The sequence below is a fragment of the Muscardinus avellanarius genome (genome assembly GCF_963383645.1).
Source record: "Muscardinus avellanarius genome assembly, chromosome: 9".
NCBI classification, from domain to species: domain Eukaryota; kingdom Metazoa; phylum Chordata; class Mammalia; order Rodentia; family Gliridae; genus Muscardinus; species Muscardinus avellanarius.
In genome coordinates, this window is record NC_137795.1 from 90,081,151 (window position 1) to 90,139,157 (window position 58,007).

At 49.7% G+C, this 58,007-nt stretch overlaps 2 protein-coding genes across 3 annotated transcripts; both read left to right on the forward strand.

Moving 5' to 3' along the window:
* Window positions 1–17,741: 17,741 nt before the first annotated feature.
* Window positions 17,742–36,804, forward strand: CPA5 (carboxypeptidase A5; the record flags this gene model as incomplete). 2 transcript variants are annotated; one of them, XM_080701348.1, is made up of 11 exons in its annotated part: window positions 17,742–17,857; window positions 19,266–19,347; window positions 21,669–21,803; window positions 27,581–27,679; window positions 30,017–30,118; window positions 31,271–31,372; window positions 31,990–32,100; window positions 32,484–32,574; window positions 35,622–35,821; window positions 36,126–36,210; window positions 36,617–36,804. In XM_080701348.1, the coding sequence occupies 11 exons, from the start codon at window positions 17,742–17,744 to the stop codon at window positions 36,802–36,804; spliced, it is 1,311 nt and encodes a 436-aa protein (XP_080557474.1). The 2 variants fall into 2 exon arrangements, with proteins under 2 accessions (XP_080557474.1, XP_080557475.1); XM_080701349.1 differs by lacking the exon at window positions 36,126–36,210 and having other exon boundaries at window positions 36,617–36,769.
* Window positions 36,805–45,935: 9,131 nt separating this feature from the next.
* On the forward strand, window positions 45,936–52,169 carry CPA1 (carboxypeptidase A1; the record flags this gene model as incomplete). Its single annotated transcript, XM_080701652.1, has 10 exons — window positions 45,936–46,000; window positions 46,456–46,537; window positions 46,958–47,197; window positions 47,399–47,500; window positions 47,981–48,082; window positions 48,268–48,378; window positions 49,061–49,151; window positions 49,536–49,735; window positions 50,187–50,271; window positions 51,982–52,169. The coding sequence occupies 10 exons, from the start codon at window positions 45,936–45,938 to the stop codon at window positions 52,167–52,169; spliced, it is 1,266 nt and encodes a 421-aa protein (XP_080557778.1).
* Between the last annotated feature and the right edge of the window lie 5,838 nt (window positions 52,170–58,007).

A 58,007-nucleotide genomic window follows, 5' to 3' on the forward strand; every position in this document is an offset into this window, starting at 1 on the left:
CCTCTGGAGCAAAGGGCAGGTAGGTTCACTGCCTGTTCTAAAAGTTCAGGGACTTCTGGTTTCAGCTCTTACATGTAAAGAGCTTGAAAACTCTTGGAAACTTGTCACTCTTGTTTTTTTAACAAGCAAAAAACTAAACAAACTGAAAATCAATGGCTTTTCTGGGACCTACCAGAAAATTGGGGTCACAGGCCAAAGTGAGGCCCTGAAATATAGAGAGAGACAGCAAACCCAGAGTCACAGCTGGGATCTATTTACCTGGGCGGGGGGAGCTGCTGGCGCCATTAGCTGATAGGAAGATTTACATGGTAATTTACATGGTAAATTTGATGAAATTAGAGGCTTGCATGTGAGTGGGACTCCTTACCCCAAGGCTTTAGGGGTCCCTTCCCCCTGCATTTATGGGTCTTGCCCCTAGGAATACCACCAGGTTCTTCTGGTGAAGAATCAAGAAAAATTCTCTGGGTGTCTCTGCAGAGTGGAGAAATGGAACCATTTTGACATCTACCCAGAGCCTTTTCTATAACACAGGCTGACTCTTTGGAAGAAGAGGTTGAATGTTTCCAACACCAAGAAATGATCCGTGTTTGAAGGGACGGATGTGCGTATCACTCTGTTTGGGTTATTGCACACTATATACTTTATGTCAGAATATCGCACTGCCCCCCCAATGGACATCTACTTGTGCATCAATTAAAGAAAGAAAGAAAGAAAGAAAGAAAGAAAGAAAGAAAGAAAGAAAGAAAGAAAGACAAAGCGCAGTCTGTTGGGAGACCACCAGAGCTTTATCTGATTTGGGGGAAGGGAAACGGCCCCAATCCAGTCCCTTTTTGCCTCCTTCTCTCACCTAAGAAAGGGGAGGGGCTCAGCTAAGAAACACTGGTGAGGTTTACGGCGCAGCCACCCACCAAAAGTCTGATATTTAATCCTAAGATTATGGGACATTTTCTTTCTCGCATACCTTCCCACCGCACCAACAGGAGTCGAGTATAATCACTAAGGATTAAACCTGAAAGAGTTGCAAGACATTGACTTTCTTAGAAGATGAGACCTAGGGAAGCCCAAGACAAGAGGGGAGTCAAAACAAGAACAGTCGAGGAATTCGAAGCCTCTGGCATCCATTCCTGCTTTCAACCCCGAACATGCTAGGTCCTGTCTGAGCTTAATATAAAGCATCGCCAAAGCTCTATTTGCGCCAGTTCCTACTAAGACAGCACGTCCATCCGTCAACAAGGAGTTACAAAGCACGCTGAAAGGCAAGAAGAAGACAGCCCGAAAGGACAGAGAGCACCTGCTCCGGAGTCCAGTGTGATGTCGATTTGAGAATGATCATGCGGGGAATTTAAAATAACAGTGATCAATATGTCAAGGGCTCTGATGGGAAAAGTAAACAAGCAAGAGCGGATGGGGAATGTGGGCAGCAGAAAGATGGAAACTTTTAAGAAAGAACCAAAAGCGGAGGAATGAGAGACACTGACAGCAATGAAGCATGTCTTTGACGGGCTCATGATTAGTGGTCTGGATACGGCCAGGCAAGGAATAAGGGAGACTCAAGGTGTGGTCCCTAGAAACCTCTCAAACTGAAGCGCAAAAGAGAACAAAGAAGGGAAAGAAAAGCCAGCCTGGAGTCGAACACCCACGGACCGTGGTGGCAATTTTAAAAGTGGCTGGAATAGTAACTGGAGAGGAAAGAACAGAGTAGGAGAAATATTTGAAGTAATATGGTTGCGATTCTCCTCAAATGAATGCATATCAAGCCATCTATCTTGGAAGCTCAGAGAACACCGTAGAGAATAAATAACAAAAACTCTCCGTAGGCACGTCATAACCAGACTGTAGAAAATCAAAGTCTCGAAAGAAGTCAGCGGGACAAGCCCACCTTAACCTACATAGAATCGAGAATAATTGTCACGGTGCGCTTCCCGTCAGAAACTCTGCAAGTGAGCAGAGAGCGGAGGCAAGAGGAAAATCCACCGACCTACAATCCTAGACCCAGTGAGCTTATTCTTTAACAGTAAAGGATCAATACTTTCTCAGACAAGCAAAAAATGGAGGGAATTCATCACCAACAGACTTGCTCTGCAAGCAATATTAAAAGAAGCCTTTAGGGAATAGGTAAATGATAACAGGCTGGAATTTCAGATCTATATAAAGAAAGAGAAGGAGAAAGGGATAAATTAAGATTAATTTTTGTGTGTGGTACTGGAGATTGAACCCAGGGGCATTCTTTTTTTTTTTTTTTTTTTTTGGTGGTACTGGGGTTCCTGGAAGCCCTCGTACCTCGGGCTACACTCTCAGACCCATTTTATACTTTTTTATTTTTGGAAACAGGGTCTCTTAAGCCAGCGTGGCTGGCTTTGAACCTGCGTGATCCTCCTGTCTCTGCCTCCCAAGCGCAGGGACTACAAGTGTGCGCCACCACGCCCGGCCGATCCCAGGGGCATTCTACCCAAGCCTCCACACACTCCAGCCCTTTTTATTTTTTATTTGGAAACAGGATCTCACTAGATTGCTGAGGCTAGCCTCTAACTTGTGATCCTCTTGTCTCAGCCTCCCAAATGCTGGGATTGCAGGTGTTCACTACCATACCCAGCTCTTATTCTTATTTGATCCAAAAGATAACAATTTATTTATAAATAATAACAGTGACAATGTGTTGTGTGAGTATAATACATGGATAAGTATAATACATTTCAGCAATGTCATAAGGAACAGAAAGAATTGGAAATACTTGGAAAGAAAGAATTGGGAATGAAGCATAGGACAGTAGTATAGCTTTACTGGAAGGTGGACCTAGGTGAGTTAAAAGTGTATTGCAAACTCCAGGGCAACTATTAGGTTAAGAGTGTTATAGAGCCGGGCGTGGTGGCGCACGCTTGTAATCCCAGCATTTGGGAGGCTGAGACCTGAGGATCGTGGTTCGCGGACAGCCTCAGCTACTTAGCGAGGCCTCTGCAACTCAGTGAGACCCTGTTTCAAAATAAAGAATAAAAAAATAGGGCAGGGGCTGTAGCTCAGAGGTCGAATGCCCCTGGGTTCCATCCCCAGACCCGCAAAAAAAAAAAAAAAGAGTGTTACAGAACTAGAGGTCAAACCTGAGAGAACTGCAGGGAAGGAAAAATAAAATCCACTATTATGGTTGGAAACTTCCAAACTCTTCTTTCAGTAATTTATAGGTGAAACAGGCAGAAAATCAGTGAGAATATAGTTGACCTGAACAGCGTCATAAATCAGCTTGATCTAATTGACATTTATGGAATAATCCATCCAACAACAATAGAATACACATTCCTCTCAAGCTCTCTTGGAACGTTTTCTAAGAGAGACCATGTTCCGCACCATAAAAAAATATTAACAAATTTAAAAGCCTAGACATCACTAAAGGTTTCAGGTCCTCCGTGCTCTGAAGTACTCCCCCGGGGTGGGGGTAATTCAACCCAGCGCCCTCACAGGTGTCAGCTGGCCCGCTCCGTGCCGCCCTGTGAGAAACGGTGCTCGAACGGGCACAGATGCTGATACCGCCATGAGTGATAAAGTTCTTTGTCTCTGACTCAGGATTTGTGTGTCTTCCGCCCGAATTCATGAAAACTGCGGCTAATTTGTCAGCTTATAAATAGGGTGAGATCTCCAATCCTCTGTAGTCCTTGACTACATCTTTTATGCTCCCCCCTCCCCCCGGTCCAAATCGATACCCAGATGCCTGTGTTAATCCAATGAACGTCCCAGTAAGGTTAATAATTTGCTCCTAGTATGTTTTCTATCTTTATCCCTGTTGCATCCAGCTTATCTCAGCTACTTAATCACTGGCACTGATACTTTCGGTTCTCCATTTTCCACTCTTTTTTTATAAAACGTGTACAGATACTGCTGTTTAGATGAAGACAGGGGAGGTAAGGAGATAAACTGGCAGGCTGCTCTCCCCTCCGCCCCATTTGCTATCCTTCGGTTCTTGCACAAAAGTTGGCTTTGTGCTAGAGACAAACTCCGTGCACACAGGGAGTGTTACTATGTAATTTATGAAAATCAAGCCCAGCCTGGAGTCGACATGGCCCCAGCAGTAGTTTCAAAATTATTGATCCCAAAGGCCTGCCGTGGGGGAAGATGGTTCTGGCTTTACCTGACAACAAGGAGCAGCCTTTGCTGCTTCAAAACAAGACACTAAGTTCCAAAGGCGGAACCTTGCTCGCAGGCCTGCTCTATATGTTTTTTTTTTTTTTAATATAGTGATTTCAAGAACTGTGAAGTTCCTTGTTACCTATTAGCATTGGTCTAAATAAATTTTAATTAAAAAATCAGATTTTTGCCACCCGAACAGCTATGTGAGAGAAGAGATGTTTACAGAAACAAAGGCATGACAGTGTGAAGCTTTTCAAAATTAATTGATGTGAGATTAGGCCAGTATTCTTCAGAGTTTTTTTTTTCCAGCCTGCACCCCTATAATTAAAAATAAAATTAGCATGTCATTTCCAACCTATGTCATTATGTTACTTAAAAATTCTGCACAAATACCACGGCACTCATATTCTGTAGTCTAAAAAACATAAACAAAAAATAAAATGGGATGAGATAGAAATATAGAAGTTTTAATCATTTCTTCCTTCGGGAATGAGTGCCTCGCTTTGTCTCCCCGTGGAGATGACTGAGTTGGAGAAGGGCTCTAACTCTTGTCTGATTTAATTTGAGCTCCTCTAACAATTCCAACTAGTCTCATAGATGAATGCCTGTTCTTTACCTACACAAGGGGTGGTCGAACGACAGCATGAAGATTACATCTAGCTGCTACCTGCTTCTGTACAGCTTGCAAAGCCAAGAATAGCCTTTTTTTTTTTTTTTTTGGTGGTACCGGGGCTCCTGGAAGCCCTTCTACCTCCGGGCTACACTCCCAGACCTATTTTTATATTTTTTTATTTGGAAACAGGGTCTCCTAAGCCAGCGCGTGCGGCTGGCTTCGAACCTGCGCGATCCTCCTGTCTCTGCCTCCCAAGCGCGGGGATTACAAGCGTGCGCCACCATGCCCGGCCCAGAATAGCTTTACTTGTTTTTTTCTTCTTTCCTTCTTTCTTTTTTTTTCTTTCCTTCTTTCCTTTCTTTTTACAACACTAGGGGTCGAATTCAGGGTGTCCTGCATGGTAGGCCAGTACTTCACCTCTGAGCTACATCCCCAGCCCCAGCACCCCCTCCAACCTTTTTTTTGTGTGTGTGATAATGGGGATGGAACCCAGGGGCATTCTATCTCTGAGCTATACCCCTAGCCCTATTTTATTTTGTATTCTTGTTGTTGTTGTTGTTGTTGTTGTTGTTGTTGAAATAGGATCTAAGTTGCTGATGGCCTCACTAAGTCCTGAGGCTGGCCACGCTCCTATGATCCTCCTGTCTTGGCCTCCCAAGTAGTGGGATCACAAGAGGGCACCACTACTTCTGGCTCCTTCCTAAATTTTATTTTGAGATGGTTTGGCTGAGTTGCTCAGTCTGGCCTTGAACTTGCAATCTTCCTGCCTCAGCCTCCTAAGTAGCTGGGATTACAGGTGTGGGCCACTGCACTGGCCTGTCCTGGATTTTACATTTTCAAATGTAGAAAAGATTCTTTAGTGAGAACAGCAAAGCCTAAAATATTTACTCTTTAGCCCCTTCTGGAAAACGTTGGCTGGCCCCTGGACAGGGAGGGCATCTGGGACCTTTTGCCTTGCCTCCACACCTCAGGGACTTCACAAGCTCCTCACAGGGCTGTGTGGGAGCTTTGTGACCCTAGGGTTTAGGGCTGGCAGTAGCTGCACCCCATCGCCTACAGGTGCCCTTGCTCCTCAGAACAGGAAGCGATTTCTCCAAGATGGCCATCTGACTGGGAGCAGTTCTGGGTCTGTGGTACTGGGTACCTCATGGTGGTCAGTACCTGGATTCTGGGTGACCAGATCCCCAGCTCTAGGAGGAGGGAGAGCTGTGGGCCTGGGGGTCAGACATGTCACTGGACAATCCCCCTGCCCAGAGATTAAGCAGACAGCTGGTACTGGGGCTCTCTTTGCAGGTAGACGGACTCGCAGGAAGGCAGGTGGGTGTCCTGCAGTTGAGACAGGCCAGCTGGGTGCCTGAGTGCATTGGTGATAGAAAGCCTATACAATAGCTTAACTAGGGAGATATGGTGAGTGGTTTCCTGCCCAGGGTGGGAAATCCCATGTGGGACTCCCCCCCCACCCCGCCCCAGTACTGGGGATGGAACTCAGAGGCATTCTACCTCCTAGCTACACCCCTAGCCCTATTTTTTATTCTTTATTTTGAAACAGGGTCTCACTGAGTTGCAAAGGGCCTCACTAAGTAGCCGAGGCTATCCGTGAACCACGATCCTCCTGCTTCAGCCTCCCGAATGCTGGGATTAGAAGCCTGCGCCACCACGCCCGGCTTCCATGTGATTGAACCCAGGGGTATCCCAACACAGAGTTACACCCCAGCACTTTTTTTTTTTTTTTGGTGGTACTAGGGATGGAACCCTTCTACCTCTGGGCTACACTCCCAGACCTATTTTATATTTTTATTTGGAAACAGGGTCTCTTAAACCAGCGAGGCTGGCTTCGAACCTGCGCAGTCCTCCTGTCTTCGCCTCCCAAGCGCGGGGATTACAAGCGTGCGCCACCACGCCTGGTGTTTCCACCAAAAATCCTGGTGGGATTTTTGAATGAGAAAGTACGTTTGGAACTCCTCTAGAACAACATTGACTGGCCTTTTGGTGGGTCACTGTTTTCTTGGTTTTCAATATTCAATTTCCTCCGAAAGTACCTCTTTGGCATATTTCTGGAAGGTGGGCTAAGCCTGTGTTTTAGTTAATGGAGTCACATTTTGAGTGTCCTGGGGGAAGTGCAATTTTAAGAACCAGTGGTAAATCCTCTTGTTAATCAAAGAATACTACGTGAACGATGATGCTCCCGTTTTCCTGTTGCTTTAAAGATTACATTTGATATATTTATTTCCATAAAGCACCCAAAGGGGGCTTTTGGAGATTAAACATGATTTAGTTTGGGAGTTTTATTTGCGAATATTAGAGCACCTCATGGATCTCTGGAGCCCCTCAGGGTGGTCCCTGCCAGAAGTGGGAATTAAGGCCTTTAATGAGAAAGGGATTGGGGACCAGGATCAGGTTTCCTGCCACCTCTCCACCTGCCTTGGCAGGTTAACTCCTTCCTGTCTTACCCAACAGCTCACACACCACTGTTTGAGGGCTTTCCTAAGCTTTATTTGTGTCTGTGTGGTGAAGTGCATACAGCCTAGCATCTGCCATTTTCATGGTTTTTGAGTGTCTGGTTTCGGGGCATCAGGTGTATCCACAGAATCACACAACCATCACCACCATCCATGTCAGGGGCTTTTTCAGATCTCCCCCAAATGAAAACTGTACCTGTTAAAAGACAGCTTCCCACTCCATAGCCCCATTAATTTAATTTTTGACACACCATGGAAGGTTTTTTTTTAGACTTTTGTGTGGTATACTTAAAAAAAAAAATATATATATATATATATATATATATTTTTTTTCTTTTTGTGTGTGTGGTATGAAACCCAGGGGCATTCTACCTCTGAGCTACACCCCCAGCCCTATTTTTGATTCTTTATTTTGAAACAGGGTCTCACTGAGTTGCAAAGGACCTTGCTAAGTAACTAAGGCTGTCTGTGAACTGCGATCCTCCTGTCTCAGCCTTGCGAATGCTGGGATTACAAGTGTGCGCCACCACGCCCGACCTATAAAAAATAAAATCTATTTCAAAAGAAGAGTGGAGCCAGGTGTGGTGGCGCACACTTGTAATCCTAGCACTGGGAGGCTGAAACAGGAGGATTACAGTTTAAGGACAGTCTCAGCTACTTAGGCCATTTGCCCTTTTAATTTTTGTGTGTGTGTGTGTGTGTGGGGGGGTACTGGGGGTGGAACCCAGGGGCTTTTCTGCCTCTGGGCTATACTCCCAGACCTATTTTATACTTTATTTGGAAACAGGGTCTCACTAAGTTGCTGAGAGCCTCACTAATTAGCTGAGGCTGGCTTTGAACCTGCGCAATCCTCCTGTATCAGCCTCCCAAGCACGGGGATTTTTTGTTCGTTTTGAAAGAGGATCGTGGTTTGTGGACAGCCTCAGCTACTTAGTGAGGCCATTTGCAACTCAGTGAGACCTTATTTCAAAATAAAGAATAAAAAATAGGTCTGAGGTATAGCTTGGAGGTAGAATGCCCTTGGGTTCCATCCCCAATATCGAAAAAAAAAAAAAAGTTCTCAATGTAACTTATTTATTTTTTATTTTTTCCAGTACTGGGCATGGAACCCAGGGGCATTCTACCTCCAAGCTATACCCCCAGTCCTATTTTTTATTCTTTCTTTTGAAACAAGGTCTCACTAAGTTGCAGAGGTCTTCACTAAGTAGGTGAGGCTAGCCACGAACCTGTGATCCTCCTGTCTCAGTCTCCCAAGTACTGGGATTACAAGCATGTGCCACTACACCTGGTTTAATTTTTTTTTTTTTTTTTTTTTGGTGGTACTGGGGTTCCTGGAAACCCTTCTACCTCCGGGCTATGCTCCCAGACCTATTTTTATACTTTTTTTTTGGAAACAGGGTCTCTTAAGCCAGCGTGGCTGGCTTCAAACCTGCGCAATCCTCCTGTCTCTGCCTCCCAAGAACGGGGATTACAAGCATGCACCACCACACTTGGCCCACCTGGTTTAATTTTTAATTTTATTTTAAAGAGACAGGGTAACTATGCTATGCAGACTGGCTTCAAATTCTTAGGCTTAAGGGATCCTCTTGCCTTAGCCTCTCAAATGCTAGGATTACGGACATGCCTCGCTAAAAATTCTTAATTTTAATGGTTATTTTTAACTATCTTTTTTGTTATGGAAATTCTTATTTTTTTGTTTGTTTGTTTTACGGGTCTCGGGGTGGAACCCAGGGGTATTTGACCTCCGAGCTATACCCCCTGCCCTGTGTTTTATTCTTTTATTTTTTGAAACAGGGTCTCACTGAGTTGCAGAGGGCCTCACTAAGTAGCTGAGGCTGTCCGCGAACCGCGATCCTCAGGTCTCAACCTCCCGAATGCTGGGATTACAAGTGTGCGCCACCACGCCCGGCTCTTACAGTTTTTATTTTTTTCCCTTTCATGTCTTGCTTGTAAGAACTATTTCCTACTCCAATGTCATAAAAATATCCTATAGGTCTTCAAAGTGTTTTATATTTTTACATTTCACATTTAAAAAACAATCTACCTGGAATTGATTTTTATGTGTGGAGTGATAGGAATTTCATTTCTTTTCCCTGGACAGATCTATAATTGTCCCAGCTCCACACTGATCTGCTCTGCCAAGTCTGAAAAGATGAAGTTTCTGTATATGCTTGGGTTTGTTTCTGTACTATGATCTATTTGCATCTCTACAATATTACATTGTCTCAATAATTATAGCTTTCTAATACCTTTTAATGCCTGCTATAGAGAGTTCGCCCACTTTCTTTTTCAAGGTTGACTTGATTTTTTTTTTAAGGATCTTTGTTTCACTTTTATCAGCCTGTGAAGTTTTGTGATACCGTTAGGCTTCTGGTTTGAATTACATCAAATGTCTGGATCTATTTGGGGTGAATGAATAATATGCCGTTGGAGTTTTAAAAAGATCTTAGACTACAGAATATCTTTAGATTTGTTTAGAACTTTAGCATTTCTCAGTAACATTGTATAATTGTCTCCAGGAGGCACTACACATTATTTGTTAGAAGTATTCCTGGTTATGTTAAGATATTAAATATTCTTGGGAAATTGGAAGTAGTATTATTAGATAGTGATCTATTTATTTATTCTTATTTATTGATTTATTTTTTTGAAACCGGGCCTCACTGAGTTGCAGAGTGTCTCACTAAGTAGCTGAGGCTGGCCTCGAACTGCAATCCTCTGGTCTCAGCCTTCCGAATGCTGGGATTACAAGCGTGTGCCACCACGCCCAGCTTCTATTTATTTATTTTTAATTTTTTTGTGGCACTCTGGGGATGGAACCCAGGGGCATTCTACCTCGGGGATACACCGCCAGTCCTATGTTTTAGTCTTTATTTTGAAACAGGGTCTCACTATGTTGCAGAGGGCCTCACTAAGTAGCTGAGGCTGGCTGTGAACCTGTAGAAATGTCCTCCTGTCTCAGCCTCCCAAATACTGGGATTACAAGCGTGTGCCACTACACTCGGCTCTGATCTTTATATTTCTAATAATGTCTTTTGCCTTAAAGTTTATTTTAATAAAGCTACAGATACTCTGTGTGTGTGTGTGTGTGTGTGTGTGTGTGTGTGTGTGTGGTGTGTATTTGTGTGCATGAGTGTTACTAGGAACTGAACCCAGGACATTTTACCTGTAAACTAGACCCCCACCACTTTTTAAATTTTTATTTTGAGACAAGGTCTCACTAAGTAACCACACAATGGTCTTGAACCTGCAGTCCTCCTCCCTCATCCTGCCAACGTCTGAGATTATAGGTATGTACCACATCCCTGGCAGGTACTTATTTTCTTTCTTTCTTTCTCTTTCTTTCTTTCTTTCTTTCTTTCTTTCTTTCTTTCTTTCTTTCTCTTCCTTTCTTTCTGTACTGGGGATGGAATCCAGGGGCATTCTACCTCCAAGCTATACCCTCAGCCCTATTTTAAATTTTTTATTTTGAATAAAGGGTTTCACTGAGTTGCAAAGGGGCTCACTAAGTGGCTGAGGCTGTCCACAAACCGTGATCCTCCTGTCTCAGCCTCCCGAATGCTGGGATTACAAGCGTGCACCACCACGCCCAGCCGGAACTTTCTTTTATTAGCATTTACCTGGAATATCTTTTCTCCATCTTCAACTTTTAGTTTCTCTTTGTTCTTTTTTTTTTTTTTTTTTTTTTTTTTCAGTACTGAGGGTGGAACCCAGGGGCATTCTACCTCCAAGCCACATCCCCTGCCCTGTTTTTTTTTTTTTTTTTTTTTTTGGTGGTGGTGGTACTGGGGTTCCTGGAAACCCTTCTACCTCTGGGCTACACTCCCAGAACTATTTTTACACTTTTTATTTGGAAACAGGGTCTCTTAAGCCAGTGAGGCTGGCTTCAAACCTGCTTGATCCTCCTGTCTCCGCCTCCCAAGCACGGGGATTACAAGCGTGCGCCACCACGCCTGGACCCCCTGCCCTATTTTTATTCTTCATTTTGAAACAGGATATCGCTGAGTTGCAGAGGGCCTCACTAGGTAGCTGAGGCTGTTTGCAAACCATGATCCTCTTGTTTCAGCCTCTCAAATGCTGGGATTACAAGTGCCATCCCACTCCCCACACTGTTCTTATGTTTTAGTAGAGTCTCTTGTGTATACAATCGTTAAGTTGTTTTTCTTTTTGTACTGGGGGTGGAACCCAGGGGCTTTCTACCTCCGGGCTATACTCCCAGACCTATTTTGTATTTTATTTGGAAACAGGGTCTCACAAGTTGCTGAGAGCCTCAGTAGCTGAGGCTGGCTTCGAACCTGTGTGATCCTCCTGTCTCAGCCTCCCAGGCGCGGGGATTACAAGTGTGAGGCACCACGCCTGGCTCAATAGTTAAGTTTAACAAAATTGATAATGATCATTTTTGTCTTTTGCTAGAGAGTTATATTAATTTACATTTAGTATTACTGAAAACACATGTTTAGGTAAGTTTCTTTTTTTTTTATGTTCTTTCAATTTGTTCCCCCCCCCTTTTTTTTTTTGTACCGAGGATTGAATCCAAAGACATTCTACCTCTAAGGTATACTACTGTCCTTTTTTATTTTGAAGTAGGGTCTTGCTAAATTCCTGAGGCTGGCCTCAAACTTGAAGTCTTTCTGTCTCAGCCTCACAAGTACTGGGATTCTAGGTGTTTGCCACCAGAGCGGTACTGGGGTTCCTGGAAACCCTTCTACCTCCGGGCTATATTCCCAGACCTATTTTTACATTTTTATTTGGAAACAGGGTCTCCTTAGCCAGCGCGCGAGGCTGGCTTCGAACCTGCGCGATCCTCCTGTCTCTGCCTCCCAAGAGCGGGGATTACAAGCGTGCGCCACCACGCCTGGCTCTTTTTTTTTTTTTTTTTTTTAATTTCTCTTTTGCTGGGAGTGTCCGTCAGTCACTGAGTGTGTGCTTAACATTCACAAGACAGTGGGTTCAACCCCCAGCACCAAAATGAAAGAAAACTAAATAATTCATTTTTTTTTTTAATCTTTCAAGCCGGGCTTGGTGGATCACACTTGTAATCCCAGTACTTGGGAGGCTGAGACAGGAGGATCGCAGGTTTGAAGCCAGCCTCAGCAGCTTAAAGAGGCTCTCAGCAACTTAGTGAGAGCCTGTTTCTAAATAAAATTAAAATAGGTCTGGAGGTGTAGCCTGGAGGTAGAAGGCCCCAGGACCACAAAAAACAAAACAAACAAAACAAATAAACCCTTAGGTTCTCACCTTCTTTTGGTTTAATTTCCCCTCTTTTTTCCTCTCTCTTTCCCTTTTTTTTGAAGCTCATATGCTATATCTATTCTTTTAGTTGTTCTGCTTATTTGAACATGCATGCTTACCAAAGTCTAAAAAATTATCAGTACCAAGCCTTTCTTCCATCAATTTCAGGACCTTAAAATACTTTCACGTTGATTACCTATTTGCAAATAATATGCTATTGTTGCTTAGGACTTAAAATTTTGATGTCCAATTGTTCAGAGGAAAATATTCCCTGAGAATTCAAAACCACAAGTAAGACTCACCTGAGTTTCGGGTCTACACTTATGCTAATTATGGAGTCTAAAAAAATTAAATAATTTAATTTGGAGTGGTCTCAGGTTGGCAGTGGCCCCTTGGCAATTCCAAAAAATAAATGCCAAGTCATCTCTGGGGAGACTCAATTTCAACCCAGGTCTCTAAGGATTTCCACAGCTAAATGTCTAAAGAAAATAACCGGTGCCGGGCATGGTGGCGCACGCTTGTAATCCCAGCTCTTGGGAGGCTGAGACAGGAGGATCGCGCAGGTTCGAAGCCAGCCTCAGCTACTTAGTGAGGCTCTCAGCAACTTAGTGAGACTCTGTTTCCAAATAAAGTATAAAATAGGTCTGGGAGTGTAGCCGGAGGTAGAAAGCCCCTGACTTCCACCCCCAGTACCACACACACACACACACACACACACACACACACACACACAAACAAAAAGAAAATAACTCGTTCACAGATAAATGGCATGTATGCTCATGTGCACTAGCACATACGTGCACACACACACACAACAAAAGAACAATGCACCATGAGTGAGAACCAGCAGACACAATACCCAGCAGGAGAAGACTTAGTCTTCTACAGTCTTTGGGTATCATATTTATGGCATAGAACATAAAATATGTTTTGTAAGTGTAAAGAAACAAAACAAGAACAAACAAGAAGTTCCAAAATAGGTTAAAAAATTTGAGTACTTTGGGCTTGGAAAAGAACCCAATAGAACTTCTAAATATGAAAAAAATACCATATTGTGTTGACTATAAAACAGGATTGATTATCAGAAACACCATACTTCTATGTGCCATCAAAAGACTTGCCACTTATCATTACAAGATGCCACAGATTGGATGATGCACCCTGATTTCAGAGGTGTTAAAATGAAAAAAAAGAAAAGAAAATTGTTTCAGAATCAATGCACAGTGGCAACTGAAATTTAAAACTTAGCGTATCAATTAAATTGCAGATTAAATTCAGCTGATGAGAAAATCAGTTAAATGGAATAAAAAAAAACCCAAATATTTGATACAAATAAATTATCCAGAGTATAACTCAAAGAGACAAGAAGATGGAAATATAATGGCTGGCTTGAGTCTTGGAGGCCAGTGTGTGAGGCCTCACATCTATCTGATCAAAAGTTCCAGATGAAGGTAATGGAGAGTTTAAGCATAATAATGGCAGAGAAATTTTGAAAATGATGGAAAGAGAGCAATACCCAAATAGAGGCAACCAAATGATCCTTGGGCAGCATAGAACAAAAGAAATCTAGACCTAGACTATTATGTATCTGAAGAATACATGATAATGAGGCTGCAGCACATCAAAGACAGAGGGATGTTCAAAGCACCTGGGAATGGAAAAGAGACGCCGTCCTTGGGAACACAGAGTGGACCAAATGATGAGCTGCATGAACGGGAGCCGGAAGACTGTGGGATGGGACTTTCAATGTGCTGAGATAAAAAGCAATAATCAACCTAGAAATTACACTGAGGAAAGCTCTTCCAAGGATGAGAGCAAAATAAAGAAGTTTTAAGTAAATAAAAACAGAGACTTTTGCTTAAGGAAAGTTTAAAAAGAGAGACTTCAAACTGGCCGTGGTGGCACACACCTGTAATCCCAGTACTAGGAAGGCTGAGTCAGGAGGATTGCAGGTTCAAGCCAGTGTGCAGTAAGTATGTTTCAAAATAACAAATACCATGAGCTGGTGGAGTAGCTCAGTGGTAAAGTGGCCCTGGGTTCAATCCAGAGAGGGAGAGAGGGAGAGGGAGAGGGAGAGGGAGAGCAAGACGAGAGCGAAAGGGAGGGAGAGAGGGAGGGAGAGAGGGAGGGAGAGAGAGGGAGAAACATACACACATGGAGGGAGAAAGGGAGGGACAGAGAGATCGAACAGACGGAAAATGATCCTAGATATGAGATGCATCTGCTAGGAAGAAGATCAAGGATTCCAAGGTTCTTAGAAATCCTCAGAAGAAGGGTTGCTTACTCTCAGGGGTCTGTCTGGCTTTTATGATTTTTGGGGGGATCTGTAAATATTTTTGTATCAATCCAGTAATGCATTTAAAAAGTTTTTATGAGCACATGCCTATAATCCAGTACTTAAGAAGCAGAGACAGGAAAGTCACAGGTCCAAGGCTAGCCTCTGCAACTCAGCAAGACTCCATTTCAAAATTTAAAAATAAAACTAAATAGGGGCTGGAAGCCATGTGTGATGGCGCACGCTTGTAATCCCCGTGCTTGGGAGGCAGAGACAGGAGGATCGCACAGGTTCGAAGCCAGCCGCGCTGGCTTAAGAGACCCTGTTTCCAAATAAAAATATAAAAAATAGGTCTGGGAGTGTAGCCCGGAGGTAGAAGGGCTTCCAGGAACCCCAGTACCACAAAATAAAATAAATAAATAAATAAATAAATAAATAAATAAATAAATAGGGGCTGGAAGTCTAGCTCAAAGGTAAAATGCCAATGAGTTCAATACCCAGTATCAAAAGCATATAAATAAGTAATTGTTGTGGCCAGGTGTGGTGGCACGTGCCTGTAATCCCAGTAGTTGGAAGGATGAGTTGGGAGGATCACAGGTTCAAAGCCAACCTCAGCCACTTAGCAAGGCTCTCAGCAATTTAGCAAGACCCTGTTTCCAAGTTAAAAAAAAAAAGGGGGGCTGGGAATCTAGTTCAGAGCTAGGATGCCCTTGGGTTCCATTCCCAGCACCACCCCCAACACACACACACACACACACACACACACACACACACACACAATAAATGCCATTAAAATCATTTATCCTGCATTAGAGTTGCTTCATTGGGAGCAGAATGGTTGCGGTGTCTAAGCTGCCCACTTGCAGGGAATGAAATTCCTTGAACAAAATTTCTTTAGGGAAAATGTCGGTCCACGTAGAGTGCATGTTTCCTATCCACAGGGTGCAACATACCCCCAACTCTGCTTTCACAGTCACCTACATATTCTTTGGCTACTTACCCCACTAGAAACACAAGAGCCAGGGCTGTGGTCTCTATTTTACTCCCAGACCTCAGCAAGTGTCTGGCACATGTAGGTGCTCAGTAGACCTTTATTGAGTAAATGATGAGTAACTGTGAGTGAGATCCCGACGTGAAGGACGAGGTCAAGAACAGCGATGATCTCAGCTGCAAACTCAGCTCTAAACGTGGTGCACGAGGGTGGGTGAATTCCCATGGAACTCTGCCAGCCAGTATGGTACCCACTCACCACATGCGGCTACTTAAATAACCAGCATCCCCGGAAAGATTCACTTCCTCGGCCACACTGGCCACAAGTCACTACGTGGCCGGTGGCCATCCTATTGGTCACTGCGGACATAGAACTTTCCATTATTGCAGACAGTTCTGTTGGAAGGGCTGCCGTGGAATTCTCAAGAATTCCTAACTGCTCCCTGCCCCCTCTCTCTTGCTCTCCTCCTCCTGCTCTCTCTTTTGCCCCTCTCTCCCCCATCTCTAAACCAAGCACAGGGATAGCTGTCTCATTGTTAGTGACTTAAAATGCTGCTTTTGAACAAGAAGATGCCGGGTGCTCGGTGACTAGCACCGTTCCCACTTCTTTTCAATCCCTGAGCTATTGTCTACCAGCACACTCTTTATTCCCATTGCCACTAAAGCTGCAAGTTTGTTGGGTGGAAGGCATAATTGCTTTCTTTTCTAGGTCCTTAACCCCTTTGCTAATGCTACTGTCTAAGAGTCCCCAAAGCCGGGGTTCTAGGAGAGCTTGGTGCATCTGAACAGCTGACCCATAAAATAATTGAGTAGGGCAGGCAGGGTGGGGAGCAGGGCGCTCTGTCAATAGAAGGGCCCCCCTCTCTGCACACATGGCCCGTTAATTGGCCATTCTGGGAAAGTATGGACGGGGAGGGGGCCTTCTGAGAATCTCCGGCGACAGTTAAGTGGCCTTTTGTCTGTCCTCTGCGGAACGACTTTGTCGGACTGAGCCTCTGCCTTTCCTGTGGATCTCTGTTGAGATTGATCACCTGCCCTTCAGGCCTCATCTTTGGTTTATCCCTCCAACATGACTGCTTTGTGGGCTGGCCTCCGCTTCAGTCCTGTTCCTCCCAGCCCGTGAAGGAGGACTGTGCGGGGGGCTTCAGCGAGCCAGAGAAGCAGACTCAACTGTGTGTCCAGAGCTGTGATGATGACCACGGGGGTCTTCACATTTAGCAGGAAACACGCTGCCTGTCCCAGCAGAGCGGTGACTACCTGAAGATAGAGGCTGGGACCTGGGCGGAATTCCTTCTCCTACAATCTCTAGTTCCTTCTCCTCCCTTCCCCCCGTGGCAGCTGCAGCTCAGACCTAAACCGTGGCTGTGGCTAAGAGTTAAGGCCTTCGAAGTAATAATACGTCGCGTTGCGTAGGCTTCGCCAGGCCTCTTCTCCCAGGCTCTAGCACTCCCCCAAACCCCATGAGGTAGGGAAGGGAGGTGTGGTCAACCCTGTTTGACCGAGCAGTTAGGTAGCTGAGATTAGAGAGACAAGGTTAGTGGCCCCAGATCTTTTGGGCGGGAACTGGGAGACTGGTTCTCTGCCTCTGTCTGAGTTCAGTGGCCTTTCAGTGATGTCCACACCCCTGTGTGTAAGAGGATGCAGCCCAGGGAGAGCGAGTAGATGGGGAGAGGGAGATGGAGCGCAAAGAAGCAGTTTCACAGGAGAGGGAAGAGAGGAGCCACGTCCTAAGGACACTTGCTACTCCCAATAGGAGGCTGGTCCAAGACACCCCCATTCCCCTAGAGGAAAGAGAAGCTAAGGAAAGGGCTTGTCTTCCTCTTTCTCTCTCCCTCTCCCCTTCCTAGTAGAGGATTTGCCTAGGGAGAGGAGCGGGACAGTGTGGGGAGGTATCTGGCTCTCTCCAGGCGTGGTACGAGGGAGCCTCATGCTGGGTGCCCCGGAATCTCATGTCCATTCTCAGGCCGGGCCTCTGCCTTCAGATGCTGTGCTGTCCTGAGGCCTGGACCATGCTTGGGTGTGAAGAAAGCCCTTGAAGTCCGCCTGGGGGAGCAGCATGCAGGCCAGCCTAGGAGGAGGCACGCGCTCGGGGCTGTCCCCTGTGCACAGGGGCACGCTCCTGGTCTGCAGTTTTCTCCTGGCAGCAGTTTGGGGCCAAATGAATTTCACAGGGTGAGTGGCTGCTATCTGGTGGGAGGGGCTGGGAAGGGACCTGGGTGTGTCCCAAGGTGTGCGTGTGAGTTGTGTGTGTGTGCATGTGTGTGTGCGAGTGTGCGTGTGTGTGTGTGTGTGTGTGTGTGTGTGTGTGTAGCGTATGTGGCTGTCCTGCTGAGACTCAATCAAAATACAGAAGTCAGGACTTTGGTTTTCATCCAGAACCAGCTTCCAGTGACTCCCTAGTCCCCCTTCTTCTACTCTAGGGCCAGTTGCTCGGTGGAGTTACTATCTCTCCCCAAGTCCAGAGTTCTGGAGTCTGGAAGTTTTCAGGGAGCGAAGAATTCTCTGAAATCATATATAAGTTTTCCATACGTACTCCTGTGGGGGTGAAGGGTTCATAGCTTCCTTCAGATTATTATGGGATTAGAAACCCCCACAAGACCAATACACCGCTACCCCAAAATGGATGTAGTCTTCTCCTCCTTTGAATAACAGCAAAGTCTAGCTGGGTGTGGTGGCATATGCCTATAATCTCAATTCTTGGGGGACTGAGATTCCCAGGGAGGATCACAGGTTCAAGGACAACCAATGCAGTGAGCCATTTAGCAACTTTAGTGAGACCTCGTTTCAACATAAAGAATACAATAGGGCTGGGGGTGTAGTTCAAAGATAGAATGCCTCTGGATTTATCCTCAGTACCACAAAACAAAACAGCATCAGCAAAAAATAAAATAAATAAAATAAAAATCCAGCAAATTCTAGGGTAAGCTCCAGGCCCTCAGTGGATGTGATTTGTGAGCCTCCCTGAATCCCAGAAAATAGGTCCTCCACAGAATCCCCATAGCAGAGAAGAGACACAGCTTGGAGAAGAGGTCACCGCCATGGTCTCAGAACCAGGGAGGGAGCTGGCCCACCCCAGCCATGGGACCAGCTCACATGCATTTCCACCTCCTATCTGGAGGAGAAGGAACTCAGCCCCCGCTATGAGGCGGGTGTATCTGATCTCCCCTTGCATGGGGTTTGGGCAGACCATGGCCAGGGCCCCTGTCTGGAGAGCACTTGGGGTCACCCTTGGTCCCCCAGCCCATGTTATCTGCTCCTCACTCCCCTCATCCCTCTGTTCTATGTGTGGGGGGCGTGCTCACACAGATACACCAGTCCCCATGGACCTTTCCCATCCTGTGTTCCCGGTCTCGGCTTTGGGCTTCTCGGCAGCACTGGTAGGCTTTGTTTAGTCACTGGGGTGGCCTGGCCTTGTGGCTGGAGGCCTCCCCACTCCAGGCTGAAGCACGGTGTGGCTCCTGACCTGTGAGTCCTTCCTGCAGGCACCCTCAGCCCACCCCTTCTCCTCTGCCTCCTCCAAGCCACACGGTCTTTGGGGAAGCCGCCTCCGCAGCATCCTCCGCCCTCCTGTGTTTTCCAGGGACCAGGTTCTTCGAGTCCTGGCCAAAGATGAGGAGCAGCTTTCACTCCTCAGGGATCTGGAGGGTCGGAAACCCCAGAAGGTGAGGAAGCCCAGGGTGTGGGGACACTCCCTACAGCAGGGTGCTCCTCAGCTCTCTGTCCTGCTCCCAAACCCAAAACCCTGCTAAGGTCTCTGCCACAGATCACGAAACTGGAAAAATCAAATGTGGCTCCTCTTCAAGAAAGCTAGTGGACATTTGCCCACAGGGTCAGGTGGCCTTTCTTTTTATTTTTTCTTCTTTTCTTTTCTTTTCTTTCTTTTTTTTTTTGGTGGTACTGGGGGTAGAACCCAGAGGCTTTCTACCTCCAGGCTATACTCCCAGACCTATTTTATATTTTATTAGGAATCAGGGTCTCAGTAGGTTGCTGAGAGCCTCACTAAGCAGCTGAGGCTGGCTTCGAACCTGTGCAATCCTCCTGTCTCAGCCTCCCAAGCACGGGGATTACAAGTGTGCGCCACCACGCCCGGCGTTCTTTTTTTTTTTTTTTTTAAACAGTCTTTGGTCGGGATGGTGGAGCACTCTTGTAATCCCAGCATTCAGGAGGCAGAGACCGGAGAATCGTAGATCACGAGCAACCTCAGCTACTTAGCGAGGCCCTTCGCAACTCAGTGAGACCCGGTTTCAAACGAAAGAACAAAAAACACAGGGCAGGGGGTGTAGCTCAGAGGTAGAATGCCCCTGGGTTCCATTTATTTTATTTTAAATTTATTTAAAATTAATAAAATAAATAAATAAATAAATAAATAAATAAATAAATAAATAAACAAACAGTCTCTCTGGGTTGCTGGGAGGCTTGTTCATTGCTGAGGTTGTCCTTGAACCTGTGATCCTCCTGTCTTATCTCCTGTGCCAGCACATTTGGTGCGCCAGGCGACTTTCCTAGGCGGTGGCTCCCTACCTTCCTTCTCCTAAATGTCTGGAATGTCCTAAATCCACATGGGATGCAAAAACTTCCGGGTGGATGCCACGTAGCGCAGAGACTGGACGCGGCTCCCTTTTGATCGAATTGGCGCAGCTTGGCAAACCTGTATTTTATTTGTTCACTCCTGTCAGCCCCAGCTTCTGTTTCCAAGAACGCTTGTCCTCTACTACAAGTTTTCAAGATGGAAAACATTTTCTTTGACAATTATAATAGAAGGATTTGTTTGAGGGCTGCTGAAGCAATCAGATATTGCTGGACGTGACCCAAAGTCCTCACTCTTATTTGAGTGTCCCTATCAGTGAGGACTCATGACACTTTATAAGTCTTTACATTTTACAAATGGAAAAACAGATGTAGGGCTCAGGGCTTCAGAAGTTTCTCCCGCTTTTCCAGGAATCCATCAGGAGCCATGATGAGCCCCACTGCTGACCTGGGCTTTGCTAATGTCCCGGGTGACCAATAGGCTCACTGTTAGGAGCTCTTTTTTTTTTTTTTTTTTTTTTTTTAATGGTACTGGGGTTCCTGGAAACCCTTCTACCTCTGGGCTACACTCAGACCTATTTTTTGTATTTTTTAAATTTGGAAACAGGGTCTCTTAAGCCAGCTAGGCTAGCTTTGAACCTACGCGATCCTCCTGTGTCTGCCTCCCAAGTGCGGGGATTACAAGCGTGCGCTACCACGTTCAGCTGTTAGGACCTCTTTAGGGCTCAGTGGATCCGGGCAAAATGGCAGTGGGTGAGGGAGGCTGGGTGGGGAAAAGGTGCTTGACTGCAGGGAAAGAAACTTGGGAAGCCGGGCGTGGTGGCGCACACTTGTAATCCCAGCATTCGGGAGGCTGAGACAGGAGGTCGCAGTTCGCAGACAGCTTCAGCTACTTAGAGAGGCCCTCTGCAACTCTGAGAACCTGTTTCAAAACAAAGAATAAAAAATAGGGCTGGGGATATAGCTTGGAGATAAAATGCCCCTGTGTTCCATCTCCAGTACCACAAAAAAAAAAAAAAGAAAAGAAAAAGAAAGAAAGAGAAACTTGGCCACTTGGGGATTTTGTTTACTTGTCCCAGTGTTTCTGCTCACATTCCAGTTTTCCTTATGGAACTGGAGCTTGTGTGTGTGTGTGTGTGGGGGGGTGTGTTACTGGGGATAGAACCCAGGGGCCTTCTACCTCCGGGTTATACTCCCAGACTTATTTTATACTTTATTTGGAAACAGGGTCTCACTAAGTTGCTGAGAGCCTCACTAAGTAGCTGAGGCTGGCTTCAAACCTTCGCGATCCTCCTGTCCCAGCCTCCCAAGTGTGGGGATTACAAGCGTGTGCCACCATACCCGGCTGGAGCTCTTTTAAGTTTAAGAAAAAAACCACTTGGCTCTCCAGGGCACCCATAGGATTGTAGAAGGACAGACAATCAACACAAGTGTTTTTATTTCCTTTGTGAACAAGGTGGACTTCTGGCGTGGCCCAGCCAGACCCAGCCTCCCCGTGGATATGAGGGTTCCTTTCTCTGAACTGAATGAAGTCAAAGCTTATCTGGAGTCCCACGGCCTTGCTTACAGCATCATGATAAAGGACGTCCAGGTGAGGTCGCGCCCTGGCCCCGCAACAAGGATGTCGGCATCCAGGTTGCTTTCTGGTTGAGTGGGGCCCAATGTGGAGGAGGAATATTTGGGCCGAAAACAGACATTTTGCTTCTGGAAATTTGCATGCTTTGTGAGGAATCGGGAGGAATCGAACTGCACATTTCTCAGACAAAACTTCGTCTGGGGGATGGGGACTATGCTCATAGTGCGTGAGGATGCTGTGGGTTGTGGGGGAATCGTTTTAGGGAAGAATTTGCAGCTTAAGTGCAAAACAGGAGACTGGATGAAGACAGGAGGAAACAGCTGGGGTCTTTCCTAGGCCTCTCGTCCCAGTCATGGAGTGCAGGGAGGGGGAGGGGCGAAAGAAGCCCAGTGCAAGCCCCGCTGTGCTTCCCTGCCCCACCGCCTCCTTCCACGCTGGGCTCTGTGTGGGCATCTCCCCCACATGGAATTCTCCCAGAGGAGAAAGCAGTTCTGGGAGAGAGGCTGCAGGTCAGACCTGGGGAAGGACGGAGGGAGCCTTATCCTGGGCAGCTCTCGTCCGGCCTCCCCTCCCCTCCCCGCTCCGCACCCCCCAGGGTCTCCTCTGAGCATCCTGAAATTTTATTTCAACTGTTCTGTCTTCAAGGATGTCCCAAAGACCCCCTAAAAGGTGCAGACAGCAAGCCTCCCCCGAAACTGATTCTTGTGGGTACCACTTAGACCATAAGCCTCTCGGCGACCTCCTTGAGCGGAGGCTGTTGCCGGCCATGTACCTGTGGAGTTGTGTCCACAGAGAATCAGTCCCAACCATGTTGTTCAGCACTAATCTCCTCTAAGGCTCCGAGTGTGGGAACACGGAGCCTCCCGGCGCGCACACTTGACACGGCATGCCAAGGGATAAAGGCATTAGGCCGCATTCCTTTCCCATGCAGGCCCAGGGCTGGGGCACTTGGGTCTATTCAAAGTCCTTTATCCCTCATCAGGCACATCTGTTTCCCGCTCAACATGTGGGGGTGGGATGTTTCTCTAATTAAATCCCCCACAAACAAAAATGGGGGAAACTCCCACAGACAAAAGAGGCTACCACATCAAAAGAAATAGAACTTAATTCTTGTTTTTAGCCCATGCCTCTATTTGGCAGTTCACATTTCCCTACTCCTGCCGTGCCCTGGGAACCCCATGGCATTTGGCCAACAGATACGAAGAGGTCTTGAAAAGCTCTTTGTTGATCTCTGCCCACCAGGGATGGTCTCGGAGTCACCTCTGAGCCAGGGACCCGCCAGGCTGGCTTTCCAACAGCTCTGCGTCTGCACAGTATCAAGCCCTGCCTGTCACCCTGGAGGTCGCTCTGAGGCTTTGGGGGCGAGGGCAGGGCGTGGGGGCGGGGCGAGGCCCTTGATCCGGGTGATTTGTGGTGATGATGGTGATTTGTGGGGAGGGGTGGGACGGGGCGGCTCAGGCGCTGACAGGACATGGGAAGGGCTTTGTAGCACTTTGGTTGGTGGCGACCAGGTTTATTTGAGATATCGACAACACAGGCCTGATTTTTCCCTCCGGGCTCTTGATTGTCTCTTGGCTTAATGCCCCTTACATGGTGAGCCCTCAATAACTGTCTGCAGGATAAATGACCCTGTTGGCGGGTCCAGGACAGGCGTGTGCGGAGGCACCTGGTTAATATGTCGGCCTTTGTCTCTTCTCTGCCCGTAAGGCTCAGTGACATCCCCCACCACTGCGTCTTTGCGCTTCTGCCTCATCGGTGGGACTTAAAGCAATGTTAGTTGAATTAATGGATGTGAGGAGAAAAGGAAACAGGAGAAGGGTGTGTTTGGTGGCTGGGGCCAGGCGGGGAGGGAGTGGGAAAACCCAACTTCTGGCTTTAGTGCTCGTGCCCGGGCTTGGGTCCGCTCAGTCCACCCACGACACAGAGGTGCCTACTGTGTGCTGGGTATTGGGTAAAGTGCTGGAAATACAAAGAGAAAAGCCATCCCTCGCATATCCAGGGAGGTGGAGGGCGTGGGGGATGGGAGCGCATCCACGATTACAATGCAGAGGATGAGTGCGCTGGGCAGGTTGCTATGGGAGCGAATACAAGAGGAGCTGCAAGTGTTGGTGCTGAGAAGGCGGTAATTACTGTGTGGCTGGAGAGAGGGGAAGGGGGGCCGGGAGGAGAAGGGGCCGCCACCCCGACGGGATGAGACCGGACCCCATAGCCAAGCCATCCTCTGCCGCATGAATGGCCCGGGATTTTACTCCCCAAACTTCTGGGGAGCCTTCCGAGGGGCTTTGACATGATCAGATTTGCATTTCAGAAAAATAAAATAAAATAAAATACCACTCTGACAGTGATAGTGTTGAGTTGGGGACAGGGCCAGGGGGAGACTGACAGGCAGGAGGTGGTAAGGAAATTGCAGTGGGCCAGGCAAGAAATTATCTGATTCCGAGTGAGCTCTATTTGCATTTAATTTTTCTTCACCTCCTCGTTCTTTTCAGCCCTTTGGTGTTTTTTTTCCCCCTGGGGTGAGTCACCATGAAAAAGCTTCACTTGAGCAATCAGCTCTGTGGATTTTAATGGCTTTTTTTCTGATTACAAAATTAATAAATATTCATGTTAGATAATTTGAAAAATAGGGGAAAAGCACAAGAAGAAAACAAAAATCACCCATCCTCTGACCATCTACAGCAGAATACAATTTAGCGTACATATTGCTTCACCAATTCCCCCCTCTCTCCTGGATCATTTCCATTAGCATACAAATAGAGAGTTATTTATCCCATCTTTAAAAATCCTCTCTTGATCCTACCCCTTCCTCCTCCAGCCATCACCCCATTTCCCTGCTTCCCTATAGAGCAAAACTCTCAGAAATACTGACTTTGGAAACTTGTCCTGCCTGCCAATCTCCTGGGGCAGACTGTCGCCCCTCACTTCATCTATGTGAGTGGCCAGAGATCAGAGCTGTGCCTAACTTAACCAGTGACCTAGCTTTGCCGTAACCCGACCCCCAGCTTGGCCAGCCCAACTAGAGAACATTGCTATTATAATTGCTTAGCGTACGGTTGGTGCTCAAATGTAAAAAATAAACAGTGTCAAGGGGGCACGGAGAAAAGAGGACCCGGGTCGGTGTATCGGTGTTGACTGGCCCAAGTGACCATTAATGGGGCTATCTGCTGTCCAGCTGCAACAGATGCCATATTCCCTTTGGAAAAATCCAGATTTCCTAGTCATGTCTTGTAATGATCCATCACGGAGCCCCGGAGTCACTCCAAGAGTTAGTACTGGCCTTTCTGTCCGTTGGCAACAGCCTAGCTAACCTTTGCTCGAGGCTACTCCATCCAGGTAACAGTTCTTCATCTTTCTAATCCACATGAGAACACTTTATTTATTTATTTATTTTTTGTGGTACTGGGGTTCCTGGAAACCCTTCTACCTCCGGTTACACTCCCAGACCTATCTTTATATTTTTATTTGGAAACAGGATCTCTTAAGCCAGCGAGGCTGGCTTCGAACCTGCGCGATCCTCATGTCTCTGCCTCCCAAGCGCGGGGGTTATGCCCGGCAGCATAACACTTTAGAGTATGCACTAAAGTATGTGGTAACATGACTTCCCATTTAAGGAGGGGAAACCAAGGCATGAGGAATTCGCCCGAGTTAGCAAGTGTGTAGGGTCTAATCTGGGGCCTCCTGGTGGGGTCCGGCCTTGACCTCAGAGGTGGTCCATTCTAACAAAATCAGAACAAGAGCCCCTCCCTGGGTAGCGTCTGGACCATCGGGGCCTTTGGCCAACATTAGGTCTGGAAGAGAAAGCCAAGGACCCTCCAGGAGAGGAGATTGCGGCCATCACAAACCTCCCACCGTGCTTCCATGAGCGGTGTCTGTCCATCAGCCCCAGCTTTGGGCCTGGGATCTCCTCCCCGCCTCTGCCCTGGGTTGCCATTCTTGGCTTAATGCCCCCACCCTTCCTTACCCTTTTCGTAAATTAATTCACACCAAGGCACCAGGGTGTTGCCATCCCTGTCAGGTTATGGCTTCCAGGGAGGCAAATGGCTTCTGAGTTATTTATTTATTTAGCTTTTTCCCGAGGATCCCGGCAGGGCTGTAATGAGGCATTGGGAGCAGGGCCGTGTTCTTAGCTTTCCCACCCCCTCCCTGGGCCCTGGGGTGGGAATGAACATCTGTGCTGTTTTCAAGCCAGAGTAGATTAATGTTCCTGGAACTGGGGCCCAGCCGAGAGGGCCTGAGCATTCCCAACTCCTAAGAGGGTGTCACATCCATTCGCAAGGCGGGAGGGTGTTTGGGAAGCTATTTGCAGTTTGGTGCTGACCTCCGGTTTGCCTCTGAGCTGTTTTGTGGAAGGAGGGCTGGCCTGGGAGCTGTCTTCCTGTGGGTGTCCCCGGGGCTCAGTCAGTGGGCTGAGAAGACTCTCTCGCCCTCTCCTCCCAGTTTCTCTGACCCCTGCCTCAGGCCCTTCACCAACCCTAGGAGATTAGTCCACCAGACCCCATAACTTCATTCTGGTGAGGCCAGAGGGGACGCCTTGGTCCAGCTGCTGTCCCCCGCAGCTGCTCACCGCAGCTGGCTGTACCAGCCCGCGATGGTAGCACACTTCGGTCACGGGGTGGGGGGGTCCTGAGATATGGGTGGATTTCCTGGGAAGAACACACATTCCTTCTGTAAGAGCTTCCCAGGGTGCTTGTGAGTAGCCCGTGAGAACCAGTTTCACCACTAACCCCAGCGGTGCCCAGGCGCGGAAGACCCCGAGCCCAGCCAGCCCAGCCAGAAAACATTGCAGTAACAATCACCTAGCATGTAGTTGGCGCTTAAACACACAACAAGCCCCAGACATCGATTTGCAGCCCCATTTTAAGACCTATGAGGACAAGCAGACTGGCCCTCAGGGCTGAGCGCGTCCCTCGTCCATAGCAGGTGGTGAGGGGACCCCCTCTCCCAGCCCCAGGATGGAAGGCTTCATGGCTGCTACTTTGCACGAGCCATTAGGGCTATTTGGATAGAGATTGTTTATTCATTTAAGAACCCTTACTTCTTGAAGTAAGATAAGCACACTGCCAAAATGTAAAAATAGAGAAAAGAATTACTTGAATTTCCATTCTTCCTGTCCTAACAGGCATCGGTGGCATTCTATTGAAAACTTTTTTTTTTTTTTTTTGGCATTTTAGTATTTTTTCCCCTATGTTTGCAGGGTACTTGATTTTTCATTATTTTAAAAACATTTTTAATTGCAAGAGCAGTATGATAGAATTTCTAGCTGTTAACATTTTGTGCATTTGTGTGTTTTCTTTGTCTCTCTGTTCCTATATAGACACGTATGCAGATATGCATAGCTATGTATATGTGTCATTGCTGGCCTTTAGTCTTGATAGAAAGCCTTAAGGAACCCAGGGCTAGGAACTAGAGTATCTGGTTCTTATCTCGCCTCTGTCACTCCTTAGCTTTGCCATTAAGTCTCCTCACCTCTCCAATCTGCTTTATCTCTAAAATGTGAAGAGTCAATTCCTCCCTGGCCTCTGCTCATCTCACCAGACCAAGTGAGATCCTGAGGATAAAGATACTCGCTAAACTGAAAGGCTCTGGTCCAAAGGAAGGCATTGTCAAGACTTGCCTGTGACCCAGAGCTACAAACAAGGGCGCCTTGGGTGGGCGAAGATTCTGGTCGGCCTCCCCTGTGGTAGAGGGATCCAGGCATGCTGAGTGCTGGGTGCTTTTGTCCCTGGGTGCCAAAGGTTAAAGGGCACCTGCCCATCTCACTGTGACCCAAGCTGGGTTCTGTCCTCTCCTAGGTGCTGCTGAATGAGGAGAGGGAAGCCATGGCAAGATCCCGCAGGCTGGAGCGCAGCACCAGTAGCTTCAGTTACTCCTCCTATCACACCCTGGAAGAGGTAGGCTAGTCTGGTCCAGCTCCAGGCTCTCTTATACATCTGGGCCTTTGTGGTCTCCAGACGCAGGGAGAGACCAGTGAAGGATGATGGAGTCTATGGGAGACTGTCAGCTTGGGACCACGCAGCAGGCACTTGTGAAGGTCTGTTAGGTAGTTAGCTTGAAGTGGTCCAGAAGGCAGTATGCAGGTGGAAGGACTGCAGTCAGCAGCACCCTAGGCAGGAACAGAGCGGAGCAAAGGGTCTACTTGGCAGAATACTAAGGAAGAGAGAGAGTCATTTCGGGCCAAAATAGCTCTGGCAGAAGCTGCCTTCATATCCCGTTGTCTAGGGAGGGATCCAGGGGTCTCGACCTTTCCAATCCTGGTGTTCAATGGCCCTAGCTACGGGTGCTTAGGGGTGTACGGGGTAGGATGCCAGACACATTGGAGAGCCATGCTTGTAGAATCAGAGTGGTCTTCACTTGGAAAAAAATTCATGATCACACCGAGAGCCAGGTAGGGCAGGTATGACTGATGGTGACCTCTTTATAAGGGAGAATGTACAAGGGGGGGGTGCAGGAATGGCCACCTCTTAGAAAAACTGAAGGCAGGGGCCTCATTTTACATGTAAAGGACATGATATTATTTATATTGTCCACTCTGTTATTATCATTTTTCAATTTTACAAGATCTGTAATATAGGATCTTTTTTTGGGGGGGGGTGGTACTGGGGATGGAACCCAGAGGCTTTCTACCTCTGGGATATACTCCCAGACCTATTTTATATTTTATTTGGAAACAGGGTCTCACTAAGTTGCTGAGAGCCTCACTAAGTAGCTGAGGCTGGCTTTGAACCTGTGCGATCCTCCAGTCTCAGCCTCCCAAGCGCGGGGAATACAAGCGTGCGCTGCCAGGCCTGGCAGAGGATCTATTTTCTTTCTTTCCTTCCTTCCCCCCACCCCTCTGGCACTGAGGATTGAACCCAGAGCTTTCTACCTCTGAGCTAGACCCCCAGCCCTGTTTATTTGTTTGTTTATTTATTTTTGTAGTACTGGGGATTAAGTCCAGGGGCATTCTACCTTTAAGCTATATTCCCATTCCCAGCCCTATTTTATTTTTTATTTGGAAATAGGCTCCCACTAAGTTGCTGAGGGCCTCACTAAATTGCTCAGGCTGGACTTGAACCTGCGATCCTTCTGTCTCAGCCTCCCAAGTACTGGAATTACAGGCATGTATCACCATGCCCAGCTCCTTTTCTTTTTTCTTTTTCTTTTTTCATTGTGTGTGTGTGTGTGTGTGTGTGTGTGTGTGTGTGTGTGTGTGTGTATGGTACCAGGAGTATTCTACTTCTGAACTACATCTCAGCTCCCTTCTCCTCCTCCTCCTCCTCCTCCTCCTCCTCCTCCTCCTCCTCCTCTTCCTCCTCCTCCTCCTCCTCCTCCTCCTCCTCCTTTTCTCCTTCTTTTTACTTTGAAACAGTGTCTTGACAGGTTGCTGCTGAGTGTCTTGCTAAATTGCTGAGGCGAATCTCAAATCTGTAATCCTCCTGTCTCTGTCTCCCAAGTACTGGGATTATAGGTGTGCACCACCATGGCTTTGTTTTCTTTCATTTCTTAATTATGTGTATTGAAAGGACAACAGAACAAAATAATATAGTCTGTCACTATTTATTGATGCTAAAGATAAATAAAATATAAACCCTGCCTTCAAGGAGTCTAGAATCTAAAAGGGAGGAGAAGCCGGGGTGATGGTACACACTTGTTAATACCAGTACTTGGAAGGCTGAGACAGGAGGATTGTGGGTTTGCGGACAGCCTCAGCCACTTAGTGAGGCCCTCTGCAATTTAGTGAGAGTAAAGAATAAAAAATAGGACTGGGGGCATAGCTTGGAGGTAGAATGCTCCTGGGTTCCATCATCAGTACCATAAATAAATAAATAAATAAATAAATAAATAAATAAATAAATAAATAAATAAATAAATAATTGAAAACAATGCTACAAGGTCTGTTAGATTTGTCAAATGCATTGAATAAGCCAAAGAAAGAAGGCAAGAGAGAGGATTTTCAACAGAGAATCATGCCTGGGGATTTGGGTAGGCTCAGCACATGCTGTTCTCCCAGGCAAAGGCATAGCTCTACCCAGGGATGAGGAACCTGGCAATCTAGTGAGACCGCAGCTCACTGCCCTTAGTTAGCTCCTAGGGTATCTTCAATTTTCACAATTCTTGACCTGGGTTCTTTTAGACTCTCAAAGGAGGTGGAGAAAAGGTGGTATGGGGGAAGGAGACTATTCAGAGACACCTTGGGGCTCACCCTACTCCCCAGTAACTGCCAATCTGATAGACTTCATTCTTTTCAGATATACAGCTGGATTGAGAACTTTGTCACTGAGCATTCAGATATTGTTTCTAAAATTCACATTGGCAACAGCTTTGAAAATCGCTCCATTCTTGTTCTGAAGGTAAAAGCTTTCTGGGTCAACTAGTGGACTGACTCTACAGTGAGAGCCAAGCTAGAGCTCAAGGAGGTAGTGACTGGATGGGAGTTTTGGGGAAAGGGAAGATGTATCTACTCCCATCTTGGGGCAACTCATGAACTTTGAGATTGTGCTATTCAGGGGTCCACCCTTGAATACTTGAAGGCATGGCAGGTGACCGTGCAGTGACCTGGTCCGGAAGCAGTGGGAGGGTTGCTGGGGCGTGGGGCTGCAAGGTGGCAGTTGTCACCTGGACTTGGGTGAGTCAGTGTTCTTCCTGTTGCTTCACGTGTTAAGTGGGTAAGAGGTACACAAAGGGCTCATATGACAATGACTGGATCATCTGGCTCAGGCAGACCCCACAGATAGGTCCAAGTCTCCGGAGGAACCCTCCCAGCCCCCCACCGAGGCCCCCCGGACAGCACTTGAGCAAACTTGGCAATGGAGGTGTCCTGTCATGAAGGAAGCAAGGAGGGGCAAGCGCAGAGCCCACTGGGAAAAAGCCCTCGGGAGTGTGGGCCTCGTGGGGCACTTGACAGCAGCTGTCAGGAAACACAAGCGCGGCTGCTCTCAACAATGCTCTGGTGGACGTTCAGCCACAGCTGCGTGCTTCACCTAACTTGGCCCCCAACCGCACCTGTTTCTGCTTCCATTCCCCCACCAGCGTGTCTCTGTAGTGTTGCTACTCAAAGTGTGTCCCTTGCACGCCACCTGGGAGAGTGTGTGTTAGACGTGCTGAACCCCGGGCCCCTCCCCAGACCTGCCGAATCAGAATCTGCAGTTTTGTTAGATACTGGAGGGGTGGGATGGGGATCCCTGTGCCCATTGCAGCTTGAGAAGCACTAGTCTTAAGATGCCTTCCATCCTGGGAAATTCTGTGTTTCTGTCTGGATCACGTTGCCCTCCTAGACATCGCTGTGGGGCCAAAGGCTTCTATACATATGTACTTCAGGGGCATGTGTGCATCATGGTCACACCCGCTGCATGCACCCCATCTCTCAGGCTAAGCACATCTGGCACACAGAGCCATCCCAGGCAGCGAGGGTCCACCGGGGCCCTCCTTCCATGAAGCCCAGCGATAGCGCTACAGCTCTCTCTGGCCAATCCTCTGTTTGGGGTCCTGGTTCTTTTCCCTAGTTCAGCACTGGAGGTTATCAGCGCCCGGCTATCTGGATTGACACTGGGATTCACTCCCGGGAGTGGATCACCCATGCTACTGGCATCTGGACTGCCAAGAAGGTCAGCAGGGGCCTGCAGCTGAGGGCAGCCATGATGGCGGCTGGAGCTTGGGGGAGGGGCTGGTCAGTATTTTTTTTTGTGTGTGTGTGTGTGTGTGGATCTAGGGATGGAACCCAGGGAAATTTGACCTCTGAGCTATACCCCCTGCCCTATTTTTAGAATAAAGAATATTATTTAAAATAAAGAATATTATTTTGAAACAGGGTCTCACTAAGTTGTAGAGGGCCTCACTAAGTAGCTGAGGCTGACTGTGAACTGCGATCCTCTGGTCTCAGCCTCCCAAATGCTGGGATTACAAGCTTGTGCCACCATGCCCGGCTGGCTGCTCAGTATTTAATGGTATGATCCAGTTGAAAAATTAGGCTTAGTTCCTTTAATTCCTACTCTACCCCCTCCTACCCTGTGGAACAACTACTGCATGCTCTGGCCTTTGGCAGCACAGGGCCCACATCTATCCTCTGTCCTCCAGTTGTTTAAAATTCAAGACTTTGATTCTGGACGAGGATGTACTTGATAACCTGGTGACACCTCTTCTTGCAGCCGCTGGCTGTGCTAATGTCCTGTTTCACCTCTTAGGAGAGCCCAGAGGCCCTTCCATCCCCCATCCTTTCTTTCAGATTGTCAGTGAATACGGTACAGACAATGTCGTGACCGACATACTGAGAGCCATGGACATCTTCATAGAGCTTGTCACCAACCCTGATGGGTTTGCTTTCACCCACAGTATGGTGAGGGCACCTGGGAAGTGTGGGGTAGGGGTCAGCTCTCGGGGGGACCAGGGAAAGGTCGCCATGGCCTCTGGAGCTGGCCCTGAGAGCCTGGCCGAGGGCAGGAGGGCCGATCAGGTACCACAGCCATGCCCGCAGCCTCCACTGTGGCAAGGCCACCACTGGCAGCTGGTGTTCAAGCCTCTCCCCCAAACCTGTGCCTTGGACCACATGTATCTGCCCTGTAGCCTTGGCCCAGCCCCAGGCCAGCCCCATCCTGTCCTGGAGTTCCTCCCCTTGGCCGCCTCCTGCCCCAATAGATGGCCCTTCACGGGCCGGGATGTCAGCGTTGCCATCCCTGCGAGTGGGCCCAGGAATGGGCCACCTGACCTGGGCTTTCTCAGAACCGCTTGTGGCGGAAGAACAAGTCCAACAGACCCGGCATCTTCTGCATTGGCGTGGATCTCAACAGGAACTGGAAGTCGGGCTTTGGAGGTATGGCAATCTGCCTGTCCCGGGTGGGGCTGGAGGAGGAGATCTTGGTCTTTGGCCGGTTCTCCTACACAGGCAGGTTGTGTTGCCTCATGAGTTGGGAGGCAGGGACAGTGTTCACTAATCTGCATGAGTCAGGGCCAAGGCCAGGCAAGCACATACCTAGGATTGGCCATGGGATACGGGAGAGGTTGCACGTGTGTGTCAAATGCATACATAGGCCAAGCCTTCAGCCCCAGCTCCCAGAATGAGGGCCAACTGGGAGAGTCAAGCCCTAAACACGGCAGAGAAAGGCCTGAGGAACTACAAGTAGTCTTGCCAGCTGTTCCAAACCCAGAGCTTACGGCGCCCCCAATGTGTCCCTACGCCTTCCCTGAAGGGAGCCCAGCACAAGGAAGTCCCTTAGAATGAGGAACTGACCCGAGAGCTGTGACCTGAAATTTACCCCTTGGAGAGGTCAGAGCAATAATTCAAATATAGAATGCATGAGTCCTTGTCACCAGAGCTGGCCTGAGCCTGGCGTGTACCTCGGCCCTCCGTGACAGATGGGCTGTGTGTACCTTCAGGGCTGCACGGCCCCTGTGCTGGGTGGGAGCCTTTCTCCTGTGTCCTGTGGTATGCTTCCCTGGCTGTCTCTCTTCTTCACAATGTTAGGCAAAGATGGGGAAACTGAGTCCTCCAGAAAGCCCAGGGACAGTAGGTGCATCCCAGAAATGGAGCAGTTTGACGGGCGGGGTGCTGGGCCTCGTTCTCAGAACACACGCAGCCCTGTCCCCAGCGGCACCCAGGCTGCCCGGTGGGGAACGGGTTTGGTTTCAGTGTCATTGCTGTCGACAAGCAGAGAACATTCTGGATTAGGATATCTATCACTCTGAGACTCGCTTCTTTGGGTCTGTTCTTATTGAAAAGTAAGGCAGTCCTGAAGTACTGGAGCGAGGGCCCTGGCCCGCACGGCGGGGGCTGCCTGGGCGTCTGCGCTTTGGGTCACTCCTGCTGTGAGAGAACACGGCTGTATGAACCGAGGCCTTTCTACCTCCAATGACCTGCTGCTGCTCTGGGTGGGCGTCCATGGACCCCTCACAATTGGCCGCAGTTGGTGCCCACAGATCCCGACATAGTCTGGCTAGTGGAAAGACAAATTACCTCTTCAAGAAAATAACTGCTGTGGGTTTCTCTCCAGGGAAAAAAATATGTATATGTGCAATGTAAAAAACAATTATGGGGGGGGGGGGATAAAAGCCCAGAAGGGCCAGCGAGCTCCCATAATCCCACTACCCAAAGATTACTGCTTTTAATAATTTACCATGTCCTTCCAGAGATTTCCCTTTGCTACAAATTACATTTTTAGAGAAGGAAAAATAAATAGCTAATGAATCCATTAGCAGGTACTTGTGAAACAGGCAGGCTCAGAGGACCTTGACTGCAAACGTTAGACAGGCAGCTAATTCCCATTTGGTCAGGGGAAGATTAGTTTATTCTGCTTAGCTCAAACCAGAACTAATGGCCTGAAGTGTTTCTCCATATTTGGGCAAAGCCACCTGGCCGTTGGCAGGGGCCCGGCTCCCCGCGCTGGGCTGCGAGCTTCCTGCCTCCCCCGCTTGCTCATCTGTTGCTACTTGTCATTCAGCAAGTGGAGCAGGTGCAGGAGCTCCAGGCAGACACAACAAACAGGGCCCTGCGAGCCAGGGCCCTCTCATCCCCTTGCTCTCTGCAGGCAAGCCCCCTTCTAACTGGGTCCCCCACCCCAGGCGAGGACTGGCTGACCAAGAAAGGATGCGCTCCCAGGGACAAAATGGCCTCTGGGCTGCCTGTGGCCAGAAATAGCGAGTGTCTGGGTTGGTGACTCAGGCGGGAAGATTTTGTTTATGGTCTTATGGTCGCATTAATTTAATTGTCATGAGTTATCTGTCCCTCCCGCGGTGCCAGCCCTCACCTGCACTTTTGGGGAGGACAAGTTTGCTGCATTCCTAGAGCCTCATATGACCTGTTCCTGGGGCGAGCCTGCTGACCTTGGGGGCAAGAGGGGTGCTGTGGCATCCTCGGGAGGCTTCAGAAGTTGGGGATCCCTGGCCTCTGAACCTGGCTTGGGGGCAGCTATTTCAGGAAGAGGAGGGAGAGGAGGAACTTGCCCATGTGGTCATAACCCACAAAGCTTGGCTAGCCCGGCCCAGTGCTCCATACCATGGCCTGTGGGAAGGGGAAGACAGCAAGGGAGGAGGGGAAGGGGAAGGACCAGGGAGCAAAGACAGGAGAAGGGGACAAATTAAACATGTTGAAAATCAGAGGAGCATGGCGCTCTCTGCCCTCTTCCGCAGATGAGTTCCTGAGAACTCGCCAAGATCTCTTGGATCTGTGGTTCCAAGACCAGCTTCAGGCAGCTATGGGCTTGTTTTTTTCCCCTGGCTCTCAAGTCTGTGGAGCTCTTAGGGCCAGGGCTGGGGTAAAGCCGGAGCAGACACTGTGTCTCAGCACTCAAACGGCAGCAAAACCAAGAAGGGTCAGCCAAAGGGGTTGGGGCCAAAACCCAGCACAGAAGCACCATCTAAGGCAGACCTGCCTTTCAGATGAAACCAGTCAGGACTTTAGACCTAAAGGACAAGCCGAGGGGGCTCCCTGCAGTTCTAGAATTGCTGGGTCATGATGTGGGTCAATACTTCTCTAATGTATGAGACCAAGGTATGCAACAGTAACAAATATCTCCGTAAGTCTCAGTGGCTTAACACAGCCACACAAAGTCCAATATGGACAGATGACTTATTGACAGCTCTCCTCTGGCAGTGACAGAGGGACCCAGGATGCTGCTTCTATTTAGAATGTTTTGCTTCCAGCCACCCAGACAGAAGAGAGGGTGAAGTCACCCTTGCTCTTAACAGCCTTAAACCAGAAGTGACATCATTTCTGCTCACATTTTCCATTGGCCAGAAGCAGTCACATGACCTTGACCAAACAGGCTGGAGACATCAGGGAACACATGAGTATTTTGTGAGCACTAACTGTCCCTGCCACACCTGGAAATTCCAACCTTTGGGGTGATTTCACTTTACTTCCAGGAAATGGTTCTAACAACAACCCCTGCTCAGAGACATACCGCGGGCCCTCGCCTCAGTCGGAGCCAGAGGTGGCCGCCATAGTGGACTTTATCACGGGCCATGGGAACTTCAAGGCTCTGATCTCCATCCACAGCTATTCTCAGATGCTCATGTACCCTTATGGCCACTCTCTGGAGCCTGTTTCAAATGAGGAGGAGCTGGTAAGATGGGCTGCCTAGAGCTAGGGGAGGAGGAGGAATCTGGCGTATCCCCTGGCATCCTGGTTCACTCCCCAAATGAGGGTGGGCACAAATAGACCCAAGATAGGGAAGAGGGGAGATCGTGTTCCCACTTGTGGTCAAGTTCAAAGACAGAGGTGCTGGACCACCTTCTCACAAGATCCGTCTGCATGATGGACTCTTGAGACTCCTAAGCCCATGCTTCTCCCTAGCTGCTGAGGGTGCAGGGCTGTGTGGGGAATCACCCTGAGCCCGCGCCTCCTGCCCTCTGGTTGTCATCCTGCAGTACAGTCTTGCCAAGGACGCGGTGAAAGCCCTGTATGAGGTGCATGGGACCCAGTACATTTTTGGCAGCATCAGCACCACCCTCTGTGAGTGATCCTCCCTGGCCACAGCCCAGATGCCACATCCACCTGGACTCAGGCAGGTGCAGGCTCTCAGCAGCCTGGCAGATCTAGCTGGTCCAGGCCAGAGCTGCCTCCCACATCTGGATGGTACCCAGGCAGCTGTTCCTTTGTAGCATCCATACCTGACTTGCTGCACAGTTCCTTGAAGGGAATCAGTTTGAGAGGTCTGGGGACTTTTTTCAGGGGGAGAGATGGACTGGGAGGACAGGGTGTGGGACAGGAGGGGCCTGGGTCAGGAAGTTTGGCATGCTCTGGGCTGGGTAGGTGTTTGGCTCCCAGTGTCCACTTAGCACTCAGAATACCTCTGTCCCCTGTGACCACACCTTTTTTTCCCTTCATTTTGGGCACTTTCTGGCCCTTTGGTTTGCAGATGTGGCTAGTGGAATCACTGTGGATTGGGCTTATGACAGTGGCATTAAGTATGCCTTCAGCTTCGAGCTCCGGGATACCGGGCGCTACGGTTTCCTGCTGCCCGCCACACAGATCGTCCCCACAGCCCAGGAGACATGGATGGCGCTTCTGACCATCATGGAGCACGCCCTGAACCACCCCTACTAGCAACAATACTGGGGCTAGCCGGGATCCGGCCATCTCCCCAAGGCCTGGGACTCCTTCAAAAACCCGTTTCTGGACTTGGCTAACGAGGCACTTTCTCTAAGAGAGTTAAAGGGGGCTGCTGTGGGGGCCCAGGGAGGTGGCTTCCGCCATCCCTTCCCGCACCTGTTCCCAGATCCCTGTGAAATAGATGTGAGTTTGCCTCTAGTGTTGGCTGCCACCTGCTTGAGCGTAGCACTGAGTGGGGGACAGAGGGCAGCTCGGTGTCCACTGGGACAGCTTGACATGCCCGGGGGCACCGCTTCATCCCCCTGCTGCCTTCAGGAAAATAAGAAGCCCACAAACTATCATTTCTTCTCTTGTAGTGTCGTTGGGGCCCAGAAGAAAGACCTCACTCCTAGGAAGTTTCTAAAATACACCTTGTCCTAGAAATCTAAACATTTGACCTGACCCTGAGGGACCAATGTTTGAGCCTAAGGAGACGCCCAGTGGGGGCATTTCTGGCCCCTTGAGGAAGAAGTGGGTCCAGACTGGCACCTCCACCTCTGCCTGCGCCGCTCCTCATGCTGGGGAAGGGGCACATTTCAGAGGGGCCCACTCAGAGGGTCCCAGCGATCCCATGACCCCAAGTCACTGGTGCGTGACCTTGGAGGTGTTACCCCAGGCCGGCTCGTGGGCTGGCTAGGCACCTTCTCTAAGATGGTTAAGGAGCTGCTGTCATGGGAGCCCAGTGGAGCGCCTTCTGCCGTCCCCGACTTCTCTTCTGCCTTCCACCTCCTCCTATTACCGGGGTCCGCCTGCTCTGTCCTTTGGGGAGGCAGACACCCCCTGGAAGGGAGAAGTCAGCTGAAGAGTTGAGTGGGCTTGTGTAAGTCTGAGGCAGAAATACAAGTCCTGAGGGTAAGATTTTGATCTGCACGCGCGCGCGCGCGCGTGTGTGTGCGCGTGTGTGTGTGTGTGTGTGTGTGTGTGTGTGTGTGTGCTTGAGAGAGAGGAGAGAGGAGAGAGAGAGAGAGAGAGAGAGAGAGAGAAGAGAAGAGAAGAGAAGAGAGGAGAGAAAGAGGGAGAGAGAGAGAGTGAAAGAGAAACAGAGACAGAAGAGGATTGTGGTACCCAAGAGCCAGCCCCTGGAGTTCACAGTGACAGGGAAGAAGGCAGGAAGAGGAGCCCCCACCTTCCGTCCACCTGGCCGCGGGGCCGGTTGTGACGGGGGCAGGCTGAGATGATCAAACTCCGGGCAAGGCCGACCCACTGGAGGGCTAAGCAGCAAATTAATAAATGACCGAGGACAGGAGCTGGACAGATGTTAGAGGCGGCCATATGGTCTGGGGGCACCACAGTAGTGCAGCTGTTGAGAGCTCCGAGCTAAGAAACCAGGGGGCTGTCAGGTGAGGACACCTAGGGCAGGGTCATGACAGCCAAGCCCGGGGGCACACAGCCCGTGGCCACCAGAGCGTCCAGGAGCAGCTGTGCCAGGTGGAAGCCCCCAGGAAGTCAGCATACACAACCCCTAAAGAACCTGGATCATCTGTGGCGGACGAGCCAGCAGCAGAGAAGGAGGAAACCCTGATTCTGAGGCTAAGGGCTTTTTTATTTTTATTTTTCTAAGTGCTGGAAGTGATCTGAGTGAGCCTGAATTTCCAATCTAAAGATTTCTGCTGTTAGTGGAAATACAGAGTCATAGGCTAAGTTAAGACAAGCTATAGCTAAATAAAGTTGAGTTCTACCTTGGTACACTGGAGCCTGTGATTGTAACTTGTATGCCCTCTACACAAATATTATTTCGTCCTCATTGGGGGAGGAGGAGCATTACCGGTATTAATAAGCTCATTTTTCAGATGAGGAAAAGCAAGATGTGAAGAAATTTTAAATGCCATGTAAGGCCACACAGGTGGAAAGCCGAGGGTGATTTGAACTTGATTTATCTAACTCCACAATCACTACGTCACCATTTGCCCACATGTGGCCTTTGGGCCACCTGCACAGGGTCTGTGGAGTTACTTAACGTGCGTGTTTGTTTGATGTGAGACTACCACACACCAGTAAGAGTATATATGAAAAAAAAAAAAAAGCCCACAAAGGTGTTGGCGTTCTGTCCCCAGCAGGACGGACTCTCTGGGGCGAGCCCAGGTGACTCATGCCCAGCTGGAGGTGGGAGCATTTGGTTGCATTGGACCCCATAACTGTGGACACAAGAAACTCTCTTCTAGCACCAACTGTGCCGGCATGGTTCCAGGTGCACGATGGGATTCCACACATGGCCTCCTCTTCGCTGTAAGAGGTAGGACAATCACTGTCCTTGTATTTTTTGTGGCTCTGGTTGGATGGCAGCTGAGGCACAGCTGCTGGGTGGCGGGAGGGGGGACGGGCCTCAGGGCCATCGCTGGCCACCTGCCTTCAGAAGCTGAAGGTGACTCATGCCCAAGGGCCCTGGGGACCGGAGACCGGGACCCGGTTTGTGCAGCCAGGTTGGCAAAGTCTCTGTGCAAACAACAGCCCCGCGGGAGTCAGGGTCGAGACTGCTTTCTGGATGGCGGTCTTCTTAAAAGACAGCCTTTCCCTCAGAATCCTTCAGCGACGTGAAATCAAGCCCCGTCGAGGTCCTGCGCACGGCCCTGGCTTCCTCGCCACCTGCCGCTTCCAAACGCCTGCTTCCTTTGGCCCCGGAGCGCTTTCCCAGCTGCAGGCCTCGGCATGTGCCGCTCCTTCCTCCTTGCCTGGAACATTCTTTTTCTCACTCTTCCTCTTCGTTTTCATTTCCTCATTAGACCTACTGGGTCTAGATCTTCTCCCATTATTCTTTCTAGGTCCTCTTTTATTTCTTTGGAGCCATGATAATTAGTAATTAATGGGTTCTGTTTACTTGTAGACTCTGGACTTTTGGGGACCCTCTGAGGTGCTCGCCACGTGGGGGTTGGCCACTCGTGGTTCATGGCGGTGCCCGGCACACTGAAGAGGCCGTTTCTCCTCCACAACTCATGAGGTTCTCACCACAGGTGATGGAAGGCCAGCTTGCTTGGCCAACCAGATAGGGGCTTTATGCTTATCATGTAGCCAGAAGTCCTCTAAGGCGGGCAGCCCAGGGCTGGCTCGGTGACTACTTGAAGCATGGTGAACCTTGGGTGTGGTTTGCCATTCCACATGAGGGTCATGTGTACTTCAACAATGGAGATATTTCTGAGAAATGTATCATTAAGTGATTTAATCATGCACAAACATCATAGAATATATTTATACCAACCTAGATGGCATAGCCCATTACCTATGTAGGGATGTGGTTGTGGTGTGCATACATGTGAATGTGTGTGTGTGAGTGTGTGTGTGTGTGTGTGTGTGTGTGTGCTTGTGTATGGTATATAGTCTATTGCTTGTAGGGACATGAAGAACAAGAGATTAAATCAAGCACAAGGAAAAAATGGCACAATCCAGAGACTCAGTAAACGCAAGATGTATGAGGCTGTTCCCAGTGTAAGAAGTCATGCTGCTTTATAGGAAACTTTATTATAAGTAGGAGGACATTCTAAAATAACAACAAAAAGTTTGGCATAGTAAATACAGAAACCAGTAACGTAGTCGTCTGCTGTCGTTATCAAGCATCTTGTAGTGCTCCTAGTTGGGTGTGTGATGCTTTTATATGGCCCGCAGTAAGAGATCTGTTCACACCAGCGTGACCACAAACACGTGAGTACTTTCCAAGGCTGCCTACCATGTCACTGGGCGAAAGGAAATTCTCAGCATCCTGATCACCCCGTGGAGCTGTGGTCCTTGATGGTGAAGCGCACGACTTGCATTTTGGTCCCTAGCTGGAAGATGGCGTCTCTACCTCCATCATATGACTAAATTCCAGGCAGAAAGAACAAGGATCTAAAATGCGAGCCAGCCGAGTTGGCCGGTCCAGGGACTTAAATTTATATCTTTTTGGTTGGAACTGTGTCATGTGGACACAGTCCATTGCAAGGGAGGCTGGGAAAGTGCTCTCCGGGTGTGCACAAAGCTGCCCCAACTAAAAGCGTAGCTCCGTTGGGAAGGAGGAAGGGCAGAATGGACGTCGGGAAGGCAGCCAGCAGCGACTGCAGCAGCTTCTCTGAGGAGCAGGGAGGCTCTGAAGGGGCTTCAGAACCCGTTTCTTGCTCTAGATAATCAAAGAGCCATAGAACTTTCCAGATGTTCTAGTCCAATGCTCTGGGTTTACAGTTATAAAGACAGGGTCTTCTGGATCATGAGATTTGCTATGCTGGAGCCAGGGGTCACACGTGGTCCCAGCTCAGTGTCCCCCCACACTGCGGGCATGAGCCAAGGGAGGGAGACGATGGTAGCCGGGGGTTTAAGTGTATGGATAAAAACTCAAGACATGCAAGTGTTAGAGAAATTACAGAAGAATCTTCTCTTTTTCATAAAACCTTTAAGTTTTTCTTTTTTTCCCCTTATTTTCTTAAGTATATAAAGCTAGACAAGCGCTCAGTTTTTCTACGTTCTGCTTGGTGGGATTTTTTTTTCCCCTTTCCAACAAACTGCTCTTTTTAGGTATGTTTTTTCATCCTTTTCACCAGCAAAATTTATGAGCATTTATTTAAAAGAAAAAAAAAAAACACTGGAAAAACTGAAGAGAGAAAGAATGATTACACATATGGCGCGCCATAAAGAGCCACCGCAAATGTGCTGCGGTTATTGCTTCCTTAAGAAAACAAACCAGCCAGGCTGCTCGGAATGTGAGAGTCCTGTGTGCGGCCGGCCGCGCCAGGGGCCCGGGTGAGGGGCCGTGGCTGCCAGCTGTTCCCCCAGACCACTCCAGCGCCACTCGGGCCAGAAAGAAAACAACTTTGCCAAAAAAAAAAAAAATTCAATTCAATTTTAAAACGCTCCTTTAGAAAAACAAGACGGCCCGAGCAGTTGGTTGGTAGAGACAGTGAGAAAAGCCTGGGGATATGGGGCCCATGTGTGCCTCAGGGCCAGGCGGCCATGCTGCCTGAGAGGCCAGAGGGAGGCCGCTGAAGCCCGGCTGCACCCATGCCGAGCTCTGGGAGCTCCTTACCCATTCCGAGGACTGACCTGTGTGGGAGCCCCAAGGGCTCATCTGGCTGCCTGGGTCTGTCCTTCAGGATGCCACCCTGCCTCCCCAAAAGGACATTACCTGTTGCTGCCCCTTTGTGAATGTGCCCAGGCAACAAGCATGTGTCCTGTGCTGCAGTCATGGGTTCTGGGGATGTCCCTGCCCGATGGGGGGCCACGTTGCCCCCTCGCCACTGCCTCGTCCCCGAGAGTGGCCTGTCTGAGTAGGGCAGGACTGCTCTCATCTCAAGGTTAGGGGCCAGTATGTTCTTCTTGGTCACGGCTCAGGAAACGAGTTTCTCCAAGGCCAACTACAGCCTGGTTGGGCTTCCCGGTTTCATCCCTGGGTATTTGAAACAGTCTCTGGAAATAATAGCATGTTTGTGAATCCATTCCACATGGCTGCCTTCCAGTAGCCTCTCGTCCCGGGGTCTGCAGTGGGCCTCTTGCTCTCCTGGCCGGCTTTGCCAAATAGGAGGCAGAGATGTGGCTCTGCCTCCATCTTTTTGACCCCTCAGAAGCCCCCTCTTGATTCCCCAAAGCACAGCTAAGACCATGGGGAAACATTTCACTAAACTATACTTGGGCCAGGCGTGGTGGGCAAGCTTGTAATCCCAGTACTTGGGAGGCTGAGACAAGAGGATCCCAGGCTTGAGGATAGCCTCATCTACTTAGTAAGGGCCTCTACAACTTAGTGAGACCCTGTTTCAAAATAAAGAATAAAAAGTAGGGCAGGGGGTGTAGCTTGGAGGTAGAATGTACCCTGAGTACAACCCCCAGTATCACAAAACAACCTCCAAAAAACTATACTTGGGATGCAAAAGGGAAATATACTAAAAAAACAAAAGCCAGGTGTAGCGGTGCACATATGTAATTCCAGTACTTGGGAGGCTGAGACAGGAGGATTGAAGGTTCAAGGCCAGTATATGGTAACTTAGTAAGACCCTTAGCAAGTTAGTGAGACCCTGTTTCAAAATTAAAGAATTAAACAGAGAGCTGGGTGTGGTGGCGCAGACTTGTAATCTCAGTACTTGGGAGGCTGAGACAGGAGGATTGCAGGTTTGAGTCCATCCTCAGCTACCTAGTGAAGCTCTCTGCAACTCAGTGAGACCCTGTTTCAAAATAAAGAATAAAAAATAGGGCTGGGGCTGTAGCTTAGAAGTAGAACGCCCCTGAGTTCCATCCCCAGTACTGAAAAAAAAAAAAAATAGGGTTAGTGTTATAGCTCAGAGGTAAAATGCCCTTGGTTCAATCCCCAGTACCACAAAAACAAACAGAAAGAAAACTTAAAACTTAAGTTGGACTTTGGATATCTTTGGTGTTGAAGTGGGCATTCATAATCCTTCTTGGGGTAACCCCAATGGGCCGTCACCTTCCTGGGCCCTCTGCCTGCTCCCACGTTGCCGGGGAGGCCACGCCCCCCAGTTCTCTCAGGCTCGGCAGCGCCCCTCCGCACCCCTCACTCGGCCGCGCATCTCAGCTCAGCTCCTCTGCCTTGGGCCTCCAGGATGAGATCCGGTCTTCGTTTTGGCATTTCCTAGAGACCTGTCCACAGCTATGACACTCGCGCTTCTAGGACGTTTGGGTTTTCTACACCAGATCGTCAAGTTGCAGCGGGCACTTGCTGGAGACGCACCCCCGGGTCTGGGTCCCAGCCTGGCGGCCTCTTTCCAGGTCACGGGCCTTGGTGCTCTGCCTGCCCCCAGCTTTCAGCCTAATAGCCTCCATCTTTACCCTGGTCCTGGCCCAATGTGAGGTGTGGCATGGTGTGGGAAGGCGGAGCTGTGGCCTGCCTTAGATTACATCCTCCATCCTAGAAACCAGTCTCTACCTGGAGGGACCCAGGGCGCTCAGCTCGGCCTCCACCTGAGACGGTCCTCCGCCACTCAGCACTCGGCTTCCCGTCAGTGCTGGCCCTGATTGTTCCCCACCTCCCAGAAAATCCATTCCATGACTTTTGGACATGTTTTACTGCAGGTCAGAGGCAGAAAGAGGCACTCTTGGTGAGTTATGCCCTTCTTAAACCTCTCCCTTTCTCAGAGGACTTGCTTTTCTGGAAGGAATTCACAGAAGGACCAAGAACTAGCTGACGCCCTGCGACATGTAAAGTATGAGCGAGAGGGATTCAAACTGTTTGCCAGCTTTATATTTGGAAATAGAGAAAAGAAATATCGTCTTCATAATGCAAACTGAAGAAACTTCCAAAATCTCCCTTCCTGCTTTTAAAATAAAGAATGAATAATAGGGCAGGGGGTGTAGCTGGGAGGTAGGATGCCCCTGGGTTCAACCCCTAGTTACGAAAAAAATAAAAAACAACGAATGAGTGAATGAATGAATAAACAAATGCTGCTTTTCTTCCCTGCCTGACAAAATTCTGCCCATAACACTCAGGTCAAGCAAGGTATGGTGGCACACACCTGTAATCCCAGTACTTGGGAGGCTGAGACAGGAGAATCACAGTTTCAAAGCCAGTCTTAGCAATTTAGGAAGGCTCTCAGCAACTTAGCAAGACCCTGTTTCCAAATTTAAAAATAAAATAGGCCTGGAGGTATAGGCTAGAGGTGGGATGCTCTGGGTTCAATCCCTAGAAACACACACACACACACACACACACACACACACACACACACCCCCAAACACCACCTTGGTGAAGCCTTCCCTGGTCCCTCCACTAGTGCCCACGGCATGTCTCTGAAGCCCTAGTGATACTCTTAGAAGATGTATTATCTGGGTCTCTTGCAGTGAGCAGAACAGCCCCAGCAGTTTCTTGCAAGTCTAAGCCTCTGCTGGTGACAGCCTTTTGGAGACCGCTGGAGAACCGACCGGTTAGATGGTCCCTTCTGTCCATCCTGCTGGACCATGAGCTCTGTCTGTCTGGGCATGTGGCAGTGTGGGCGCAGTGACGGGCCAGAAGGTAAACCAACCAGGGACTGACCAGCCTGTGCAGGAAAGAGGCGGCCGAGGAAGCTTGGGGGCAGGGAGCCCCGCCTGGACCCGGAGCATGTGTGGGTTACTGGGAGCAGAGCGGGCGCCTTCATGGACTCTCCGTGGCGTTGAAGAGGGACTCCAGGTTTTCTGGTCTTCCTAGATCTGGGCTCCGGACAGAGCTGCAGGTGTACAGGACAGGTCACTGTTCCTTGGCGTGGGAGGGCTGGCCAGGTATGGGGCATGGTGCGAAGGCAGAGGGAACATGGAAACCAGAACGGGCCCCGGGCTGTCACTGGTGCCTGAGGCCCTGACACAGAGCAGAGCCCCTCAGTGGTTCTGGGGCACACCCGGGGGGACCCTGTGAATTAGGGTGTATTTGGGTTACTGCCTCAGCAGCAGCGCCAAGTGAATTCCCCTAGGTGCGTTTCCATTTCTCCCAAACACTGCGCAATCCCAACACAACCTGGCTCCCACCACCCTTTCTATTCCTAGGACATCAGGTTCCAGCTTTTGCCAAGGCTGCCCTGACCCTGAGGTCCTGCCGCTGCCGGGCGGAAGGCAGTGCTCACGAGACGGAGATGTGGCTTTTCCTGCCCGGCTGCCCGCCTCACTTCCACAGGACCACAGCAACCAGTAACAGTTGGGCTAGGAGGTCCCCTCCCGTGACCTAGGCCCCACGGGGGATGTGACCTGCACAGGGTGGGCCAGCCAGGACGGTGAGGAGCCAAGCAGACACTGGCGCCAGGTAGGCAGGGCCCAGCTTGCTCTTTCCCAGGAGCTCAGGGCCATGGGAAAAGGGGCCGCCACTCAAGGAGCCCCACCTGGCCTGTCCTCTTCGAGTCCTGGCTCCTTTTCTACTGTCCAGACAGCAGACAGGACCTTGGCCCAGGTGTGCATACCTGGGGCTCAGGCCCAGCTGACCCTCGTGGCTGGATGGAGGCCTGGCTTATCTCTCCAGCTGCCCCGTTCCCCCGTCACCTTATCAGGGAGGGTGAGAAGGTGCCAGAGCTCGGAAGCGGAAGCCGCCCTCCCCGTGGAACTGGGTCCAGGTGCAAGGGGTAGATCCGGCCTCGGGCACAACCAGTGGGGCTCTGTGCTGGGCTTAAAAAGCCCAGGCCTCAGCCTTGGCCCATCTGACCTTCCCAGCAGGTTGCAGAATGCGGGGGCTGCTGGTTCTGAGTGTGCTGCTGGGCACCGTCTTTGCCAATGAGGACTTTGTGGGGTAGGGTTGTGGGGTCGGGGAAGCCATGCCCTCCAAGGGGAGGTGGGAGGACTCACCTCAAGCCAGGTTCTGCAGATGTGCAAGAACCAGCCAGAGAGGACAGACTGGCACCCTGGGGTGGCCGAGTGGTGAGGGACCAGGGCTAGGTGAGGGTGGGTCTCAGGACCGTCTCCTGAGTTCTGGGGGGAGCTGAGCTTGGAGGAATTTTCAAGAAAGGAAGAGGAGGCCAGGCAGGCTGGCTGGCTGGGGAGAGAACAAACAGTCTTACCTGGGATGGGACAGCTATCGTCTTGAAGTTTCCAAGCTAGGGAGAGCCTGGCCTCCCACTGCCCAAACCCCTCGTGCCTCCCCCTGCTCCAGCTCGGAGGATCGGCGCAGCCTGGGATTGCTCTGGGGCGCACTGGTGGCCAGACCCGGGCTGCCTGGGTGCTCAGAGCCTCTCCCACTCTGCCCAGGCACCAGGTGCTCCGAGTCTCGGCCACCAATGAAGCCCAAGTACAGAAGGTGAAGGAGCTGGAGGACCTGCCGCACCTGGAGGTCAGAGGCAGGAGGACGCCGCTCAAGGCCCTGGGGGCTTCCAGGCCAGGTGCCCCGGCCCTGCAGCCACTGGGTGCCTGGGCTCCATCCCAGCCCTCCAGCAAGGAGCCATGGCACTGAGCCCCCATCAGGAAGCGATTCCAACCTCCCAGTTTGAAGTCTTGCTGTCCCTGAGCATCGGACGAGGCGCCAGGACCCCTCTCCACCTGCTTTCCCTGCCCTGCCATCTTAAAGCCTCGCCAGCCTGCTTCCTGGGCATTTCTGTGACCTCCTGGACTTCATCTGGTGCCCGGGGTTCCCCCTTTGTTCTCTGCCCCAACACTCATGCCCTCTCCCCATGCCTCTCAGGCTGGCCCTCACCCAGGCTGCCACCCGGCTGGTGTCACCAACCCACTGCAACTGTGCTCTTGTCCTCCCCAGCTGGACTTCTGGAGGGGCCCCACCCGGCCTGGCTCCCCCATCGACATCCGAGTGCCCTTTAGCAGCATCCAGGCGGTCAAAATCTTCCTGGAGGGCCATGGCATCGGGTATGAGATCATGATTGAGGACGTTCAGCTGCTGCTGGATGAGGAACAGGAGCAGATGTCCACCTCTCGGGCCCGGGGCCGCACGCAGTCCACTGATGCCTTTAACTATGCCACCTACCACACCCTGGAGGAGGTGAGGGCAGTCCCGGGGTCCCCGTCGTGGCTGGCAGGATGCAGGATGGAGCCAGCGCCAGCCTGGGCACAGGTGGCAGCTGCTCTCTCCCCACGCAGCTGGCATGGCTCAGCTCGGGGTGCCAAGGCATTTCAGGGCCTCCGAGGAAAGTCTGGGAGCCCAGAGGCTATCGAGACCCTTCTTCCCTTTCTTCCTCTTTAGATCTATGATTTCATAGACCTGCTGGTGGCTGAGAACCCGCAGCTGGTCAGCAAGATCCAGATTGGCAATACCTATGAAGGTCGACCCATTTACGTGCTGAAGGTAACGGGCACCCACGCGCGGGCGTGGGGCCATGGGAGGCCCACGGGAGGTCTGGGGAAACATACAGTCATGCAGACCCTGGAGCACACATTAGGGAAGGTCTGGACTTCCATGCTGGCCCAGGTGTGGGCACACTATGTGCACATTTAAACTGTCAGGTGATCCCAGGGTTTCCAATCAAGTGTCACAATATGGAGAGTACCGATAGCGCAGATGAGAGGTTTGGTTGGGGACCCCTTGTGGACCACTGAGCAGGGCAGGGGCCTGCTGGCCAGGTAGAGTCATATTTGACCCCAAACTTGGGCTGAGGTCAGGAGGCTAAGCTCTGCGGGGTCCCTGTCCCATCCCCAGCCCACTCAAGTGATGATCCCCACCAATGGCGTCAATCTGAGACACCCAGGAAGTAGGTGGCCTTTGGCCTGGGTGGGTTCCCCTGGCCCACTCTAAGCCTGCCCCCCCGTTTCCCCACCTCCTGTCCAGTTCAGCACTGGAGGAAACAACCGTTCCGCCGTCTGGATCGACACGGGCATCCATTCCCGCGAGTGGGTCACCCAGGCCAGTGGGGTCTGGTTCGCAAAGAAGGTAAGGCTGGGGAGTGGGGCGAGCTCTCTCCTGTCGGGGCTTAGTGCCCAAGATCCACAGAAGCCCGGGCTCCCCCGTGTCCTTCCACAGGCAGTGGCCACTGGGGGAGGCTGAGGGAAGGTATCTCTTCTCTGGCATGGCCGAGGTCTGGCCGGCCCCCTCTGCCCTCTCCCCTCCCCCACCAGATCACCCAAGACTATGGTCAGGACCCAGCCATCACCGCCATCCTTGATAACCTGGACATCTTCCTGGAGATCGTCACCAACCCTGATGGTTTTGCCTTCACCCACAGCTCGGTACAGCTCCCTCCTCAAGGAAAGAGGGAGGCGCCTCTGACCTCGACTTACCCCTAGTTTCACCCCTCTAAGTCAAGTGGGGGGCAAGTGGACCTGTCCCCTTGGGCTGGGGAGTCCCAGCTGACATATCTGCAGACCTTATTTCGTGACCCTGTTTTTATTTGTATTTATTTTTACTTTTTAAAATTTTTTGTGGAACTGAAGATTGAATCCAGGGGCATTCTATCTCCATGCTTAGCTCCCAGCCATTTTTATTTTGAAACAGGTCTCACTAAGTTTCTGAGGCCGGCTTTGTACCTATGATCCTCCTGTTTCAGCTTCCTAAGTACTGGGATTATAGGCATACACCACAATGCCTGGCTTTTGTGGTGTGTGTGTGTGTGTGTGTGTGTGTGTGTGTGTGTGTGTGTGTGTGTGTGACTGGAGATTGAAGCCAGGGGCATTCTGCCTCTGAGCTACACACCCAGCCCTATTTTATTTTTTCATTTTGAAATAGGGTTTCACTAGTTTGTTGGGGGCCTTGCTAAATTACTGAGGCTGGCCTCAATACCTGCGATCCTCCCTTGTCAGCCTCCTAAGTGCTGGGATTACAGGCATGTGCCACAGCACCCAGCTCTGCTTTTTATTTTTGCAGCAAATACAGTGTATGCTATGGGTTGGCTGATTCCTCTTCCTTCCCCAGAATCGCCTGTGGCGCAAAACTCGCTCCATCACGGCAGGCTCCTCCTGTGTTGGAGTGGACCCCAACAGGAACTGGGATGCTGGCTTTGGGCGTAAGACCCAGGGGGCTGGCAGGCGGTGGAGGGAGGAATCAGGCAACCCAGAATGGCTTCCGCCCCACTTCATATGGGGCAGAGGGCCCAGCGGTGGGGGCAGGCGGGGTTGTGAGCTCCGCCTCTCAGGGCTTTTGGTGTTGGGGGTTAGGGGCCTTCTGTATGGAGCTAAGGTCTGAAAGTCTGACTCGGGGTGTTCTATCTGAACCTCCGCTCCTTCCCTCTGTGGCTTCGTCTCTGGGGGAACTGGTCTTAGCTCTGGCCAAACCTGGCGGGGCGGGAGGCAGGGCCGCAGGTTATGATCCAGGGGTGCGGCCGAGCTCCCCCACACCCCCAACTCCACTGGAGTTTGGAAATGCCAGCCTCACCCTCTGCCTCCCACAGAGTCCGGGGCCAGCAACAACCCCTGCTCAGAAACGTACCGCGGCAAGTACGCCAACTCCGAGTCGGAGGTCAAGTCCATCGTGGACTTCGTGAAGGCCCACGGGAACATCAAGGCCTTCGTCTCCATCCACAGCTACTCCCAGCTCCTCCTCTACCCCTACGGCTACACCAAAGAAGCGGCCCCCGACAGGGAGGAGCTGGTGGGTGCTGGTCTTTTATCCCCGGGCAGCCTGGGTTTTCATCCATCAGAGCTGCTGGAAGGCTGAGCGCCTACAGCGGACCCAAGCACCCCTATTTTCCCCAGGGCCCTTCATGGTTTGGGAAGACCAGCTGGGTGGATTAGCCTCACTTTTTTTTTTTTTTTTTTTTTCTAAAAAATGGAGACACAGACAGATGTGGTGGCTCACACTTGCAATCCCAGTGCTTGGGAGACTGAGACAGGAGGATTACAGGTTTGAGGCCAGCCTCAGCAATTGAGACCTTCAGCAACTTAGTTGAGACCCTCTTCCCAAATAAACAATTAGAAGGACTGTGTAGCACAGAGGTAGAATGGCCCCGAGTTCCATTCCCAGGAGCAGGCTCCGTTCTCCCTGCCGGGGCCACTTTGACCTGCCGGCCGTGACAGGTGGCTTTGCTTCGTGTGTCCTCCAGGACCAGCTGGCCAAGGAGGCCGTGACGGCACTGGCTTCTCTGTACGGGACCAAGTACGAGTACGGCAGCATCATCAGCACAATCTGTAAGTGGCCTCCGGGCTCTCCAGGTGGCCCCTGCACCGATGCGAGCCGGCTCTTCCCACGTGGGGGCAGGGGGCGCAGAAGATGTGCCTGTGCTTGGGGGTGCTGGTCGGGCCACTGGGAAGGGTGGCGGTGCCTTTCCCCGCCACGAGCTCTGCCTTCTTTGACACTTTCAGACAACACATGGGTCCCCTGCGCACACTTGTCACCTTATCTTGGGGTTGTCCAACTTCATCATAGATGGGGCGAGGGCTCCTGCTGGGACTTGTAGATCACCTGAAAATTCTACTTGAATAAGAAAAGAAAACCAGAACATGCCAGGTGTGATGGCACACACCTGTAATTCCAGTGCTTGGGAGTCTAAGACGGGAGGATTTAGGTTTGAGGCCAGCCTCAGCAACTTAGCGAGGCCCTCAGCAACTTAGTGAGACCCTGTTTCAAAAATAAAAATGGGGCTGAGGGTGTAGCTCAGCGGTAGAAGGCCCCTGGGTTCAATCTCCAGCACCACGAAACAAAACCAAAACACTTCTCCTCCAATGACCTTTAATTAGGGAGTGTACTTGTCTTTTCCCCACTTACACTGGACATGCAACGCCCACGGGTGCAGTTCCAAGATGGAATTCAGTCAGCACGTGTTTAGTGAGCACCCACTTGGCACCAGGACTTGTATGTGCTTGGGTTTACACTGAAGAAAATAAAGATCACAAAACTTACAACTCTAAGTGGGGAGATCGACCCCCATCTTAAGGTGGTAGGTTGGGTGGTAAATGCTGGAGAGGAAAACTCAGAGCGGAGCAGGGTGAAGGCAGTGGGGGCTCTGGCGTGGAGGTTAAATGCTAGGGTAAGAGGCAGGCGGCCGAAGGCAGGCCTCATCGACAGGGTGCAATCTGGGCCAGTGTTGAGGAAATCGAGGGGGGAGCCAAGAGGCTTTCTATCTAGGGAAGAGCCTTCCAGGCAGAGGAACTTTCGAGAGCAAAGGCTGTGTGATCTCGCCTGGGGTGTCTTGGGAATAGTCAGGAGACCAGGGTGGCTGCATTGCAGGACTGGAAGCAGAAGCGGGGTGCAGGGAGCAGACGGGGAGGGCTGTGCCCCACCCCAGGTATGGCCTGACCCACGTCTTTTGGCTTCTAGGGGGCGAGAGGGTTGCAATCAAACCTTTTTCTCCCCGGTCTTCTTTATAAACTTTTAACTCTGAGTTATTTTTTTAACTGCATTTATTATTGTCAAGTTGAATTCTAACGTTTGGCCCACCTCTCTCTGCCCAGCCCAATTTGAAAGCGGCCTCATTACCCATAGTTCACTGCAAACCCGAGGAACTCCTGGAATAAAGACACAGGGTTTTTGCTTTGAGTGATTTTTTGCACTTCCCCTCTACAGACCAGAGTCCTGGAGGGACCAGATCCTGGTGTCCCAAGCAGGAAACTGATATACTTAGAGGTGTCATGGGGGTGACTGCCAGCTGGAGAGAGTTTTCAGACAGGGTTTTGCAATGGCCTCTCTAGAGAACAGGGCAAGTGTTGCTGGTCTTCTCTTTGGGCCTCTTGGGCTGAGGCCCAGCAGGAGTTTCTTGGAAGCCGGGCTGCTTGGTCAACAGCAGACCTGGGTAGACACAGACCCCAGTTGGTGTTGCACAAAACCTGGGGCTCACCCGGCCATGCCGATGTTTCCAAGCGGTTGACCCTTGCTCTCCTCCGCATCTGCTCCTGCTGCAGACCAGGCCAGCGGAAACACTGTGGACTGGACCTACAACCAGGGCATCAAGTACTCCTTCACGTTCGAGCTCCGGGACACCGGGCGCTATGGGTTCCTGCTGCCGGCCTCCCAGATCATCCCCACAGCCCAGGAGACGTGGCTGGCGCTGCTGACCATCATGGAGCACACTCTGAACCACCCTTACTGACCGGGCCCTCGGGCACCCCCCTCTTGCCTCTTCTCCGGCCCCACCCAGGGAACCCAATAAAGTGTTCAAGGAGCAGAGTCTTGGGGCTTGGTGTGGAGTGCATATGGTGTGTCTACCTTTTCAAGCTGGGGCAAAGTTCCTGCAGGCCTTGCTCGAAATGTGCGGGTGGTTGACTAGAAGACCCCCGTGTCCCCCTGCATCCCAGGGTCCTGTGAAGTTGTATCCAAGTAGCCTCTGTTTTGTTTTGTTTTTTGTTTTTTTTTGTTTTTTTTTGGTGGTACTGGGGTTCCTGGAAGCCCTTCTACCTCCGGGCTACACTCCCAGACCTATTTTGTATATTTATATTTTTTATTTGGAAACAGGGTCTCTTAAGCCAGCGCAGCCGGCTTCGAACCTGCGCGATCCTCCTGTCTCCGCCTCCCAAGCGCGGGGATTACAAGCGTGCGCTGCCACGCCCGGTGAAGCCTCTGTTTTAATTAGACCACCCCAAGCTCAGCTCCTTGGTGGGGTGATTTGTTCAAATCTCAGTAGCAGGCTGCAGCCATGGCTGCAAGGAAGTGAGAATGTGCAACAGTATGGCCGCTTGCGTCCATTCGTCTATAAAAGCAATAACCTGGGGAAATATAATACACGAAATATAATAATCCTGGTGGCCGCTGCTGTCCTAAGTGGATGTTGCAGCCAAGAAAAGCAGATTACTATAAAGCCAAATATGGCCTCCCGCTCTCTAATTACATTGGAAGGAAACAAATGGGTGAAATGAAATCATTTACTGAAGATAAAGAATGAATGCCAATCTTGGGGCATTTTTATTAATTGTAGCTTATCAAGAAGGCTTTGGCTTTAGGGGTAGAAGCAGGTCACTTTTCGTCTGCCACATCCTTTCTAGCAGTCCCAGGACGTCACCTCTACTCCTTCCTGTTTCCGTCCACCCCGGCTTCCCATCCCCAGGCCATACCCCACATTTCCTGAACGCTGGCCCCTCTCCCTTGGCTTTGTGAGCAAGACCCTGCTTCAAGAGATAAAAAGTAAAAGGGCCGCGGGTGCAGCTCAGTGGTAGAATGCTTGGGTTCAATTCATAGCATCACCAAATAAAGAAAGAAAGAAAAGAAAAAAGAAAGAAAAATGCAAAAAGAGGCTGTGAGCAAGCAACAGTCTTAAAGAAGTTGAAAAGCGAAGGAATGGAACAATGCAAACTGCATGAGGACCAGGTCAGAATTGTTTGCTACCCGATCCCCAGTGCCACACCAAGTGCGTAACATTTAGTAATAACAATAATAATATCAATAATAAATGCATACGAAGTGGAGACATAGAAGTTGCTAATACTTTAAAAAATTTTTTTTCAAGTCAGGAGTAGTGGTGCACACCTGTAATCCAATATTTGGGAGGCCGAGACAGGAAGACCGCAGGCTCAACAACTTAGCAAGATTCTCAGCAACCCTCTTACAAAAAAGAGGGCTGGGATGTAGCTCAGAGGTAGACTGCCCCCGAGTTCAATCCCCAGTACCTGCCCCTTCCCCAAGTTTAACTGTGGGACGAGCTTAGGTTTTGCTCATAGGCTTTTTTTTTTTTTAACCAAGGGTAAAATGTTTTATAAGTTTTAGGCAAAAAACATAGACAATAAATTTACAAAATATTTCTACTTATATGAAAATAACCTTGAGGGAGTTAAAATGGGGTGAAAGACGGACATTTCAAAAGAAAAACAGGCACTTTCTAAAAGAAGACACAGAAAAGGCTAATAAACATATAAAAAATTCTGATCTTCAGTGGCTTCTTGTACATTAAAACAAAACAAAATGCCAAAGCATAAGAGACTGATGACTCAGTGTTATCACAGGCTTGAAGAAATAAGGGCGGCCAGACTGTTGCCGGGATGATAAATTTGTGCCACCTTTCTGGAGGGCAAATTTGATGATATAAATAAGATTTTAAAATATATTGCTTCTTTGACCCAGAAAATACCTCTGGAAGAATTTACTGTATAAAAACATTTGAACAAGCTAAAAAAAAATATGTATGTACAAGACAGAAATAGTAAAAAGCCAAATAAAAAGGAGAAAGAACATACACCGATCAGTATGGATGCTGGTATGACACCCCGCATGATGGAATATCATGGGGCCATCAAGGTCCGTGTTGACATGGAAGAATGTTCACAGCATCCCAAGAGGAAGAAGCTGGCTGTGAGATGCAAATGTCCTAAAGTTGGACTGTGGCGATGGCTGCACAATTCTGTAAACTTAGTTAAAATCATTGTATGCTTAAGATGGGTGAATTTGATGGTATGTGATTTATACTTCAAAAGTTTTTTTTTTTTTGTGGTATTGGGGTTCCTGGAAGCCCTTCTACCTCCGGGCTATACTCCCAGACCTATTTTTTTTAAACAGGGTCTCTTAAGCTAGCGCAGCTGGCTTTGAACCTGCAGGATCCTCCTGTCTCCGCCTCCCAAGCATGGAGATTACAAGTGTGTGCCACCACACCCGGCTACAGTTTTTTTTTTTAAAAAAGAAAAACAAGTTGGCAGCAAAAACAGTGTTGAATATGAATTCCACTTTTTTGTTTTTGTTTTTTGGTGGTACTAGGGTTCCTGGAAGCCCTTCTATCTCCAGGCTACACTCCCAGACCTATTTTTTATTTTTATTTGGAAACAGGGTCTCCTAAGCCAGCGCGCGCGGCTGGCTTCGAACCGGCGGGATCCTTCTGTCTCTGCCTCCCAAGTGCGGGGATTACAAGCGTGCGCCACCACGCCTGGCCTGTATCCCACTTTTGCTTAGGACAAATACACACACATGTGCAAAACACACACACACACACACACACACACACACACACACACACACACGTAATACTCGGAAGGACTTACCCCAATAAAAACCGTGGCTATTTTGGCAAGTGCTGCTAGATTTGCTCTTTATATTTTTCAGAATTTCTTGCAATGAGTTTTTTTCTTTTTTCTTTTTCTTTTGGTGGCACTGGGGATTGAACCCAGAGACATTCTACTGCCAAGCTCTATTTTATTTTGTAACAGGGTCTCGCTAGGTTGATGAGAGCCTCATTACTTGCTGAGGATGTCCTTTCCTTGAACCTTGCAATTCTCCTAATGAGTTTTTTTTTTTTTTTTTGTGGTACTGGGGGTGGAACCCAGGGGCTTTCTACCTCCGGGCTACACTCCCAGACCTATTTTATACTTTATTTGGAAACAGGGTCTCACTAGGTTGCTGAGAGCCTAAGTAGCTGAGGCTGGCTTCGAACCTGTGTGATCCTCCTGTCTCAGCCTCCCAAGCGCGGGGATTACAAGCGTGCGCCACCACGCCCGGCTCAATGAGCTTTTATAATCAGCTTTTATGGGGAGTGGGGTATCTGAAACACACCAGATAACAAACATGCACATACAGGTACCTAACACCGACATTAAATATTTAGGTGGCCGTCTTAAGTCTGTGATCAGATTCTTATTTATAATTGTCTAAACTCGTTTCTTCTGTTCTGGCATCTTATTTCACCCCCTTTCCCAGAACATGGCAGATCATCTTATCTTCAGAAAAAAAAAAAAATGCGCACCAGATAGCTGGAAGCAGAGTACTGCCATGGGCAGCGAGTCCTCAGTCCCCAGCGGGGCTGCTCCCTGCGCACTCACGGGAAATCCCAAGAGCCTCCCTCCTGCTCACGTCCACTTCCTGCCACAACCCCGGAAATCGATCCTGCTAACGCCTACTCTCCGAGGCGTCAAGGGTCTTTATTTCTAAGTGAACTCATTTTGCTTCTCTTCTGCCATCACAGGTGGCTCATGATGTGGCCTGGGAAGCCCTTGGTGGTCTGAGAATCCTTCAGGTAGTCTCTGAAAGAACGCTCAGATATGCATGTCTAGCTTTCTGGCTTTGGCCTGAGTTTGAAATTAAAATGTCATTGAACACAATCCAGATATGACCTCACCAACTCCTCGTCTGGAGCAGCGCTCCTCAAGGGCGAGTGGGACGAGGTGGATTTGACGGTGTACAGAGCTCTTCCAGGAAGGACTTCAGGAACATCCCTGTGCGAACACGCTGAGACCCAGCTGCTGCCTGGGGGACACCGACGTGACCCGTGACGTTCCAGCGGCCAGGCCCAGGGAGTGCTCTGAGAACAGCACAGAGGCCTGCTGAAGCCGAAACCCCGTCAGAGGGTAATGAATTCTTCCACAAAGCTTTCAGGATCTGCATTAATTTGGCAACTCAAAACTGTGAGCATCATCTAACAACCCCAGAGACCAAGACTGCCAAGTGTTCACTGCCAAAGTAAAAGGAGAAAATTAAAAGTCTCTGCTTAGCCACAGTTGCGGTATCAGCTACGGTGCGTGCACGGAGTCAGGGCTCTGCCGATACAGGCTGCAGTGAAGAGGTCTGCCTCTGTTTCTCCAGGAAACCTGGGCCTGTGGCCATCGGCCAGTTCTCCCAATTTATGTTTCAGTCTAAATCAGAAATATCATCACAAAGGAGAGACCGGGTATGAAATCGATCAACATGGTTTGTTGATGAAGAGTTGGCCTGCCAGGAAAATAGCCTACCTTTTCCACCTGCACAGTTAAAAGTTTGTAATTCTCCTTTCTTAAGTGGAACCTCATGATGAACAAAATAAGCCTCAGAAACCCTGGAGTACCTACACACCTGTGATCCCAGTACTTGGGAGGCTGAGACAGGAAGATGGTGGGTTTGAGGCCAGCCTCACCAACGTAGGGAGACCCTTGGCAACTTCGTGAGACCTTCTTTTGAAAAATAAAAATAAAAACAGGCTAGAGAGTGTAGCTCAGAATACCTCTGGGTTTAATTCTTAGTACCAAAGAAACAAACAAAACCCTGGAGCAAATGTCTTAAGATAGGACACCAGGCAGACCACAGAACGTGGAAACATATATTCTGGGAAACAAGGTTCAGTTCCTGAATTTCTACTGCCTTCTGCGCAGGCAGGAGGAGGAAGGCTTCCAGTGGAATCTGTGAGTAGCAGGGGAGGAAAGTCAAAAGCCAAGGAAAGACTTCTTCACTGGCCTTGCTGCCTTCTGGAGGCCACTGAGGGAACAGGAGGACATGAAGGCCGGGGAGTCCCCAATCAGCACGCAGAGCATCTCTACTGGGAGACCCAGACCTTTGGAGAGAAAGCAGGGCATACAAGGATCAAGCGAATAAGGGAGCCGGGCGTGGCGGCGCACGCTTGTAATCCCCGCGCTCGGGAGGCTGAGACAGGAGGATCGCACGGGTTCGAAGCCAGCCGCGCACGCTGGCTTAGGAGACCCTGTTTCCAAGTAAAAATGTAAAAATGGGTCTGGGAGTGTAGCCCGGAGGTAGAAGAGCTTCCAGGAACCCCAGTACCACCAAAAAAATAAATAAATAAATAAAAATAGGTCTGGGAGCATAGTCCAGAGGTAGAAGGGTTTCCAGGAACCCCAGTACCACCAGAAAAAACCACACACACACACACAAAAAAAAAAAAAAAACAAAAAAAAAAAACAGAGCCTCTCTACAACTTAGTGAGACCCTGTTTCAAAATAAAAAGAATTAAAAAATAGGTCAGGGGTGTATCTCAGAGGTAGAATGCCCCTGGGTTCAATCCTCAGTACTGCAAAATAAAAAAACAAAAACCAAAAAACCAAAAAAACTCAGTGTAACAGTCAACAGCATTTCCTAAGTGACCTGTTGGCTGTAACGCTGCACTGAGTGCCCCAGGAGGCCGCACGGGAGAGTTTGCTTCTGCGTTCAGAACAGACGATGAAGCACACAAGGTGAGACCTTGGGACAGAAACAGGCTGGTGAGCACACATGAAATCACCTGTCCTGTTCTGACAGGCTCCGAGACGACACG